The sequence below is a fragment of the Engraulis encrasicolus genome, chromosome 19 (assembly GCF_034702125.1).
Source record: "Engraulis encrasicolus isolate BLACKSEA-1 chromosome 19, IST_EnEncr_1.0, whole genome shotgun sequence".
Classification (NCBI taxonomy): domain Eukaryota; kingdom Metazoa; phylum Chordata; class Actinopteri; order Clupeiformes; family Engraulidae; genus Engraulis; species Engraulis encrasicolus.
This window is the reverse complement of record NC_085875.1, coordinates 22,708,072-22,780,160: the sequence shown is the minus strand read 5'-3', so window position 1 is coordinate 22,780,160 and position 72,089 is coordinate 22,708,072. Positions and strand designations below refer to the sequence as shown.

At 42.9% G+C, this 72,089-nt stretch overlaps 2 protein-coding genes across 2 annotated transcripts; one reads left to right on the top strand and one right to left on the bottom strand.

The window, feature by feature from the left end:
* Window positions 1-28,677: 28,677 nt before the first annotated feature.
* LOC134435318 (uncharacterized) lies at window positions 28,678-39,350 on the bottom strand. The gene is made up of 8 exons (XM_063184207.1): window positions 39,252-39,350; window positions 38,282-38,399; window positions 37,033-37,069; window positions 36,782-36,918; window positions 31,086-31,136; window positions 29,241-30,963; window positions 29,037-29,094; window positions 28,678-28,943 (listed from the first exon to the last, which is right to left on the bottom strand). The coding sequence occupies exons 1-8, from the start codon at window positions 39,259-39,261 to the stop codon at window positions 28,792-28,794; spliced, it is 2,286 nt and encodes a 761-aa protein (XP_063040277.1). The 5' UTR covers window positions 39,262-39,350; the 3' UTR covers window positions 28,678-28,791.
* Window positions 39,351-54,630: 15,280 nt separating this feature from the next.
* LOC134435312 (uncharacterized) lies at window positions 54,631-59,985 on the top strand. Its single transcript, XM_063184199.1, has 2 exons — window positions 54,631-54,699; window positions 55,042-59,985. Exons 1-2 carry the CDS (start codon window positions 54,631-54,633, stop codon window positions 59,983-59,985), a joined length of 5,013 nt encoding a protein of 1,670 aa, XP_063040269.1.
* Window positions 59,986-72,089: the final 12,104 nt, after the last annotated feature.

Genomic DNA, 72,089 nt, shown 5'->3' with positions numbered 1-72,089 from the left:
TCCTGGTTCCAGATCGGGAGCGAGGGCAGGCACTACGCTTGTCGCTGTCGGCGTGAATGTCAGACATGTAAGAGTGAACATCTGGCAACAGGCTGAAATCCTCTACGTGAACGGATGGAATTCCACGACGTGGCTCTGTCCTGGTTCCAGATCGGGAGCGAGGGCAGGCACTACGCTTGTCGCTGTCGGCGTGAATGTCAGACATGTAAGAGTGAACATCTGGCGAGTGACGGGGAAGAAGCCATGCCACCCTCTTCCTGAAGGCTGCCAGGGCACATTTCATCCAGAGCATCGGACCATCAGCAGTAGCAGATGAGGACGCGCAGGCACTTCCACTGGCATAACTATAACTACAAACAAGGAAACAGGCAAGAAGGTTCAAGACATTTCACCATGCTGATTTAGCAGGTCAAAATCATTAAGATCTACCAACAGGTTCATGGCATTCTCTGATCTATTATTTTTAGTTTACCTTGAGGATCCACTTAAAACACCCTCCGATGAGTTTCCACTTTCACCAGATCTATTACCAGACATAAAAAACAAACAGGCAAAAGTTTAAAAGATTGTACTAGATTTGTCTTCAGTGGCTGACTTCAGAGAGTTAACTTTTTCAGGCAAGATTCAGATGAAGATGCCAGAAAGCTGCTTCGTAAACAGCAAAAAGAACATACAGTGGTAATATAACACTTAGAGATTTGATTTAACATCATCTATTTGGTCTCGGAGTACTCTCTAAGTGTTGAATTAACACAGCATTTTTTTCACTGCATTTTTTTTACTGTGTATTTTATCTGTGTTAAAAAAAACAAGATTGTACATGAAGTTGCTGTAGCTGTAGCCCCAGTTTTCTCTAAGTCGGGAATCGGGATGCCGTCACAATCACGTGACATGGCCTGGCCGGGAGCACCGCCATTTTAACATGGGTAAAATTTTCATCTAGCACAGGTGCGTCTCCATACATAGCAGGCATGTGAGAAGTACATTAAGCAGGAATGATGCCAAAATATGGGAATATTTCACCACACCACGTTCTGTACCAAGAAGCAAGTAGAATGTTACATATATGCAGTTTTTGTTTCAGAATGTTGACATTTACACAAAATTGCCAGATGTCCAGCTTAGAGAATATTCCTGGACGTTTCATAGCATTCTATTGAAGCTGAATTGAAGTTAGTACATGCCTTACAAGTGACTTACACAGGCATTAATATTGTATGTATTAGTGCTAATAGATGTATCCCTAAAATAAAGTGTTATCAAGTTAGGTAACACTTAATTTTAGGGATACATCTATTAGCACTAATGCATACAATATTAATGCCTGTGTAAGTAACTTGTAAGGCATGTACTAAGCAAAATCAGACAGTTGTTAGACATTTATTCGTAAATGTCTTGTTCATGCACAATAAGGGATTTATTACCAATATAACCTTAGTAAGGACCTAGTAGACCTAGATTTCTATTTATGAGTAAGCTGTAAGGGCCAGAATACAATGTGTATAAGCTCCTGGTACACTGTGTGAACAAATCCTGAACAGTGTGAAAACAGATGTGGAATAAGGGTCCCTATTCTAAAGTGAAGCATTGCTCATCCCACATGGCTTAGGGCCCCCACACTACCTAGGGCCCCCACTCTACTCAGCCCCCTTGGGGCGCAAAGTGTAAGAACTTATTCAAATATGCATCAGTCTAATTAGAAACATAGTTCTCACTTCTTAAACTCAGTATGGAAAAGGATAATATGAAGCATTATATAGCAAGGATTGGATGTAAACTTCTCAATGACGGTGGGGTGGTGAGATGTAATTTTTTCATACACCAATTCGTTTTAATTGTAAAAACCCTACAATAAATGCAGAATATAACGATGAGTAATAGTTTGGAAGCGAAACGAAGGTATTCCCTTGTGATAATAAATAAGTTAATGTTTGAGAAACTTAGCTCCAAGAAGTGCAGTGCATGATGGGTACACCCTTTGTCAGAAATGCAATGCATGGCCAATGCAGCAATGATAATATTTCTGTTGTAACATACATGGCAAATTGTTTGGATAAAAACTAAATTGCACGAGTGAGGGAAGGAGCTAAGGATGTAGGTAGACGCAGAGCCGGGTAGGTTGTCTGTAGGCCTAGATTGCGTACCCATCATGCATTGCACTTCTTGGAGCTAATGTTCTCGAACATTAACTTAATTATCACAAAATAATAGTTTAGTTTCGCTTCAAAACTATTATTCTAATGTTCTGCATTTATTTTGGGATTCTTACAAATAAACTCAATGGTACATGAAAAAAATACATCTCACCAACCCACCGTCATTGACTAGTGTACGTTCAGTCCTTGCTATATAAAAGCTCCTGTTCCCTTTAACTCTTGATATGAACAAGAGAATGCTAGATGTCTCCACTGCTCAAAACATAATTATTTAATATATCCTTACGCTTTGCTGATCAGGGGGGCTAGGTAGTGCGGGCCTGTGTGGTGTGGGGGCCCTATGTACTGAGCGGTCCTTGGTAGTGCAGGGGCCCTAAACCATCTGGGCTGAGCAATGCACCACTTTAGAATAGGGACCCTTATTCCACCTCTGTTTTCACACTGTTCAGGGTTTGTTCACACAGTGTGTCGGGAGCTTATACACATTGTATTCTGCAACTTACTACTTACTAATAAATAGAAATGAAGAGTTCAGATGCAAAACCCCCTAACTCCATTTCTGAAGACCTGCACTTCTATATTTTTAGAGAAACCCCGTTGTTGGTTTGGATTACATTTATGTACTTGATAATACATATAAATAGTTATATTATTTAAATAAAATAAAAAATATGCAATTCTGATAGCTGTGTATTAAATAGAAATGAGTTAAGATTATTTTCTGAAATGGCACTTAGGGGGTTTTGCATCTGAACTCTTCAAATATAGGCTTACTGGCCCTTACTAAGGTCATATTAGTAATAAACCCCTAATTGGGCATGAACAAGACATTTGTGAATACATGCTTAACAACTGTCTGATTTTGCTTAGTACATGCCTTACAAGTGACTTACACAGGCATTAATATTGTATGTATTAGTGCTAATAGATGTATCCCTAAAATAAAGTGTTATCAAGTTATTCTTTTTAAAATTATTTTACCTTGAGGATGTATCTGAGTCGCTCTTCAGCTCATCAAATCCGCGGTGGATCAAAGTTGGCAGAACCAGACGAAATGAGCCCAGGCTAAACACCTTCAGGACAGTCTTCGAGAGCTCCACAAACTGGCTCCTTGTCATCTGGGGGTCAACAAAAAATGTGATTTAAACAAAAACAAAAAACAGGCAAAAACAGATAACTTCATACCTGTTTGAAGAAAATATTGAACATATTTGTTTATGCAGCTGTACTTACAGGAGTTTCTAACATGTTGCTGAAAGCCTTCCATTCCCTAGAATTGAAAAAAACATACGATTGAGAGATTTAAACAGATGCAACCTATGTAAAAAGACTCAAACTATTACCATTTCCCAATGTCAAGTGTTCTAGCCTTGGTAGTGCGTGAAAAGCTTAATGATTGGATACTCTGCAGAGTTCACCAAAGAGCATCCAATTACTAGGTGTTTCACGCAATACCAAGGCTAGAACACTTGACATTGGGAAATGGTGAGTGTCTGTACTAAGGATATCGGCAGAAATTTGCGTATTTTAAGTGTATCAGTATCGTCCGATACACATGTGGTTTTGGCCGATACGGACTATTTATTATTATTTTATGTTATTCGGGTTTTTTAAAAGCACCAAGACACTTTTTTTTTTTATTACTTGATTTTTAGACATTACTTCATTGTTAGAGTGGGTGTCTAAATGTTACACGTTCTACCTCAATTTGATAATGTTAAATAATGTTAAATAAATGTTTATTTTTCACTTGAGACCTGGAATATTTGTCATTTTTTTAAAAAAATTACCCATATCGGCCTCAAATATCGGGTATCGGCCAAGGGTGATGAAAAAAAATCGGTATCACATCGACCATTGAAAAACCTGTATCGGTCGACAAGGGCGTAGGTTTCGCTTGAGCTTTGGTAGGGACCCCCCAGGCCAGGCCTACATGTTAAACACAGATAGCCTAATTCTATCAAACATTTATTTAAACAAAATTGCTTCAACGACTAAGCTTTTCTAATGGGCCTGAACAACATAACAATAGAGAGAGAGAGAGAGAGAGAGAGAGAGAGAGAGAGAGAGAGAGAGAGAGAGAGAATCTGTCAGTGACTTTAAAAGGGCAGCGGCTCCTTTAAAGACGTGGGCTACTTCTGTGCTCTTTTCTGCAAAAGCAGTCAAGCTTCATCAAGACCGATCCCCTTTGTCCTGGGAGAAAAACGACAATTTTTAGCCAGAAAATATCTAAAACTTGACTTTTATTCTCAGAATGTCAGAGGAATCACAACTCGAAATGAATCCCTTTTGCCAAACTTTGTACAACATGCGGCACACGCGGCACGCGACAACCGACATGAGCAAGCAATCGCATTTAGCTATCGAGTTTGACAGTCGGAAATTGAATGTTTTGCAATTATGGCATGCATTGTGTGAGGTGTGTGGATAGCCACCAGGCAACAACAACCAATTCAAACGGGAGCATCTCCAACATCTTCCCATGACTTTCTCATTCATTCATCATTCCCATGTTTAGGCTATTTACATGTAGGCATAGCCTGGGCTTAATTGGCTAAAGCCCTTTAAAACGTACTGTTGATCAGGGCTTTTTTTGAGGGGGAGCAAGGCGGAGCTAGCTCCGGAAGCTCTGACGCGCGCTCCGGAAGCTCTGAGGCGCGCTCCGGGAGCTCTGACGTGCGCTCCCCCAGCTGGATCTAGACAAACGATAGGCCTATTTAAATGATAATAATAATAATCATAATAATCATAATGATAATAGATAAATACATAAATTAAAGTTTGTTTCGTGTTAATGTCTGGTTTAAATATAGACTACCGTATGTTGGTGATATCTCAATTCTAATTTGTCCCATGAAACGAGATAGGCTACTTATAACCACGTCAGTTTGATTTCAAAAGTGCTGGGGACAATTACCATAAACATGAGAGGTTTGAAAAATACTGGGTACAAACTAAGGCTATTACGTCCGATTTGAGGTTTCATAAAATTATAGCCTAGGCATTGCTTAGATAGCCTATCTAACGTGGCATCGTGGCCATATTAAACACTAAACGCCATCTGCGCTGTCTTGTTTATTTCTGACATCCTACGCTGAGTCATCTTTATCTTAAACATTATTAACGCAACAGGGGGCCTGATTGGTTAACCCGCTGTCTAGCCTGCATAGCCTACTGTAAAGTTAAAGTTATCAGCCAAGTTTAACCTACACCTTGCAGATAAATGTCGCGCTGCTCTTTGAGGTGGGAGACTAGATCTGCTGTTGTCAGGTGGAAATTTGAAGAGTCAAGACACAACGCATATTCTCGAGGGGGATTGAAAGCACCTTTCCTTGTTAATGACAAGTTAACCTTTACAAAATATCCAAGAAGCTTAATCATCTGCGATTGCTTTACACAGTTCAAATGATATTTATACAGCGAAGTTGTGGATATTTCCTGCCTATTTCTCCACTCCCGCGGTAACCCCGTGCTCCATGTCTGGCTGTCAAAGACGCACTCCAAAATGGAAAGAGTGCGCAAGTTTAAGACAAGCGGCACGACTTGTCGGACTCAAACCTATCAACGTCTGTCAGTGATATCGTGACATTTGTGATACGAACTCCGTGTTCAAATGCGTTCTGAATAGGCTACTGAAGACTGAATAGCCTATGAGCGCACGTGTTGGCTTTTAAAATTCTTGTTTGAATCTGAGTTCTTGTTTGCTCGTTGTGTGTAATGCATAATGGTGCTATGCTTCATAAAAAATACATTTCAGAACTTATATTTTCAGGTGCATGGTTTCATTTTAGTAACTGCTAGGGATGTTAACCGGTAACCGGTTAACCGATAATCGACCGGATCAACTTTTAAAATTTCTGCCATCGGTTAACCGGTTGTAATAATATTAATAATTATAATAATAATTTCCTCCCAAAAAACGATATTTTTTAGATTTTAGTACGATAATTCAGCATTTTCCATCTGGGAACAATGGCTGGACATCGCAGGTCCTGTCTGCGCAGCAAAAAAAAGCTTTTGTGAAAAATAAAAATGAAAAAAAAATCAGTGCTGTGCATATTGTTGGAAAATAGGCTAGATTCTGAGGTCCTGAAATATAATGCATTGTCTTACAGCAAGCTAGATTCTGAGGTCCTGAAATATAATGCATTGTCTTACAGCAAGTTGTTCAGGTATTCATTTGTGTTTGCAGGAAATTCTACAATATTTGGTTATGATTAAAAACATTAAAATAAATGTGTTCTGTTGATGGGCACTCAAACCACTGAGTAGGCCCAATGACCCCATGTGACAATCATGAGATGAAGATGTTGAGTAATTGCCCATTCCTTTTAGGAGAGCCTACAGAACTCATCAAACATTGTTGTGAGACAAGCTGAAAGCTGTCATGTGATGTTTGATTAACTGACTGCTTATTTTCTGAATGAGTCTGAAGTCCATACCAAACTCCTTGAAGTATCATTCCTTCTAGAACACAGGATACAGTGATGTCACTCAGAAGCGAAACTATTTGACTTAATCCTTTTTAGGAGGCCAGGAGTAGGTGACAATGGGCAAACGACTAACATTGGATTTCAATCTTTTCAGAGCCAAGGACTCTCAAATATGTCAAAAGAATGTGCTGTTGTATGTGTATTGCTTGATTAACGTTACAGAACTCAGGAAGTCCACAGATGAGGTCATGAAGACCTAGAGTGATGAAATCAAGGCCCACCCGGAAATGAAGACAGCAGCTTACAATCGACACAGATTAGGCATATTCTGGGTTAACTAACAAATCACGTAATTGCTTACACATAACCACACCCATACACCCACAAACCATAAATACCAACAGATAGGGATATTCAAGCAGGTCCTAATTTTTGTTATCGGTCAGGGCGAGAGAAGGTTAGGATCTCCGGAACGTTCCGTAATGCTTTCGCTGTGATTGTCATTTTTATGTAGTAGACTCTGCAGTTCTGGAAAGCTGTAGTGTTTACTGTGTATGGGCCATTGCTGGTATTCTGGATATTACCAGTGGTGGTCATTTTGTTATTTGGTAATTTTAGAAAATAAATAGATTAATTTGGCTTTTGGAGTTTTTGATTCCTTTGACTCGGATTTTGAACATGCAAGAAGTAGAGACCAAGACGGCAAACTTCAACAATATCAGGCAGGTGAACATTTTTAAATTTAAGATTACCGGTTAACCGGTTAACCACCGGTTAATGAGTCTCAGTAACCGGTTAAGAGTTTTTTCAATTTTCGCCATCCCTAGTATGTCTATTCAGTGACTGGAGATGTAACTGAATGAGTGGGGATCGAGGGCACTTTATAGGCCTAAAGTGTCGAGGGATATCGAGGGATTTTAAACAAAAAATATCAGTCTTAATTTACTTCAACATTAGTTATAATGACGACTAGAAAAGGGGACCAGCAAATGTGATCTGGGCTTTGCGTTCTATTAATTTTATATGGTTATGCAGAGAGTATGAAACTGCGCAGGGTAGCCTATGTATTCGGTGCAACTGCGTGTTTCCGAATTCGCTCTCTGCACGTAGGTCTACAGAGAAAGGATGCGTGATGCTGCGTTTACCAGAGCAAACTAACAAACTTTCCTTTTGGCATTGGCCTGCATGCTGAATAGTCCATTGTCTATTTTCCCAAATGAAATCAGAATATTCCCAGCACTAAGTAGCAGGTAGCCTATTTATACCGCTCCATATTTGTATTTGATATTGCGCATACATCCCCATTCACGGAGTTTTCGACCCCCCCCAGCGCTTTTTTTTTTCGCGCCGGAGCTACTCCTCCTCAGCGCTCCGGGACCTCCGACTTGACAAATTAAGCACTGCTGTTGATGTAGCATAACTTCTTATGCCAGTCGTCCTTTTCTTTTTTGGTGGCGACATTATCTCTGAGGCCCAAAATAAATGTCAAATTCAGAAGGAAACACGTACGCCGTGAGTTTAATTCCATGACGAGACAGAGGCGCTCACTTTTCAGCACCACCAGCATGGACCACTGCTTCCACTGGCCGCCTGTTGCAGCCAATAGCGGCATGGGTCATCATAGCTCACTAACTAATTTAAAATGTTTTTAAAATGAATGCTACCACTGCATATTATAGGCCTATCAAAATATTAAACTAATCAATGTAGATTTTCGTTCAGTTATTTCGCTTTTTCTTTTTTTCAATGAATAGGCTATGGCAAAAATTGGTCGGGACTATTTTATATCCCTTGAATATTGGTCGTGACATGTCACGACCGTCCCCACCCAAATCTACGCCCATGTCTGTCGACCCCTAGTCTGTACAATGGCAATCATGTGACTATAGAAAGATATCTTTATAGTTTTCTTTTCACACTAACTTTTGCCATCATCATAACTTTTTACCTCCTCCAAGGAGGTTACGTTTTGAGTCGCATGGGTTTGTCTCTGTCTGTCTGTTTGTTTGTTTATTTGTCTGTCTGTTTGTCAGCAGGATAACTCAAAAATCCATGAACGGATTTGGATGACACTTTGTGGAGTTCTTGGAAATGACCAAAGGAACAAGTGATTACATTTTGGTGGTGATCCAGATCACGAACCAGAATGAGAATTTTTTTAAAGATTCTTCACCATGACCGCAAATTGAACTACAGGACAGGGCAAATTTTGACGTTCCAGTTTTTAATTTCACAAAAGGAAGGCAGAACGGCTTCATAAAAATATGATGTAACATAGTCAAATGTTCTATCAAACAGCTTCCTTGACAGAGGTCTGCACTCTCTGAGTGCATTTCTAGTTTACTTTTGTTTTGCACTGTTTTGTAATGAGAACTACTGAAGACTGCAGACAAAAATGTATACTGGGTCAATAAAGCTGATTCTGATTCTAATTACAGGAATTAAACACAACTCACTCCTCTGAGAGGTTGAGGATATACTCCTCCACCGGAAATGGAAGGGATGAGCCAGGTGATCCAGCCAGGTCCAGTCCTGAGGCAGGTCCAGGCGGATTCTGGGAAGGATCTTTTGAGCCTGAGAATACAGTATAATGATGTAAAAATGATGGTGAGTGGATCAGGAAATTGACCCCAGCAACAATGCCCCAAATCCTAGCCTCCAACGGTGTCTGGTCTAAACATGTTTACTCTTTTAATCATGCTTTAGCCATAACTTAATTTTTATTCACTTCCTCATTATTCACTTGGGAGTTGCCTCGATGAGTCTTTTTTGTTGAATTATTAGACTGACCCCCTTCATCCAAGAGCACCCAATTTGAGAAGACACTGTGACTTTTTGAGCTACGAGTCATCTTTTGTCAACATTATAATTTACATTATATAATTGATGCATTATATTTCTACATTACACACAGTAACTACATCACACACACACACACACACACACACACACACACACACACACACACACACACACACACACACACACACACACACACACACACACACACACACCAACCACCCAACCATGCCACACACTCTTTGTTTGTGTTGACTTGTTGACCAAAGAAGTGTTAGTGACACATTACATTTTTACATTATATATTATAGAGGCTATTTACATTGATATAATTACATTAGGCTAATTTAAAGCCTACATTTACATTAGGCTATACTGTTAGGCTATACTACTAAAGTAAATGGACATTGAGAAGGCCTGCGGTAAGTTCTATAAAATAGGCAGACATTTTGATTTCTGATTTGATTTAATAAAGTCCTTAATGCACTTGATAGTAGCCTACTTGTCAATTAGATCGACACAGACAACTCAACAACACATGTCTATGCAAAAAATATTAAATAGAAAATTAAATACTACATAAATTAACTGACCTTTCTTCATAGTGTGGAAGAAAATTGCTGCATTAACCACACAGCCAATCTCCTCATTGTAAAAAAGGCTATGCCTCCATCATTAACAAATAAGTGAATGGCATACACTTTGACAATTTTAATCACATCCACAGAACATTCTATCATGTCATAGCTGACATCACAGAGGGTGTCATGGATCATATCGCAGCTTCTATTGTTGCCCTAAACAATGGAATTCTATTTGTATTGGCTCATGGGGTGGGCCTGCACCAAAGATTCTCTAGGTTCTGTAATAGTATGAATAATAATAATAATAATGTACTGGCCTCACTAAACGTTTGCATGTTCAGCTATCCAGTGCGTATAAACAGCCAGGAAAGGAAAACGTTAGGTTATGGCTATAACCCTCGGTTCTTTGATAACAGAGTGAGGTGTTTCACTATGGGATACGCTTGGGCGTGACCATCTATGGAAGCTCCAATGACATTACGTCTGTCAAAGACAGACAGTCGACGCAGTCGGGCTCCGCCCGCTTGGGGTGTCTACCCTCGTCGACACGCTGAGTCCAGCATTCTAACGGTTTCTTCCCCACCTAACAACTAGTGCAAGGAGGGAAAAATAGGTGAAACACCTCACTCTGTTATCAAAGAACCGAGGGTTATAGCCATAACCTAACGTTCTTTTTCTAACTTCGCTCGGTGTTTCACTATGGGAGATATAGCCCACTCCCGGAATGCACGCTATGTAAAGCCCTTATTACAGTAGCATCGGTCAGAATGTATAGATCGCTGCTGGGGAGTCAGAACCTAGTACAGCGTGAGATAAGTGTCGGCCAGATACCTCTAGCTCATGAAAGCGGGCGAACGTGTACCCTGGGGCCCTGTTCGCTACATTGCACAGGCCTACCATTGGCAACCCCGTGGACAGTGCCCTGGAATTGGCCATTCCTGTTAATGCATAAGCTCTTAGGTCCCTAAGGGGCCGGCGAGACATTATTCTGATAGGCAACCGCTGTAGCTTTCACAATCCAATGAGACAACCCCTGACGTGGCAGTGGTAGTCCTTTATGGTGTGTGGCCGCCACAAAAAGTTGAACTCTGCTAAATTCTGTATAGTCACAGAGCTTTAACAGGACACACATAGTTGAGCTCCTGACCCTCCTCTGAGTGAGGGGGCAGGGTGCGGGGCATCCAGGTCCTTTCTCCGACATCTAAAGAAAGTCCTGCTCTGGGCATAAATCTGTGATGGGGAGAAGACGCACCTTCTTCAAATCAGAGTCAGATTGTAAAACAAGAGGGCCTCACAAGGAAGGCTTTTAGTTCACTCACTCATTTCATGGTGGTTAATGCTGTATTAGAACAGTATTGACGAGCTAAACTTCAAACCAGTGATTTGGAGGGGTGAGCGTGTGGCTCAACTTAACCAGAACTAAGTCTCCAAGGAGTACTACCCTGCTGGCTTGTACTCAAAACTTAAGTGGCTGGCTGAAAATGCAGCAAGGTAAACTTTCCTATTGGGAAAGACTTTAACCCTGTGTATAAGATCCCGTAGGAAGCTAAGAAGCTGAACAACAGGGCGTTAGGGAGAAGTGTCTCCGTGTGCCCCATACCTTGAACACACGCCATTTATGACCAAGTATGAAGTGTGTATGCTGCTGTCGCCCCTAGTACAGTCTCGGTGACTGCTGGGAGAGGGCGACTGCGTCTGAATTCTACCTCTCACAGAATGAGCCTACCGGACCAGCCTGTCTAGGTGTGAATTATAAATATAGCTTCTTGTCTGAGAGGATCTCTCAGTAGAGGTGGGGCCCCTGAGGGCCCTCCGAACAACCTTACACAATCGTGACCCCATAGGGTGACATAATTGGGCCAACAAAATCAGTAGCAGGCTCTGTTGCCTGACTCTGACCAGTGTGGGGGTTATTATGCTTATTGGTGTGAATGCATAGAGCAGGGTGTTTTGCCCATAGCAGTTTAGTGCATCTTATCTGCCAAGGAGGAATAGAGGGCACTGTGTGTTTCCTTACAAGGTGTAGAGCAAAAACCTGCACCAACCCCTGCCCCACACAAGCCGATGTTTGAGAGTAGAGAGGATGTTCCCCTTGGCCCTGTTCTGCAGACTTAACAGAAACTGTGACCCAGCAATAGTTTCCTCAACCACCTACATCGTTTTGGAAATGTTTCAGGGCCCAGAACACTTAATGTATATGGTCGCCCTGGACGTGCGATGGTGAAACCACTGCATGAACAACGTGGCCAGTAAGCTTTACTGTAAGCTTTACTGTAGAAGCCCTTCATCATAGAGAGACACCTCTCGCTACCGTAATAGCGGATGCCGTTACACCAACTGTAGTCTAGACCTTGTCTGACTACTACTAACGGTGACTTGTTGAACCCAAATTCACTCGATGCTTTAGCGCCGTCCTGGAATCTAATGCTGACTCCTTCGAGAGGGAGCAATAGGGGAAATTGTCTTAATTACAGTATTCTGATCCCAAGCCTGTCCGAGGGGCTAACGCCGTCCTCAATCGCCGGTTGAGGCAGCGAGATGCTGTATGTTTTGCCGTGGCGGCGAAACTCATAATACACATTCTGATTTCAGACAGGCTACAGCCTTGTGATAAGATCATCTGCTGTAACTCTTGTGACAACCCCAAAATCGAGACGATGATATGATTGACAAAGCACCTTGTTGTCAGATGTATGCGATTGTGGCATACCTGTCTTTATAAGACGGTCTGTAAAATGCGCTTTCCAGCTGAGATCGCGCAGTATGTTGAACAGAGCCCATTGACGGCTCCTTAGAGTAGAAAAGAAAGGATCTCTTCGTTCGTAACTCGAGAACTCAGTCTACTGACCTTAAATTAGTGTTCCACTGAACCTAGGTGGTTTTGTGATCAACAGAAGTTCTTTATCCACTTACAGTGGAATAAAGTAGTGTTGCGTTTGTGTACTGTACGCATTGAGAGTACTCTCAATGACTGTACGTCATGGATGAGCATGACCCGTCGCTCTTATATGACGTTAGTCACGTTACCCACGCAGCCGTGACGTGACGCACACTAGTAGCGTCACCGGAGAGATCTCTGTTATGTCTCCGCTGCTAATAAAGGGGAAATGGTGCGCCCTGGTGGTGTTATGACAGTGGTGCACCCTTTTTTAATTTATGTACCGTATTTATTTTTGAGAGATTTCTGGTGTCAGTATATTGTACTTGTACACCTCGTGTGTGACTTCTCAATAACAACTCCGTCCTTGGCCCAAGGCCTGGATGGGGATGGCATTCTTTATTTATTTTAAAGCACACTGGTCTGTTGAGGCTACCCCTAGGCTGCAAGGGGAGCCACTTTTGTGTTACCAAATCTGCCCCTCGCCTGGGTGCGAGGGATATTTGTTCACTTAACACTGCTGAGACTACTGTGATAGTATCCCCTGTGTGCATAATGTTAACAATTTCACCCTTGGCCCCTGCCTGGATGCAAATGATAATTGTTTACTGAGCAGTTTAGTCTGGCGAGACAGAGGCTACTGCTTTGCATTACTTGTGTTAGTTATGTAGTAACAATTTCGCCCTTGGCTCTTGCCCAGATGCGAATGACCCTTGTTTACTGAACACTTTAGTCTGGTGAGATGTAAGTGTGCATGTTTATAACATGTTAACATTGTTATGTGTTAAGACAATTCGCACTAGGCCCCTACCTAGATGCGAATGACCTTTGTTTACTTAACACTTTAGTCTGGTGAGACACAATGTGTGTATATTGTGTTAATAAAATTCGCCCTTGGCCCTGCCTTGGTGCGAAAGACCTTAGTCTACTTAACACCTTAGTGCGATGAGACCGCTCTCATGCATTATGTGCATCTTATGTGTTGACCAAATCGTTCCTGGCCCTTGCTAGGAAGATAAAGATCTTTGTATACTGAACAGATTGGTGAATTTACCCTCTGTGTAGCATTGGCGTTTATTTTGTATCAACAGATTCGCCTTTGGCCCACGGCCTAGGTGCGAATAATGTATATTTACTGGACACTGAGATTGGGTGTGATTTGTGCTTGGTGACACTTTGTCTGCAGTTTCAGATTTTGAACACCTGTAAGACATAACCTTTTCTCCATCTTCCTCTCCGCTGTGGGCGAGGACGTGGGAACAAGTGAGCCTGGGCTGTCAGGTCCGCCACTGGGTCCTGTAGGCCGTTTGGACAGTTTGGGCCTCTGTTCTGGGTTGAAGCACCTTGAGCTTCTGACCGTTCTAACCCTTAAGGTGCAGGCTATGGCCTCTCTCTCCATAGGATGACTACCTTGGCAGTGTTGACCTGTCTGGGAGGTTGGGGCCTGGGGGCGGCCTGTGTGTCAGGCTCGCCCAGAGAGCATCATCCTTCTGCCTGCCGAGACCTTGTCTCCCTCATCTTTACCAGCACAGCGCCGGGCCCTTGGTGCAGCGTGTAGATGATGCCTGAGTGTCTGTTTTGCCGTGTCCGCCTGGACCTGGTGACAGCATCAGAGAGCAATCGGACCGGCTCGCCCACTTCTCAGTCTCTCTCGCAGGGGAGAGCGATGTTGGACATAGTCGACACAGCCCGTCGGTTAGGGCACATCTGGAATACTTGTGAGACTTCCAGTGACAGGGGGCCATCTCTCAGACAGGCCAGGACTGCTGGGAGGGGTGGCCAGGTTGGACTTGAGGAGGGAGGGGGGTTGGGGGCAGTGTTGCTGGTCCCTTTCCTTGTCTCCTGCATCCTGAGCAGAGGGCCGCCGAGTCAGCATGGTCACTGGGGGGCCTTGATTACTGCCGGATAGGTCGCCCACCCTGTTGGGGTCGAGGGGGCAGCGACGTGATGTCCCTGGTATTGTGCTTTATGCTTGGGTATCCTCCTGCTCCCTGTGAGAGGGGGTAGCCTAAGCTGGGGTCGTCCTCGGGTGGCATGGTATCCACAGAGTCTGACTTGTGCATGGGGGCTGTTAGTGACGATCACCACATTCAGCCTCCGCTCCCGAATTCCCTCTGGTATTGTCCACGCAGTGGTGCAGGTATGGCGGCCTGCAACCGTTGCATGTGCATGGTAGGGTTCCATGCAGACCTGGGATTCTCCGCCCGCCATGGTGGGCTGCGTGCCGCCGGCACGGGAGGCAACGGGCTCTTCACTCTTTGTTTTCACTCTTCCCTATGGCGGGGGAAATGCCTGAAGCATCTTTCAGAATAAAAGAGAGAGGAGAGTAGTGTTACTCGAAGAACTCGTCATAACAAGTGATTACTTCAGTTAACACCAGTGTTAGCAGATTAGCCGCACGTGCGGGGTAGCTACAGATCGAAGCTAGCAACTTGTTTCCCGCCGAGTGGGTTTACATGCGGTGGGTTACCAACAGAAAACAGATTAAAATAGTCAAACAGAGTAGCGAGTGAGGCGTTCTCGCTCCCTGTTATAAGGTGTAGCTTACCATTAATAAGTTATCACCGGCACCCGAGTGCTGGGTGGAGGTAGAGGTAGCTAAATCAGGCTAAGCTGAAGTTAGGTAGCTAGGTGGGTTAGGTAGCCCGCCATGCTAAACTTGTAGCTCCAGATCGAAGCTAGCAACTTGTTTCCCGCCGAGTGGGTTAACATGCGGTGGGTTACAAACAGAAAACAGATGAAAATAGTCAAACAGAGTAGCGAGTACGGCGTTCTCGCTCCCTGTTGTACGGTGTAGCTTACCATTAATAAGTTATCACCGGCACCCGAGTGCTCGGTGGAGGTAGAGGTAGCTAAATCAGGCTAAGCTGAAGTTAGGTAGCTAGGTGGGTTAGGTAGCCCGCCATGCTAAACTTGAAGTTCGCCACGACGCGGACACTTCACTAGAGTTGGAAAGTAAGCTGACTTAACTGCAAACCTTCAATGCACTTCTTGACGAAGGCAAACAATATAGCACTTACCGGCCGCGGTCGCGTTCGGCGACGGGGTCCTGGACGGTCCGTCTGTGAACGGTTAAGCGAGCACAGCCTTGGCAGGTGCGAGGAGCTTGTAGTAGATCTTCACGGGAAGAAAGCGAGAATGCTGGACTCAGCGTGTCGACGAGGGTAGACACCCCAAGCGGGCGGAGCCCGACTGCGTCGACTGTCTGTCTTTGACAGACGTAATGTCATTGGAGCTTCCATAGATGGTCACGCCCAAGCGTATCCCATAGTGAAACACCGAGCGAAGTTAGAAAAAGAACAATAAAGAAACATCCCACCGATCATCTGTATTTTCTCCTCTCCTTTATTACTCGTGTCACCGGGTAATATTTATGCTGTAAAACTAAACAGAAAAGGAACACCTATTAGCAAAATAGTCTTTCTAAATATGTTATAGATAAACATCTATACACACACATCAATCTCTGTATTAAACTCATTAAGTAAGGGTTAACGTTCGGCGAGAAGGTCGCTACCGTGGAATAGCAGCACGACAGAGAGAATCTTTAGACCCCGACGCGGAGCGGAGGGGTCTTGTTCTCTCTGAAGTGCTGCTATTCCACAAAGCGACCGACTCGCCGAAAGTTAACCCGCTTATTATATGGATATACTTAAATGATTCACACATGGCGGGGACATTTCTTTAGACCTATTTAATGTTAAGATTGTTGCTGCGCAAAACAAAACAGTGCCGTCGTGGAACACCGCTAGGCAACAGCTAGGTAGCCAGGACAACAGGTGTTGTCTATCACAGCAGCTGATTAGAGTGACAAAAGACCGACCCCTGCGGAGTGATATGAAACACTCGCTTTAGCCACTGACTTGTATAGGCCTACAAGCCAGTGGCTTTAGCAGTGAACGTCTTGTTGCCATTGACAGCGGTAGCCAGGACAACGGGTGCTGTCTATCACAGCAGCTGATTAGAGTCTTGTTGAAAAGTCGCTTTAGCAGTGAAAAGTCTTGTTGCCATTGACAGCGGTCTGTTATAGACCAACCCGTCCGTTATCGAAAAATAACAGACGTCCGAACGTTGGGGAGCCCCGTTGAAATGAATGGAGCATTCGACAGATGACGTCACAACCATATAATAATCACTTATAATTTTCTATTGAAAATAATGAACGTTGCCGTCACAGGAAGCTAACCAATCCTCTGTACAGGCTAGCAGCAGTATCGCTCCTCTTGTTTCAACACATCTCTAATAATCTTCCGGAAAAACATTGACCATAAAACACATACGTTTGTAAGACTAAATTTAACTTACCGACATTGCCCCCTTGTGGGAATCATAACTGAAGAGTTTATATTTAACATTAAAGTTATTCAATTCACTGAGCAAGGAACAGCTTGCCGTTTCAACTGAAGTTTTGTTTACTAACCGAAATCTCGTTCCAGACGAGAAGTGGGCGAGCAGTGACACGAGAGATGAGAAGTTTCATTAAACTGGCCAGTAGATGGCGTTAACATACGAAGAGTTCAGATGCAAAACCCCCTAAGTGCCATTTCAGAAAATAATCTTAATTCATTTTTAATTATATACAAAGCTATCAAAATTGCATATTTTGTATTTTATTTGTGTAATATAACTATTTATATGTATTATCAAGTACATGAATGTAAACCAAACCAACAACGGGATTCTCTAAAAATATAGAAGTGCAGATCTTCAGAAATGGAGTTAGGGGGTTTTGCATCTGAACTCTTGAGACACTGTTAAATTACCCAAGAAAAAACATACAAATCAAGAGATGAATTACTGAATGGTCCCTAAGACCAGAACACTCCCTGCCTGCCTGGTATCTTACGGATACAACATCTACTACTTCTTAAATGCAAACACTTAGATTCAAACATACAGCTCCAGGCCTTTTTATAAGAATAGCATGAAAAAGTTGCTTTATTTCCATAATTCCATCAATAATGTTAAACTGTCATGGATTGTAGATTCATGGCCCAGTTTTGAAACTATTCTAGTCATTATTTTTTTTCTTTTTATATACGTTGGCCTTCCAGCTAAAAAAAACCCCATGAATTAGGGAATTCGCATCATTAGACTATTGTAACACACACACACACACACACACACACACACACACACACACACACACACACACACACACACACACACACACACACACACACACACACACACACACAAGCACACCTCATTCACCCTGAAGAAGGCTTGCGCCGAAACGCGTGGGTCTCTGTTCCCATGTTTTTTTATTAGCCATGTTTCAATAAAGGCTTTTTAATATTTTCCCACAAGAAGAGTGCCTTGCACTCCCTTTTTTGACAAGATATTGTTTTTTTCCCCAACACCAAAGAGCACCTTCAAGATTTTTATGAACAATTCCCTGAGCACTTCGGATTTTCTCTTCACTTGATGACACCTCATTCAGTTTCAATTATTTTATTTACATTGCTATTCAGTTTCCATATTTCTGGTATGGTAGAGTTCACGTCTTTGAAGTTTCTGTAGAGGGGTGGAGGAAACAGCTGCACTGTGTATCACTGGCAGCGCAGAGGTACACAGCCGACTGCGCCTGAGTGAGCCTGGCTAGACGCAACACAGACTCCTTCTCCCCGTCACCACTTATATTAAAGTTCTCTCCGGCCATTTCCATCGTTGACAATTTAAAACGTACAAATCCGACCAGATTGAGAGCTGTGTCTGAAGGCAGCTGCTGATACCACAGTAATATTTCGTAATTGGGATTTTTATGACTGCAGGTGAGGTGAATGCTCTCGCCGGCTTTCTTGAAAGCATGCCGGGGTTCCTGATAAACCTGGAGGTTGTTGGCAAATGCTGTAGAGACCCCCCCTGAAATTGTATGTTTTAAAAAAAAAAAAAAAATCTGTAAATAAGGGCCTACTCAGTAATTACTGTATATTATGATATTATTTTATATATTATATTATATTATATTATATTATATTATATTATATTATAAATAAGATGTATGAAATAAAAACCTGTCTCCCAAAGGGTTATCACAGCCAGCAGGATAAAGAGGGCATTAGCCATGTTGTTAGGCCACAGCATGACAGTAGAGTGCCTGCTAATCACGGGAGGGGAAGAGATCTGTCAGAAAGAGGAGGAAACATTACGTATACTACAGGCTCAGAGGAACATTTCCCAGCTTGAAATCATTTGAATCGATTTGAAAGTAGGCCTACATTGAAATAGATTATGCAAACAGTTGTTCATGTGTCTTAGTGTGTTACTGCAAAATAATAATCTTAAACTCTGTGTGTGTGTGTGTGTGTGTGTGTGTGTGTGTGCGTGCGTGCGTGCGTGTGTGTGTGTGTGTGTGTGTAATGCAGCCTATGTAAATAGAATAAAACAGGCATAATTAAGTCAGCTGTGGTTTACCACCTTGAACCGCAAGGTGATCAGAGCACCATACGACCACATGCGTTTCCTTTATGAAGCTAGATGGAGTTTTTGTCACACGGCATGAGGACTTGTAGGCTTCTACTGTGCATACATATAAGCTGCACAGAAATACAGAGCACTGAACGCAGCTTGACTTGAGCTCAATATCAGATTTGATTCTTTTTCACCATCTTCCTCCACCTTGAAAGAGGCTCCCCAGTCTTCTTCCATATAGTCCTTTGTGTAGGACATACGGCCAATAAGTTTCATAGCTGTGTCTCCTTCCTTCTGTTGGTACCCAGGGCGGTTTTAAGCATAGGCCGGCTAGGCGGTCGCCTAGAGCAGTGGTTCCCAACCTTTTTCTTAAGGGACCCATGTTTTTACTATTGTAAGCTTTCGTGACCCAACCACGCGAGCGCCCGCACGAGACGGAGTCACAAGATGCCCTCCGTTTCCTGCGAAAACTTATTTTAGTTATTTTATTCCTCAATTCGTCTTTGGTCAAATATAGAATAAATGTTTAATGTAGCACTTACAATTTGTTGCGTCTATGCATTTATTAGTTAAATGCTTTGTCTTTTATTCAACATGGGCTATATATATTTAAAACGAAACCCCTTAAAATCAAGAGGGCTCCGCGACCCCCTGTGGATCTTTGGCGACCCATAAGGGGGGTCCCGACCCATAGGTTGGGAACCACTGGCCTAGAGCGCCATGTGAAGAAGGAGCGCCGAAATGGCGCTCTCCGATGCGTAATTTTGCGATATGGAGGTTTTTTTATGAAGTCGAAATTAACAAAGCGTGGCGAAAGCGCTCCTCACGGCAAAAAAAGCCCCTCAGCCAATAGTAATATCGCTTTCAACTGTCTCTGGGAAGTCTGTGAACCAATAAACAGACAGTCCTGAGAAAGGGGGCGGGATGAGTGACAGCGTGCGATCTATTTTGAATTTGGAGACTCACTGGAGAGACAGAGGGAAGCGCAGACAGAACAGTGCTGCCAATTTCTCTGGTGCTGCTCTGCTGGGTGGAGAATTGTTATGTTCTCATTAAACCAGTCATTGCATGATGCAGGAGTTGCAGAGGTTGTTTTGGACTTGTTATTTAATCAGCAACCGTTTGTGATTATGGAAAGCCTAATAGTTATGAGGCTACTGTTTGGAATTAGAGGGAAAAAGAGCTTTGTTTTTGATCTGAGAAATCGCTAGTTAGCATGCTAACATTAGCCAAGTATGCCAAGCAATGAAATCCAAGCAATATAAAGTAAGACTGGTGCAATGTTTAAAACAATTTTAGCTGCCATATGTCCTTCCATCCACTTGAATGAATTACCTGCTTGTTGTAATCTTTAAAAAAAACATTGTTTCCAGACCAGAATGACAGGCCTACATGAATCATGATACACAGAACCATGCACAGCATGTTTTCATGCTGAGTGATATTGCAGACAAGTGAGGCTTACTATATTTTGTATATTATTCTCCCTTTCTCTCACCCTGTCCCTCCGGTTCAAACACATAGATACCCCCCTTCTCATTCTCCTACTTACAAATGCACCACTATTTCCAGTCCAGAAATGAAATTGGTTCGGAATCATAGACAGCACAAATGTGTAGCTTATTAAAATTGTTATGCTGACATGCTTTGTGATGCTGTAGGTAGTGTAGATAGGCTATCAATGCAGACCTCCTTGGTAGGCCTATTGTCTACACATGCATTTTACATGCAAATGTACTGTATCACTCTCCTGGCATTTCAATTCCATATTACAATTCAAACACATTGATAACCTCCCTCTCATCTGGGGTTGGGGGCACCACCACCATCACATCCAACACACCACACAGTCAAGCTACTTTCATGCGACTCAATCTGATGTGTTGGTTGCCTGTCAAAAAGAACCAGAAATCCATTTGATGCAAAACAAGTATTGTTCTTGATGCTATTTAGTTAAGCTTACTACTGGTATTACTCTTTTTGTTCTGTAAGGTATGGGGGGGGGGGGGGGGGGAGGTTGATCTGGTTCAAGGAACGAAAAACAAAATCCAGGAACTTTTTCCATTTTACGTGGAACTGAAATGAAAGCAGAAACTTTTTTTCACGTTCCAGAAAAGAAACACTAATTAATAAAAAAAATAATGGTAACCGATTAATACATTTTTTAAATTTTCTTCCTCAACGATTTGGGATTTTGATGCGGGGCTTTGCCACGTGACTTTATAATGTTGTTGATGTATGTGTTGAAAATCCTTTGCTATAATAGTATTACATTTGGTTTAAGCTGGATGAGATATCATTTCATAGCCATTTGTTTAACAGCTGACAAGGGGGCATAATTAACCGTTCTGGGAACAAATTTGTTTTGTTCTAACTGGTTTGGGAACGTCTAATGGTGGAACACAAAACCAGAAATGTTAAATTTCGGTTTCTGTTTGGAACGAACCAATTGGAAAATTCTGGTTCAAAGCCCTGCTTGTGGGGTCATTATCAAGCTGAGAAGAGACTTGTAGAGTGCGTCTCCTCCACTTGCGCTTGTCTCCTCGCCCCGCCTCCTGGCACCTCCTCCGTGGAGAAAACGATAAAGTTTCCCAGCTGTCAGCCTAGCCACAACAACTTTTGAGGGACTGTTTTTCATTCACCATCCCAATTGCAAACGAGAAAAAGACTCTACAATTGAGCTTTTGCAAGATATTGAAATATAATGCTGTTGTCAGTGATGTCATCATGACAAGAAGCGAGTGGAGGAGGCAAGTGGAGGAGGCAAGGTCGCATATTAAGATGCACTCGTACGTAGTCTTGTGCGACTCGCCCTCCTATGATTGCAGAGCTGCAGAAATACACAGCACTGTCCTCAGGTCTAAGGGGATTGAGAAGCTGAGGTGTGCTGTCATTCCCATACCCAATGATAGTGAGATAGTTTTCATATTTTTTCTCAGTTGTTACTAAATCATGAAACACATATCCAATCAGTTCAAGGCCAGACTTTTCAAGCACTTGCTTATACCAAGCCATCAAGTTACAGCCTGCATTTTGGCCATTCATGTGTGCACGCTGGTCTTTTTATTTTTATCAGCTCGGTAGGATTCTGTTCAGCTTCTCCTGTTGAATGACAGGCACAAGATGTTGACATTACATAATTATGATATGTAATACAACAATACAACTAAAAAGCAATATTGCCATTGTAAAACATGTTCACCTTTAACTAACAGTGGTATTGGTAGCAGGTGGGTGAAGAGATGTGGCGCCATGTTCAAGAGTGGCAGCTGCTGTAAGTGTGAGTCAGAATCAGAGACCAAGTACAAGCTGAGGAGATCGGTGTGGTTCAGTTAGCAGAAAAGAAGTGAATATTTTTAGATGCGTCCCACGCATCTCTATAAGAGGCTTTGGTGTCCGTCCGTCCGTCCGTCCGTCCGTCCGTCCGTCCGCCCTCCCGTGATGCGTTTCTGAATTGTGATTCCCTCTTGTGATTCCCCCTCTTGTGATTCCCTCTTGTGTCCACAAGGTGGCAGTCGCTCAGTTTTGGCCTGGAGCTCATGCGTGCAATGCCAGTGAGAAAAACATGGCGGCACTTCCTGTTGATTTTCACATGAAAGTTTTGCTTAATTTAAAGTCCCTAAGCGACTATAAATGTTGTGGCTTCCATATATTGATGTAAAAGTGCCCCACGAAGTAATGAAGCACAACAAAGTTACTCCACATTACCATTTGACCACTCGTTTTTCTATGCTAACAGGGTAGCTAATGTAGCATTGTAAATGATCCAGGGAGAAAGGGGGAAATGTTGTGATTTCAGTCCGCCTGAGGCAACGATTTTCGTGGGGAAGATGACCTGCATCTCGGTGGCATTGAACCACGCCCCCGTGCCTTATTTGGCTCGCTCAGCACGTGCGTCCTCAGTCCAATCGCAATGCTTTATTTTCCCCAGACGTTTAATCGCATTTAAGTGAAAGTGCCATGTATACACATCGCAAAATAACTCTTAATCCGATCTATTTAAATCGCATTTATTAAATCGGACTTCAAAACATCATGTACACGTAGCCAATGTCTCATTGATTAGTTTATGGAACTTACTGTTTGTCTGTTACGGTCCACGAAGACAATATCCACGTGAAAACGCAAACGCCTGCAAACCACTGTTTTGACAGAAAGACAGTTCACCTGTCGCCTACTCTGTTTTCTTCCCAAAGCGGCATTTAAAAGTATTCCATGAAATCCAACATCAACGTCACTTCAAATAGGTGACAGCATCATGCACACACATGAAATAACACTTCAGTGAGGGGGGGACATCACTGCTCTCATATTAAAGTGAAAAGAGAATTTCACATTTTAGTTTATTTAATGTAGGCCTATGTAAAATTGCAAATAGCCTATTCATTGAAATCTGTCCAGAAAGGGTTGTAATGTTTGCCTGTTTTTTTATGTTTGTAATTATTATTTTTTTAAAAATAAAAAATCGTGATTAAAAAAAAAATAGCCTAACAAAAATAGAGATTTTATGTTAAAAAAAAATGTGATATGGGATGGACCGATGGCCCCCCTAGCTAAATTCGCCTTAGGTCCCCACATTGCTAAATGTAGTGTAAGGGATTATTTTGAAAAGACAGTAACATGTAATCAGCAATGCATTACAGTTTTTCAGTAAATTGCCCAACACTGTTGAAATCCTATGGTACTTTTTCAAATCCAGGCTTATACAGTACATGGTAGGCTTATTGATAAATTGCCTTGACAGGTTATGAGGAGGCCAAGGGGGCGTTTGGGCAAAAAAGGTTCAGAACGGGCATAGACGGACGCATCTGTTGTCCGCCTGTCGGACTTGTTTTATCATGTCATTATATCCTTTGTCTTTGGTTTGATATGTAGTTCTATCAGTCTTTTGGGAAATGCCACCCACACACACACATGCACCCACACACACACACATGCACATGAAATCAAATTTTTCTTCATCAAAATTCGGGTCACATTAAATCAGTTGAAATTTGGTACTTTCTACATAACATGCAATGTTCAATACTTGGTTAGGACTCTCTCTGTCTTAATAACGGCCATGATGCGTTTAACATTGAAGTCAATGGCAAAAACAGTGCATGGGAGTTATGGAAGCCCAGATATCCTTGATGCTTTGCTGTCAGCTGTTCTTGTTTGTTGACCTGGTGCCCCACACTTCACTCTTCAATATACCATGTAGATTTCCATGCCACGTTTTGGCGCTAACTCACCAGTTTAATTCTAAATCACCAGAAATGAAACCCCATTGAAAATGAGTGGGGTTTTATTTCTGTTGAGTTAGAATTAAACTGGTGAGTTAACACCAAAACGTGGCATGGAAATCTACAGGGTATATTGAAGAGTGAAGTGTGGGGCACTAATAATAATAATAATAATAATAATAATAATAATAATAATAATAATAATAATCATCATCATCATAATAATAATAATAATAATACATTTTATTTTAAGAGCATTTCAAGACACCAAGTTCACTTTACATTAATAACAGTTTACAGTAATAAAAGTTGAAAAAGTAATAACAAAGCATCAATGAATTTATACATCACAACTAAAATAGGAGATTGATTAAAATAAAAATAAAAATAGTTATACAAGGATAAAGTAGAATACATATGTATATAAAATAAAATGACAATTAAATAATAATTAAAGGACGTCGAAGTGCTGGTGGAGTGTTGTGATAAACATGCTGGGGGTCTTTGCTTGGATATAAAAGAAGAAAGTGTAGAACATTGACGAATTGTCAGCTGGAGTGCATTCCATTAGCTTGGGGTGGGCCAACCATACTGCATTCAATGCATCCTTAGCCTTACTGCTCACTAAAAGCAAACCATGTTGGGTTTGGCAATGTTTCTAGTTTTGCTGATTTGGTGTGAGGAATCGATTCACTAGTGAAATTAATCAAGTGGAAAAATCTGTTCATTTTTTGTTAAACTATGTATTATCTACGGGCCACACCGAGTGAGGAGGCGGGCTCCCGGGCCTCCAGTTGCCCATCCCTGAAATGCAGCCTCTGCCACAAAAGACTGGATCACAGCTATCACTCTGGAGAATACAAAGGACGTTTGGCAGACCCCGACTTTGGTGCCTACGCTGTCTCTCCGTCTATGCAAAAGAACGCTGCTACCGGTGGCCGAGGACATTCTCTACTTCCCAGTGAAGGTCAGACTGCAGGTACAGCCAACAGAATACAGCCTGACATTGTGGTGCCCCTGCACACCACCAACTAGACTGCATGATGCATCCCAATCGTGACCTGCAGCTGGAGTCAGTCCTTGGCACCCTGAATGGCCGTTCCATTTCCTAACGACTCGGCACAGCACAGCACATCAGGGCAGAGCAGTCACCAGCGCTGTTGGACCCAGGCCTGCTGACATTCTTGGCTGGACCCAGGACAAAGTCATGTAAAAGGGACCCCCCACCCAATACATGCGATGTCATGAGGACCCAGTTCTTAGCCTCCCCTTTCTCCCTGAGCACAGGACAAGTGATCTGTTTGTTGCTCCCTATCAGCTTCCCTGGTTGGACCGCTCTTCCCAAGCAATGTTGCTATGCACATTCACACAGTCCAGGACTCAAGCATGATGAAAGAGTGGTTCACAAGCTCTGAGCAGGGCCGCTGACAGCTTTGGCTTGGCCCAGGACAACGTCATCTGAAAGGGCCCCCCCAGCCCAATACAGGCCCCCTCTGTCGGCACCCCTGGCTCTGAGGATGTGTTCTGGACACTTCTGACGGTGTGCCTCGGGATTGTGGACAGAAAGCAGGTAGAAATAATCCTTGAAGTAGGGTGTATTTGCGATGCATAGGGGCATGGCCTCTCAGGACAAAATGGTCCAAACTCATAGCTATAATCAGTTTGCGTCAACTCCTGCAAACTTGTGTGGGACACAATGGGTGAGTGGGTTAAGGCCTTTTCTTAACAGTGAAGTGAAAACAAATGGTTTTGCTCTGTATGGGCTGTGATGGGCAGTGGCGGAACCAGACATGTATTATTGGGGGGGCAATGGGGTAGCCACATGAATTTCACAGGGGCATACTCTTACACAAAGAAAAAAACACTCAAACACTATAGAATAGATAGGCCTAAAGAGAATGATATTCCCGGGTTCTTATGACACCCGTCACTGGTACCAGATTGAGCGGTTTCCGATTGTCATCTATGGGTTAAAAAAGGGCTTTGGGCAGGTATTCTGTAAATTTGTGGTCATATAAATGAAGACTTCTGTGTAAATTTGGCAGGATTTTAGTTTTAAGGCATTCTTTTGAGTATTTTTGGGTTGGTAATCATTGGTCACATTTGGCAACCCTAACACCTGTTGTAAGGTACTGTCACTGAATCCCTTCTAAAGTGCACCCTATAACTGCACCCTTAAGTTTTAGGTCTCCGATTATGTCAAAGAGTAATCAGTCACAATTTATGTCTTTTGGTGATTTGTGATGTTTTTTTGACCCTCAGAAACCCATTGCATTGCAAATGGCAAGATTTACAAAGAGCTATGTGCCTTACATTGACTGAACCTAACTCAAATGACATATCCCAACACCACACATTTCCGGATAGAAAATAGTATTAATATAGAAAATATCACATTTCAAGTAAAACATGGCCATTTTTATTAACTGCTTTCTGTCTTTTCTGAATACACTTTAACCATTGTAGAGGTAATAATTTAATATGTAGGCTACTCTTTTTTCTCCAAAGATGTGCCAGAAATGTGGGAAACAAGTTTTTGAGAAAAGTATGATATGAAGGGCTGCTTTTTTTGGAAGGAAAATGCTAATACCTGGGTGCTACGCCATTGGAATACACTGACAGGTGTGTACACCTGTAGGCTATCTGTGTTTATGTATGTGAGAATCATATAGTGATGTGAGATGATAAGGATAAGTGTTTCACTGATGCCCATTATTGCAGATTGTCAACGTTTCTACAGAATTCTCAGAAATGAACATGAATGTTTCTGCATCAGACTTTGAAGTTGAAAGGAAATGAATGCTTAGGTGTCAATCAATCAATGCTTAGGGTTAATCAAATTATTTTCTACCATCTGTGTTTTTATGTAATTTCAAATTTCCCATCAATAATTTAAGTCTGAACTCAGACTTCAGATTTCAGAGTTACTTCCATAAAATCCAGTCACTGTAATGTGGCGATGCTTCTAAGAGCTTGCTACAATTCACACATATAACAATGCTATCGAAGGTGCTGTAAGGACATTCTTTTAAAATACTCATTAGCATCTAGTCTATTCCAACACAAACACAGCAATTAGTATTATGCCAGTGAATATTTGGACTTTAGACATGAGGTTTGAGTTGAATTCACATGAATTAATCATGAAGCTACTTTCATTTACCACCAAAAACGAATCTATTTATTTATCACATGGGCAATAGAGCAATATATAGGCCTAGTACTGAAAAATCTTAAATGGCAGACAGCTAACTTTCCAAAAGGAAAACGAAATGAATCTGGACTGAAATAAGCAGTTTTTTTTCTCTAAGGCTTTTCTTCTTCTGGACGTACAAGACAGAGAGTTGCCATGCATACCACTAGACAGAGGGGATTCTAAGCTTTCGAATGGTACCCCATATGCCTACTGTAAATTCACGAGGGTGGTGTGTACACAGACTTGCATCGAAATGTGTGTGGGAAAAATGGTTATCCTTTCTTCACAGAGCCATACAGAGAACAGAGTCAGGCGATCTCCGCTGTCTGCTAGGGCCGACTTCCTCATTAGCAAAATTAGCTGTTTTAGCTTCTCAGTACTGCTCAGCGTTGCGAATGTTGGTTCCTAGTAGTGGGCGTAGCACACAGCAAATGCAATGCGATGCAATGCAGGGAATATGACAAGATTTGCTGTTCGTAGTAATAACTTCAGATAAACATCACAGGTGGTAAAACTGTTGTGATTATCACCACCGAGACAGTTGATAGTTTACATATTTATGGTGATTACCCCGCAGTGTAGTTTGTTAGTCCTTATTTTTGGCTGTTAATGTGGTGGTTCTATGTTGAGTCTATGGGAAGACAGCCGCTTTAGGAACAACCTTATCTCGCTGAAAGGCGGGGCTGCAATTTAATTCCTGGTCCTCCAATCGCATAACTCTGTTCTCTGTATGGCTCTGTTTCTTCACTCGCGATAGCGATTTGCAGGCGATCTATGTGCCTCGTGTAACGCGAGTGGGCGGGGCTCCTGTCCATTTTCTGGGGGAGCACCTGGGGTAGCCAATCAGATTTCAGGGGGGTCAAATGCCCCCCTAGCCACCCCTGTAGCTCCGCCCCTGGTGATGGGCAGCCTTGTGATGTGGCTGGCATAGGTGGTGTGTGTGTGTGTGTGTGTGTGTGTGTGTGTGTGTGTGTGTGTGTGTGTGTGTGTGTGTGTGTGTGTGTGTGGTAGGATGGGTGGATATGGTAAACAAGTTGGGGAGTTGGGTAGGGGTGAAGGCTTGGGTTAGGATGGGGTGTAAGGGTATAGGTGGTGGGCTGGACAGGTCAGATCTCAGCTGGGCCTCCAAAACAGCTGAGCCTGAGGAAGATCTTCTTGTACCAGGGCCGTCTGCGCGGCTCCTTCCTGTCACCAGAAGGTGCGGCAGCAATACCCTCATCCGATAGGGCACGAGTGACGGTTGCCTCTGACTCCAGCCCTTTGGGAGACGAAGAAATGAGAATAAGAATTCAAAATCAAAAACAAAGGGGAATCAAGACAGTCGTGTAATGACAATCGTAAGGTCCCTTACCCTTGTCAGAAGCATCCTTAGTTGGTGCAATCTTTGCACTGCTGCGTATCTTAAAGATCTACGTAGGACCAGAGGGGAAAACCTTGTCATTTAAAGGCATGTAAGTCCATTACCTTTTACGCTCATAATGTTAAAACAATAAATACATAGCTATATAAACCCAATAATGTCATATGTGGTGTTGTCTTGGCTCATTTTTCATACCTTGAGTTTACTTCTGGCTTTTCTAGCTGTTTGTCCAGAGGTGACCTCAGGCACGGGGCTGAGGGACGGCAAGTCACTTTGGGTGGACGGTTCAGGCACGGGGCTGAGGGACGGCGAGTCACTTTGGGTGGACGGTTCAGCAGGATCTTCTACGTTACGCTGGGTCAACAGTTCCTTTCGTAATTCCGCCAATAAGGTTGCGTCAAATGAGTTATCCTGTGTATCGACGGCCCTCCACAGGATGGCGTCTGAGCCAAACTGCTTCAGCAGTCTGAGCCAAACTGCGTCCATGGCCCTATAGATGGACGGAATCGTTTGGTTGCTGAGGTCACCATCGAAGCTTGGGCACCATGGGTCACTGGTGAACTCAAACAGAAGGTCCTCAATGAGCTTTTGTAGCAGGTCCTGGTCCAGCCTCTTGGCGCCGCAGCAGGGGCATCCATCACTCATTCTGGCCAGGAGCCTCAGCAGCAGTACAGTGACAAAGCAGCCGAAGTCCTTAGTGTCACCGAGAAGCAAGGATGCAGCGGTGGAAGACCCTCTTACGCTCTCCTGCTCTTGTTGCGCTGCTGAATCCTCATGCATCTTGTCCATGACCTGATGGACCATCAGCTGGCTGAACAGACCAAACATGCGCTGGCGTCCGTTCTGGCTTGAAGACTCCTGGGTCTCCGTGTCTGTCTTCAAGCTGGCGGTCCTGGACTGACAGCTTTGGTCCACGCTGTGCGACGTTGAGGCTCTAACATCGTCTTCAGCTCCAAGCACAGCAGCAGAATGACAGTTTTCCAATTCTGCTAGGAGCAGTTCTGTGAATCTTGCAATGTTAGGGACAGTTGTACCTGGAGAATTGCAAACCACAAGCGGGGTGACATACGGGCGGAGCAGGTTCTTGATTGCCTGCTCGGTGTTAGCGTACACCGCCTCAGGAACTGTCACTGTTGCTGGGACACCAGATGGACCACCGTCTTGCGTCGCAACCTGCACCTGACCAACAAGTTCTTGGACAACTCGATCAATGGCCTCATTGGAAAACAGTCTGTCTAGCAACAGGCCGAAATCCTCTAGGTGAACGGATTCAATTCCACGACGTGGCTCTGTCCTGGTTCCAGATCGGGAGCGAGGGCAGGCACTACGCTTGTCGCTGTCGGCGTGAATGTCAGACATGTAAGAGCGAACATCTGGCAACAGGCCGAAATCCTCTACGTGAACGGATGGAATTCCACGACGTGGCTCTGTCCTGGTTCCAGATCGGGAGCGAGGGCAGGCACTACGCTTGTCGCTGTCGGCGTGAATGTCAGACATGTAAGAGTGAACATCTGGCAACAGGCTGAAATCCTCTACGTGAACGGATGGAATTCCACGACGTGGCTCTGTCCTGGTTCCAGATCGGGAGCGAGGGCAGGCACTACGCTTGTCGCTGTCGGCGTGAATGTCAGACATGTAAGAGTGAACATCTGGCAACAGGCCGAAATCCTCTACGTGAACGGATGGAATTCCACGACGTGGCTCTGTCCTGGTTCCAGATCGGGAGCGAGGGCAGGCACTACGCTTGTCGCTGTCGGCGTGAATGTCAGACATGTAAGAGTGAACATCTGGCGAGTGACGGGGAAGAAGCCATGCCACCCTCTTCCTGAAGGCTGCCAGGGCACATTTCATCCAGAGCATCGGACCATCAGCAGTAGCAGATGAGGACGCGCAGGCACTTCCACTGGCATAACTATAACTACAAACAAGGAAACAGGCAAGAAGGTTCAAGACATTTCACCATGCTGATTTAGCAGGTCAAAATCATTAAGATCTACCAACAGGTTCATGGCATTCTCTGATCTATTATGTTTAGTTTACCTTGAGGATCCACTTAAAACACCCTCCGATGAGTTTCCACTTTCACCAGATCTATTACCAGACATAAAAAACAAACAGGCAAAAGTTTAAAAGATTGTACTAGATTTGTCTTCAGTGGCTGACTTCAGAGAGTTAACTTTTTCAGGCAAGATTCAGATGAAGATGCCAGAGAGCTGCTTCGTAAACAGCAAAAAGAACATACAGTGGTAATATAACACTTAGAGATTTGATTTAACATCATCTATTTGGTCTCGGAGTACTCTCTAAGTGTTGAATTAAAGGGCAATTCCGGCCAGTTTGGATTCATATCCCATCTTGGGTGGACCCAGGGAAAAGGATGAAAGGCGAAACCGCGAGAAATTTTCATGCGTGCTGCGCAAAGTTGTTCAATTGCGCTGTTTTCGGTTAAACCCTGGCCCGTCGGGCAGGTATTTGACCTGTTTTAAAGCTCCTAGCGTGAATTAAAACCCTTTGAACGATTTGGCCGTGGTGTGTGGGTCCATACAAGTCGATCTAGTGGTTCACAGTTCCATTAGGTAGCACAGGTACGATACAACAGGAGTTTTCAAAAGTGGCGCACCTACCTCTCTCAGCTTCCGCCTTCCAACTACGTCCGCAAAATGGTTTGCCAAAGTGATACTTCATAGTAATCCATTTTATTTTTGTCCACCAAAGACGAGCCACAAGAAACATATTCACACGTTCCCATGCCCTGTGTTGTTATTGTCTCGCAGATTCACTTCTCTGTCACTGAACGCAGTTTAGTGACGTCACGGTGTCACATGACTCCTGGAAGGAATAATTCTTTATCTGTAACAAATATTCTGGTTCCAAAAAGATAACCATGGCCACCAAACTCTTCAATTTAACCAACCCAACGGAGGATCCATCTCAAAATATCAAACAGTATATGTTCTGCCCCCAGTGAAACTGATGAAAAGAGAAGCTAAGTTGAATGTTTGTTGGTATAATTTGCTGGTATGTCGGGGTGCAGAGTTTCATGCTCTTATTTTGACGTGGGGTCCTGGTTGCGTGTGCCCGTTTCTATGGCAGCAGTTGTAAACTCTTGGGAATGAATGGAAATGTTGTGAAGAAACAACACGTAACTTAATGAATGCCGAAGATAATACCGGTAACTTCATTACACGGTGTACCGGAGTACTAATGTCCTCTCTAAGGCAGCAATGTCTGTAAGTGTTTTTTAAGATTATAATACCTACCTGTTCGTATTGATTGTGTCAACGTTAGTGAACTGTATGGGTGCTTTTCTCTGTGTCATCGTAACCTAATTTAGCTAACCGTTATGATGCTGACGTTCGTCTCATATTTATAACAACGCATACCTTCTTATTCTGTTCTCATCATCGCTTGATATTACAATTTTATGATAGCGTGAATATGTGTTTAATCTATTGTAGCGTGTTGAAGTAGGATAAGTAACGTTTCATATATTTTCTTGTGTTGATGGCTTGCTAGCACAATTGTTGTTACAGTGTAGTGCCCTATGGTTTAGGCAGACGCCTAATAAGTGGTTTTGATTGTTTGTTTACAGTTTCACACGTTGTTTTCGACCAAATAAATACCACGTTGGAAGAAAAACGAGTTTAGCTGCCTGTCAAGTCTGTGTACGCTCCACTGCTGTGCTAACACTCAGATAAGGACAGAACAGTATATTACGACAGCGCCTCTCTCTCTCGCGTCTGTATAATAACTGGATGAGCGAATTGCGTTCCTTCCAGGAGTCATGTGACACCGTGACGTCACTAAACTGCGTTCAGTGAAAGAGAAGTGAATCTGCGAGACAATAACAACACAGGGCATGGGAACGTGTGAATATGTTTCTTGTGGCTCGTCTTTGGTGGACAAAAATAAAATGGATTACTATGAAGTATCACTTTGGCAAACCATTTTGCGGACGTAGTTGGAAGGCGGAAGCTGAGAGAGGTAGGTGCGCCACTTTTGAAAACTCCTGTTGTATCGTACCTGTGCTACCTAATGGAACTGTGAACCACTAGATCGACTTGTATGGACCCACACACCACAGCCAAATCGTTCAAAGGGTTTTAATTCACGCTAGGAGCTTTAAAACAGGTCAAATACCTGCCCGACGGGCCAGGGTTTAACCGAAAACAGCGCAATTGAACAACTTTGCGCAGCACGCATGAAAATTTCTCGCGGTTTCGCCTTTCATCCTTTTCCCTGGGTCCACCCAAGATGGGATATGAATCCAAACTGGCCGGAATTGCCCTTTAACACTGCATTTTTTTTACTGTGTATTTTATCTGTGTTAAAAAAAAACAAGATTGTACATGAAGTTGCTGTAGCTGTAGCCCCAGTTTTCTCTAAGTCTGGAATCGGGATGCCGTCACAATCACGTGACATGGCCTGGCCGGGAGCACCGCCATTTTAACATGGGTAAAATTTTCATCTAGCACAGGTGCGTCTCCATACATAGCAGGAATGTGAGAAGTACATTAACCCTTGTGTTGTGTTCGTAAGCTGCATACACCTGTGGTGTTCGGGTCATTTTTGACCCGTGATAACAAAACTCAGCCATAAAATACCCCAAAACACGAGTTATCATTAAATATTGTTTTTCATCTCATGGCTAACTTGGTATGTATTCATATCGATGGAAATATTACTTTATGTATTCATCTTTTTGACTTTACTGGTCTTTTGTCCTACATTATGCAAATCGTTTTTGATGACCAAAACTATCAAAATCTGCATAAATTCACTATTAATACCTCCTAAAGTGATATAATTAGTGATTGTGTTGCCCATGTATTACAGATGATATGAGAGTACAACAACCCCCAAATTTATTTTATTGGTTTTTCTCTAATATTGAAAAATATCATCAATAGTGGCATTTGTGGTGTTGAGGTCCAAACCAACCCAAAGAGATTTATAGCAAGATAAAGACCAAATGTCAACTAAATTAGTTTTTCAGTGCATAAAATCAATGTTTAAATATGTTGACTTGGTGTTTTTCAATATTTATATGATTTTAGTGTGGTAAATATACAAAATAACAATTCTGTCCGAGTCACAGCTATTCCACCAATCTAATGCAAATATATTGGAAATTAACACATCAATTAACATGAAAAAGTCACACTATTCATCTGAATCCCCTATGCCATGAACATGGACCATTATGTCATTGCCACATCAACTTTATGGAAAGTATAAGACCAGTTCTACATGTTTGGGTGCCATTATGAATTTTGATATGTTTTTTGGGAAAAAATAATGTGCAAAAATGCATTTTGCAAACAAATGTGCAAAAAATCTCATTATATAACGCAGAAATTAATTTCCTGACCATGAAAACATATGAGTAGACACCAGAAATACATCTGTACTCCTTTCACAACAGGAGATATGACGTATTGTAGTGTATGGGACTGTCCGGCGGCCATATTGGATTTGGAATATGAAAAAGCTGGCAAAAAAAATTTCAGGCAAGAAATATATTTTCATCACCATAAATCACCAAACTAAAGACAAGGGGCAGCCAACAGCTTTTCAGAAATGCATACAACAGCCAAAAATCTATGCAGGGTCAATTTTGACCCTGAACACCACAGATGTAACTTTTTTTTTTTTGGACCTTTAGAATTGACTAAAATGATAAAACATATTTTTTGTGTGTTGCAATGATTGTGACTGAGGATTAGATGAAGCCTTATTCCAAGAAAATAAAGGAAAGTGTGTTTTTTTCAAACTAAAATTTGAAAACGGGTCAAAAATGACCCGAACACAACATAAGGGTTAAGCAGGAATGATGCCAAAATATGGGAATATTTCACCACACCACGTTCTGTACCAAGAAGCAAGTAGAATGTTACATATATGCAGTTTTTGTTTCAGAATGTTGACATTTACACAAAATTGCCAGATGTCCAGCTTAGAGAATATTCCTGGACGTTTCATAGCATTCTATTGAAGCTGAATTGAAGTTAGTACATGCCTTACAAGTGACTTACACAGGCATTAATATTGTATACATTAGTGCTAATAGATGTATCCCTAAAATAAAGTGTTATCAAGTTAGGTAACACTTATTTTTAGGGATACATCTATTAGCACTAATACATACAATATTAATGCCTGTGTAAGTAACTTGTAAGGCATGTACTAAGCAAAATCAGACAGTTGTTAGACATTTATTCGTAAATGTCTTGTTCATGCACAATAAGGGATTTATTACCAATATAACCTTAGTAAGGACCTAGTAGACCTAGATTTATATTTATGAGTAAGCTGTAAGGGCCAGAATACAATGTGTATAAGCTCCTGGTACACTGTGTGAACAAAGCCTGAACAGTGTGAAAACAGATGTGGAATAAGGGTCCCTATTCTAAAGTGAAGCATTGCTCATCCCACATGGCTTAGGGCCCCCACACTACCTAGGGCCCCCACTCTACTCAGCCCCCTTGGGGCGCAAAGTGTAAGAACTTATTCAAATATGCATCAGTCTAATTAGAAACATAGTTCTTCTCACTTCTTAAACTCAGTATGGAAAAGGATAATATGAAGCATTATATAGCAAGGATTGGATGTAAACTTCTCAATGACGGTGGGGTGGTGAGATGTAATTTTTTCATACACCAATTCGTTTTAATTGTAAAAACCCTACAATAAATGCAGAATATAACGATGAGTAATAGTTTGGAAGCAAAACGAAGGTATTCCCTTGTGATAATAAATAAGTTAATGTTTGAGAAACTTAGCTCCAAGAAGTGCAGTGCATGATGGGTACACCCTTTGTCAGAAATGCAATGCATGGCCAATGCAGCAATGATAATATTTCTGTTGTAACATACATGGCAAATTGTTTGGATAAAAACTAAATTGCACGAGTGAGGGGAGGAGCTAAGGACGTAGGTAGACGCAGAGCCGGGTAGGTTGTCTGTAGGCCTAGATTGCGTACCCATCATGCATTGCACTTCTTGGAGCTAATGTTCTCGAACATTAACTTAATTATCACAAAATAATAGTTTAGTTTCGCTTCAAAACTATTATTCTAATGTTCTGCATTTATTTTGGGATTCTTACAAATAAACTCAATGGTACATGAAAAAAATACATCTCACCAACCCACCGTCATTGACTAGTGTACGTTCAGTCCTTGCTATATAAAAGCTCCTGTTCCCTTTAACTCTTGATATGAACAAGAGAATGCTAGATGTCTCCACTGCTCAAAACATAATTATTTAATATATCCTTACGCTTTGCTGATCAGGGGGGCTAGGTAGTGCGGGCCTGTGTGGTGTGGGGGCCCTAGGTACTGAGGGGGTCCTTGGTAGTGCAGGGGCCCTAAGCCATCTGGGCTGAGCAATGCACCACTTTAGAATAGGGACCCTTATTCCACCTCTGTTTTCACACTGTTCAGGGTTTGTTCACACAGTGTGTCGGGAGCTTATACACATTGTATTCTGCAACTTACTACTTACTAATAAATAGAAATATAGGCTTACTGGCCCTTACTAAGGTCATATTAGTAATAAACCCCTAATTGGGCATGAACAAGACATTTGTGAATACATGCTTAACAACTGTCTGATTTTGCTTAGTACATGCCTTACAAGTGACTTACACAGGCATTAATATTGTATGTATTAGTGCTAATAGATGTATCCCTAAAATAAAGTGTTATCAAGTTATTATTTTTTAAATTATTTTACCTTGAGGATGTATCTGAGTCGCTCTTCAGCTCATCAAATCCGCGGTGGATCAAAGTTGGCAGAACCAGACGAAATGAGCCCAGGCTAAACACCTTCAGGACAGTCTTCGAGAGCTCCACAAACTGGCTCCTTGTCATCTGGGGGTCAACAAAAAAATGTGATTTAAACTAAAATAAAACAGGCAAAAACAGATAACTTCATACCTGTTTGAAGAAAACATTGAACATATTTGTTTATGCAGCTGTACTTACAGGAGTTTCTAACATGTTGCTGAAAGCCTTCCATTCCCTAGAATTGAAAAAAACATACGATTGAGAGATTTAAACAGATGCAACCTATGTAAAAAGACTCAAACTATTACCATTTCCCAATGTCAAGTGTTCTAGCCTTGGTAGTGCGTGAAAAGCTTAATGATTGGATACTCTGCAGAGTTCACCAAAGAGCATCCAATTACTAGGTGTTTCACGCAATACCAAGGCTAGAACACTTGACATTGGGAAATGGTGAGTGTCTGTACTAAGGATATCGGCAGAAATTTGCGTATTTTAAGTGTATCAGTATCGTCCGATACACATGTGGTTTTGGCCGATACGGACTATTTATTATTATTTTATGTTATTCGGGTTTTTTAAAAGCACCAAGACACTTTTTTTTTGTATTACTTGATTTTTAGACATTACTTCATTGTTAGAGTGGGTGTCTAAATGTTACACGTTCTACCTCAATTTGATAATGTTAAATAATGTTAAATAAATGTTTATTTTTCACTTGAGACCTGGAATATTTGTCATTTAAATTTTTTTTTTACCCATATCGGCCTCAAATATCGGGTATCGGCCAAGGGTGATGAAAAAAAATCGGTATCACATCGGCCATTGAAAAACCTGTATCTGTCGACCCCTAGTCTGTACAATGGCAATCATGTGACTATAGAAAGATATCTTTATAGTTTTCTTTTCACACTAACTTTTGCCATCATCATAACTTTTTACCTCCTCCAAGGAGGTTACGTTTTGAGTCGCATGGGTTTGTCTCTGTCTGTCTGTTTGTTTGTTTATTTGTCTGTCTGTTTGTCAGCAGGATAACTCAAAAATCCATGAACGGATTTGGATGACACTTTGTGGAGTTCTTGGAAATGACCAAAGGAACAAGTGATTACATTTTGGTGGTGATCCGGATCACGAACCAGAATGAGAATTTTTTTAAAGATTCTTCACCATGACCGCAAATTGAACTACAGGACAGGGCAAATTTTGACATTCCAGTTTTTAATTTCACAAAAGGAAGGCAGAACGGCTTCATAAAAATATGATGTAACATAGTCAAATGTTCTATCAAACAGCTTCCTTGACAGAGGTCTGCACTCTCTGAGTGCATTTCTAGTTTACTTTTGTTTTGCACTGTTTTGTAATGAGAACTACTGAAGACTGCAGACAAAAATGTATACTGGGTCAATAAAGCTGATTCTGATTCTAATTACAGGAATTAAACACAACTCACTCCTCTGAGAGGTTGAGGATATACTCCTCCACCGGAAATGGAAGGGATGAGCCAGGTGATCCAGCCAGGTCCAGTCCTGAGGCAGGTCCAGGCGGATTCTGGGAAGGATCTTTTGAGCCTGAGAATATAGTATAATGATGTAAATGATGGTGAGTGGATCAGGAAAGTGACCCCAGCAACAATGCCCCAAATCCTAGCCTCCAACGGTGTCTGGTCTAAACATGTTTACTCTTTTAATCATGCTTTAGCCATAACTTAATTTTTATTCACTTCCTCATTATTCACTTGGGAGTTGCCTCGATGAGTCTTTTTTGTTGAATTATTAGACTGACCCCCTTCATCCAAGAGCACCCAATTTGAGAAGACACTGTGACTTTTTGAGCTATGAGTCATCTTTTGTCAACATTATAATTTACATTATGTAATTGATGCATTATATTTCTACATTACACACAGTAACTACATCACACACACACACACACACACACACACACACACACACACACACACACACACACACACACACACACACACACACACACACACACACACACACACACACACACACACACACACACACACACACACACACCAACCACCCAACCATGCCACACACTCTTTGTTTGTGTTGACTTGTTGACCAAAGAAGTGTTAGTGACACATTACATTTTTACATTATATATTATAGAGGCTATTTACATTGATATAATTACATTAGGCTAATTTAAAGCCTACATTTACATTAGGCTATACTGTTAGGCTATACTACTAAAGTAAATGGACATTGAGAAGGCCTGTGGTAAGTTCTATAAAATAGGCAGACATTTTGATTTCTGATTTGATTTAATAAAGTCCTTAATGCACTTGATAGTAGCCTACTTGTCAATTAGATCGACACAGACAACTCAACAACACATGTCTATGCAAAAAATATTAAATAGAAAATTAAATACTACATAAATTAACTGACCTTTCTTCATAGTGTGGAAGAAAATTGCTGCATTAACCACACAGCCAATCTCCTCATTGTAAAAAAGGCTATGCCTCCATCATTAACAAATAAGTGAATGGCATACACTTTGACAATTTTAATCACATCCACAGAACATTCTATCATGTCATAGCTGACATCACAGAGGGTGTCATGGATCATATCGCAGCTTCTATTGTTGCCCTAAACAATGGAATTCTATTTGTATTGGCTCATGGGGTGGGCCTGCACCAAAGATTCTCTAGGTTCTGTAATAGTATGAATAATAGTAATAACTAGAATGGGCACTCGGTAGAGCGCAAACCTTCGCCTACGCCACTTTTTTTTTTTCTGGCCATCTTCAGAGTGTGGGGCGTAACATTCTCCAAATTTTGGTGTTAGGTTCATTTAAATTGGACCAGAATATCGTAATATTACATATTTGGCCCAGTCTTGACCTCTTATTCAATTCCGCATGCACACGTTGTTCTGGCATATAGTGCTTGGCAAAGAAAAACGTTTTTGACCTTTTCGTGACCTTGACCTTGACCTTTGACCCAATCACTCCCAAAAAGTCATCGATTGTTCCTTGGGTCATGACCAATCATCCCAGTAAATTTCAGAAAAATCGGCTGAATTTACGTTTTTGACCTTTTCGTGACCTTTGTCCTTTGACCCAATCACTCCCAAAAAGTAATCGATTGTTCCTTGGGTGATGACCAATCATCCCAGTAAATGTCATATAAATCGGCTCAATGTACGTTTTTGACCTTTTCGTGACCTTGACCTTGACCTTTGACCTTTGACCCAATCACTCCCAAAAAGTAATCGATTGTTCCTTGGGTCATGACCAATCATCCCACTAAATGTCATAAAAATCGTCTCAGTTCTGTCTGAGTTATACGAAGTACAAATAAACATTTTGACCTTGACCTTTGACCTTTGACCCAATCACTCCCAAAAACTAATCGATTGTTCCTTGGGTCATGACCAATCATCCCACCAAATTTCATAAAAATCGGCTCAATGTACGTTTTTGACCTTTTCGTGACCTTGACCTTTGACCTTTGACCCAATCACTCCCAAAAAGTAATCGATTGTTCCTTGGGTCATGACCAATCATCCCACTAAATTTCATAAAAATCGGCTCAGTTCTGTCTGAGTTATGCGAAGTACAAACAAACATTTTGACCTTGACCTTTGACCTTTGACCCAATCGCTCCCAAAAACTAATCAATTGTTCCTTGGGTCATGACCAATCATCCCACCAATTTTCATAAAAATCGGCTCAGTTCTGTTTGAGTTATGCGAAGTACATACAAACAAACAAACAAACAAACATATTAACAAATAAATAAATAAATAAATAAATACACAGCGGTCAAAACATAACCTTCGCCGACTTTGTCTTGGCGAAGGTAATAATGTACTGGCCTCACTTAACGTTTGCATGTTCAGCTATCCAGTGCGTATAAACAGCCAGGAAAGGAAAACAATAAAGGAAAAAACATCCCACCGATCATCTGTATTTTCTCCTCTCCTTTATTACTCGTGTCACCGGGTAATATTTATGCTGTAAAACTAAACAGAAAAGGAACACCTATTAGCAAAATAGTCTTTCTAAATATGTTATAGATAAACATCTATACACACACATCAATCTCTGTATTAAACTCATTAATCACATATAATTTTCTATTGAAAATAATGAACGTTGCCGTCACGGGAAGCTAACCAATCCTCTGTACAGGCTAGCAGCAGTATCGCTCCTCTTGTTTCAACACATCTCTAATAATCTTCCGGAAAAACATTGACCATAAAACACATACGTTTGTAAGACTAAATTTAACTTACCGACATTGCCCCCTTGTGGGAATCATAACTGAAGAGTTTATATTTAACATTAAAGTTATTCAATTCACTGAGCAAGGAACAGCTTGCCGTTTCAACTGAAGTTTTGTTTACTAACCGAAATCTCGTTCCAGACGAGAAGTGGGCGAGCAGTGACACGAGAGATGAGAAGTTTCATTAAACTGGCCAGTAGATGGCGTTAACATACGAAGAGTTCAGATGCAAAACCCCCTAAGTGCCATTTCAGAAAATAATCTTAATTCATTTTTATTTAATACAAAGCTATAAAAATTGCATATTTTTTATTTTATTTATGTAATATAACTATTTATATGTATTATCAAGTACATGAATGTAAACCAAACCAACAACTGGATTCTCTAAAAATATAGAAGTGCAGGTCTTCAGAAATGGAGTTAGGGGGTTTTGCATCTGAACTCTTGAGACACTGTTAAATTACCCAAGAAAAAACATACAAATCAAGAGATGAATTACTGAATGGTCCCTAAGACCAGAACACTCCCTGCCTGCCTGGTATCTTACGGATACAACATCTACTACTTCTTAAATGCAAACACTTAGATTCAAACATACAGCTCCAGGCCTTTTTATAAGAATAGCATGAAAAAGTTGCTTTATTTCCATAATTCCATCAATAATGTTAAACTGTCATGGATTGTAGATTCATGGCCCAGTTTTGAAACTATTCCAGTCATTATTTTTTTTCTTTTTATATACGTTGGCCTTCCAGCTAAAAAAAACCCCATGAATTAGGGAATTCGCATCATTAGACTATTGTAACACACATACAAACACACACACACACACACACACACACACACACACACACACACACACACACACACACACACACACACACACACACACACACACACACACACACGAGCACACCTCATTCACCCTGAAGAAGGCTTGCGCCGAAACGCGTGGGTCTCTGTTCCCATGTTTTTTTATTAGCCATGTTTCAATAAAGGCTTTTTAATATTTTTCCACAAGAAGAGTGCCTTGCACTCCCTTTTTTGACAAGATATTGTTTTTTCCCCAACACCAAAGAGCACCTTCAAGATTTTTATGAACAATTCCCTGAGCACTTCGGATTTTCTCTTCACTTGATGACACCTCATTCAGTTTCAATTATTTTATTTACATTGCTATTCAGTTTCCATATTTCTGGTATGGTAGAGTTCACGTCTTTGAAGTTTCTGTAGAGGGGTGGAGGAAACAGCTGCACTGTGTATCACTGGCAGCGCAGAGGTACACAGCCGACTGCGCCTGAGTGAGCCTGGCTAGACGCAACACAGACTCCTTCTCCCCGTCACCACTTATATTAAAGTTCTCTCCAGCCATTTCCATCGTTGGCAATTTAAAACGTACAAATCCGACCAGAATGAGAGCTGTGTCTGAAGGCAGCTGCTGATACCACCGTAATATTTCGTAATTGGGATTTTTATGACTGCAGGTGAGGTGAATGCTCTCGCCGGCTTTCTTGAAAGCATGGCGGGGTTCCTGATAAACCTGGAGGTTGTTGGCAAATGCTGTAGAGACCCCCCCTGAATGATTCAAGATTCAAGATTCAAGATTCAAGATTAGTTTATTACGTCTTATTATAGGTTTGAAGCCTATAAAGAGTAAAAATTGTTGTGTTTTTCTTGTGTCCTCAAAAAGATTTAAAAAAATAAAAATAAAAAAGAGTTGCCTTGTTGTCTTCAGCATGAATTCAGTAATCTTATTGCTTGGTGGAAGAAACTACTTTGGAGTCTGGTAGTATGAGATTTCAGGCTTCTGTACCGTTTCCCAGATGGTAACATAGTAAACAGTCCATGGTTGGGGTGACTAGGATCAGCCAAGATTTTCTTTGCCTTCCTGATGCTCCTTCCCTCAAATAGTTCCAGTATGGAGGGTAAGTCACAGCCGCATATATTCTGAGCTGTACGCACAACCCTCTGTAGAGCTCTCCTGTTGGCTTGAGAGCAGTTCCCATACCATGCAGTAATGGTCCCTGTCAGAATGCTCTCGATGGTGCCTCTGTAAAACGACCTCAGGATCTTGGGTCTCATCCCAAACTTCCTCAATCGTCTGAGGTGGTACAGACGTTGCTGGCTTTTTTTAACAGTGCGCTGTGTGTGACTGTCCCAGGTGAGGTCCTCTGAGATGGTAACGCCAAGGAATTTAAAGTCTCTCACCCTCTCCACTGTCTCACCGTTGATGTTAATGGTTTCAAACTGGTGTTCTTTCCTCCTGAAGTCAACTATTAATTCTTTTGTCTTGGACACATTCAGAGACAAGTTGTTTCCTCTACACCACTCCATGAGGTTGTTTATTTCTTCCCTGTAGGCTGTTTCATCATTGTTTGAGATTAAACCGATAACAGTGGTATCATCTGCAAACTTGATGATGGTGTTGTTGTTGTGTATAGCCACACAGTCATGCGTATATAGAGAGTAGAGGAGAGGGCTCAGAACGCAACCTTGCGGAGCTCCCGTGCTGATGGTCAAGGAGGATGATGTGATGGAGCCCATTCTCACCACCTGTATCCGTGCTGAGAGGAAGTCTAGTATCCAGCTGCAAAGGCCACTGTGAATTCTTAGACTCCGGAGTTTGTCGTCGAGTATGCTGTAAATGTTATGTTTAAAAAGAAAAAAATATCTGTAAATAAGGGTCTACTCAGTAATTACTGTATATTATGATATTATTTTATTTTATATATTATATTATATTATATTATATCATATCATATTATATTATATTATAAAGAAGATATATGAAATAAAAACCTGTCTCCCAAAGGGATAGCACAGCCAGCAGGATAAAGAGGGCATTAGCCATGTTGTTAGGCCACAGCATGACAGTAGAGTGCCTGCTAATCACGGGAGGGGAAGAGATCTGTCAGAAAGAGGAGGAAACATTACGTATACTACAGGCTCAGAGGAACATTTCCCAGCTTGAAATCATTTGAATCGATTTGAAAGTAGGCCTACATTGAAATAGATTATGCAAACAGTTGTTCATGTGTCTTAGTGTGTTACTGCAAAAGAATAATCTTAAACTCTGTGTGTGAGTGTGTGTGTGTGTGTGTGTGTGTGTGTGTGTGTGTGTGTGTGTGTGTGTGTGTGTGTAATGCAGCCTATGTAAAAAGAACAAAACAGGCATAATTAAGTCAGCTGTGGTTTAACACCTTGAACCGCAACGTGATCAGAGCAACATAGAGTTTTTGTCACACGGAATGAGGACTTGTACTACTGTGCATAATATAAGCTGCACAGAAATACTGGGCACTGAACGCAGCTTGACTTGAGCTCAATATCAGATTTGATTCTTTTTCACCATCTCCCTCCACCTTGAAAGAGGCTCCCCAGTCTTCTTCCATATACTCCTTTGTGTAGGACATTCGGCCAATAAGTTTCATAGCTGTGTCTCCTTCCTTCTGTTGGTACCAGATGATTGTATCATAAGATGGAATTCTATGGCTACACGTTATGTTCACTTTTACACCCGTCCGGCACAAGAGCTGATCAGGATGTTGATGGACATCTTTACCGAGTAGAAGTCCTGTAAAACAATAAAGTAATTGTTAGTTGCCGATGGCCTCTAGCAGGTTTCTCTTCAGGATAGTATAAGATAATATTGTTCAAACCTGTAAAAGAGAATAGTAAGGCTGTGGATGTGATGAGAGATGGGAGCATGGCTGAGCTGTGGGAGAGATCAGAAAATTAAGGCACAGAGAGAGACAAGATGCAATGCACCTCGTCCCCCCTTCAATACGTCACTTCATTGAAAATAAGGCGAGAGAAAATGGATGCTCTTTCTGTCACCTATAGCAGTTGTCAACATGACATGAATGACAAGGTGTGGCTGGTGATAGTGATTACTCCCATTTCCACCAACTCAAACATTATGTTGATTGAAACCTAACATTGTAGAGAACAGTTACACGCCATTGCTTTCTAACCTCAGTCATGCGTGTAGGTAGATTGTAATGTGGGTGATGGCATGTAAACAGCCTAATGAGGGATCTCATGAGTAGGCAATAGATTAAAGCATTGAATATCGTGAGTGAACAGACGCAGTGTTTATATGAAATCTTGAGCACGTCTTACTGGTAGGAGTGTTTATAACGGTTTGTGTGTAGGCTAATGTATTATGTAAGGGTTAACGTTCGGCGAGAAGGTCGCTACCGTGGAATAGCAGCACGACAGAGAGAATCTTTAGACCCCGACGCGGAGCGGAGTCTCTGAAGTGCTGCTATTCCACAAAGCAACCGACTTGTGAATTCCCATACCCAATGATAGTGAGATAGTTTTCATATTTTTTCTCAGTTGTTACTAAATCATGAAACACATATCCAATCAGTTCAAGGCCAGACTTTTCAAGCACTTGCTTATACCAAGCCATCAAGTTACAGCCTGCATTTTGGCCATTCATGTGTGCACGCTGGTCTTTTTATTTTTATCAGCTCGGTAGGATTCTGTTCAGCTTCTCCTGTTGAATGACAGGCACAAGATGTTGACATTACATAATTATGATATGTAATACAACAATACAACTAAAAAGCAATATTGCCATTGTAAAACATGTTCACCTTTAACTAACAGTGGTATTGGTAGCAGGTGGATGAAGAGATGTGGCGCCATGTTCAAGACTGGCAGCTGCTGTAAGTGTGAGTCAGAATCAGAGACCAAGTACAAGCTGAGGAGATCGGTGTGGTTCAGTTAGCAGAAAAGAAGTGAATCATTTTTTATCATGTCATTATATCCTTTGTCTTTGGTTTGATATGTAGTTCTATCAGTCTTTTGGGAAATGCCACCCACACACACATGCACCCACACACACACATGAAAGAAGTGAAAAGTGAAAGGCCATTGGGAAACTCCAACTCCCATTGTCATTGTGACACAGCACTCCACAGCACACAAGTGAACACTGCACACAACGAAATTGCATTTATGCCTCACCCGTGCAAGGGGGCAGCCCTCAGTGGCGCCCCATGGGGAGCAGTGCGGTGGGACGGTACCATGCTCAGGGTACCTCAGTCATGGAGGAGGATGGGGGAGAGCACTGGTTGATTACTCCCCCCACCAACCTGGCAACCACATGCACCCACACACACACACATGCACATAAAATCAAAATTTTCTTCATCAAAATTCGGGTCACATTAAATACTCTGTCTTAATAACGGCCATGATGCGTTTAACATAGAAGTCAATGGCAAAAACAGTGCATGGGAGTTATGGAAGCCCAGATATCCTTGATGCTTTGCTGTCAGCTGTTCTTGTTTGTTGACCTGGTGCCCCACACTTCACTCTTCAATATACCATGTAGATTTCCATGCCACGTTTTGGCGCTAACTCACCAGTTTAATTCTAAATCACCAGAAATGAAACCCCATTGAAAATGAGTGGGGTTTTATTTCTGTTGAGTTAGAATTAAACTGGTGAGTTAACACCAAAACGTGGCATGGAAATCTACAGGGTATATTGAAGAGTGAAGTGTGGGGCACTAATAATAATAATAATAATAATAATAATAATAATAATCATAATCATAATCATAATCATAATGATAATAATAATAATACATTTTATTTTAAGAGCATTTCAAGACACCAAGTTCACTTTACATTAATAACAGTTTACAGTAATAAAAGTTGAAAAAGTAATAACAAAGCATCAATGAATTTATACATCACAACTAAAATAGGAGATTGATTAAAATAAAAATAAAAATAAAAATATTTATACAAGGATAAAGTAGAATACATGTGTATTAGGGTGCATCAAAAAAACGCTTTTTCAGCCTATTGATCTGTCTGGGTGATAAAAGTGTTCCACTGCATGTACATTTCCCAGTTTCTCGGAAGTACTTATATCTATTATTTTGGGGGGTACTGATGATTATAGTTAATTAGGAATCTGTTATTTTACATATGTCAAAGTGGTTCTATTTCATTTAAATATTTAGGTTAAAATATTTCAACAAAATCACAAAAAACAGTCCAAGTTATTAGGTGGGAGGCTTTCGCTGAATTGGCAAAGACTGACACAGTTAATCCACAGTTCCTTCATATCAGCTCATATTCCGTTGGACCTGTAAACCACCATGGATTGCAAAAATATTTTGCACGTGTTATTTGTACATGCAGTGGAACACTTTTATCACCCAGACAGATCAATAGGCTGAAAAAGCGTTTTTTTTGATGCACCCTAATATGTATATAAAATAAAATGACAATTAAATAATAATTAAAGGACGTCGAAGTGCTGGTGGAGTGTTGTGATAAACATGCTGGGGGTCTTTGATTGGATATAAAAGAAGAAAGTGTAGAACATTGACGAATTGTCAGCTGGAGTGCATTCCATAGCTTGGGGTGGGCCAACCACACTGCATTCAATGCATCCTTAGCCTAACTGCTCACTGAAAGCAAACCATGTTGGGTTTGGCAATGTTTCTAGTTTTGCTGATTTGGTGTGAGGAATCGATTCACTAGTGAAATTAATCAAGTGGAAAAATCTGTTCATTTTTTGTTAAACTATGTATTATCTACGGGCCACACCGAGTGAGGAGGCGGGCTCCCGGGCCTCCAGTTGCCCATCCCTGAAATGCAGCACATTCAAATTGTCATCTGATATATAAAACATGACACATTTCATAATATACAATGTGCGTTTGTTTTTTGGATTGCTGCATACCCACCATATTTACATTACTTCTTGGCACACCGTGGGAAAGAAATTGGGCACCCCAATTTAAAACTTTCCCTCACACTGGCCCTGTGTTGATTTACCTCACGAGACCAATGTGCATCTTTATGGATGATCAATGCTTGTCATACCAGTTATCTACAATGAACAACACTGAACAAAAAGGGTGGTGAGAATATATCTCATTTTATTGTGAATAACAGTAAATAGGGAGAGAGAGAGAGAGAGAGAGAGAGAGAGAGAGAGAGAGAGAGAGAGAGAGATGGTGTGTGTGTGTGTGTGTGTGTAAGCCTCTGCCACAATGGACTGGATCACAGCTATCACTCTGGAGAATGCAAAGGACGTTTGGCAGCCCCCGACTTTGGTGCCTACGCTGTCTCTCCGTCTATGCAAAAGAACGCTGCTGCCGGTGGCCGAGGACATTCTCTACTTCCCAGTGAAGGTCAGACTGCAGGTACAGCCAACAGAATACAGCCTGACATTGTGGTGCCCCTGCACACCACCAACTAGACTGCATGATGCATCCCAATCGTGACCTGCAGCTGGAGTCAGTCCTTGGCACCCTAAATGGCCGTTCCATTTCCTAACGACTCGGCACAGCACAGCACATCAGGGCAGAGCAGTCACCAGCGCTGTTGGACCCAGGCCTGCTGACATTCTTGGCTGGACCCAGGACAAAGTCATGTAAAAGGGACCCCCCACCCAATACATGCAATGTCATGAGGACCCAGTTCTTAGCCTCCCCTTTCTCCCTGAGCACAGGACAAGTGATCTGTTTGTTGCTCCCTATCAGCTTCCCTGGTTGGACCGCTCTTCCCAAGCAATGTTGCTATGCACATTCACACAGTCCAGGACTCAAGCATGATGAAAGAGTGGTTCAGAAGCTCTGAGCAGGGCCGCTGACAGCTTTGGCTTGGCCCAGGACAACGTCATCTGAAAGGGCCCCCCCAGCCCAATACAGGCCCCCTCAGGCACACCTGGCTCTGAGGATGTGTTCTGGACACTTCTGATGGTGTGCCTCGGGATTGTGGACAGAAAGCAGGTAGAAATAATCCTTGAAGTAGGGTGTATTTGCGATGCATAGGGGCATGGCCTCTCAGGACAAAATGGTCCAAACTCATAGCTATAATCAGTTTGCGTCAACTCCTGCAAACTTGTGTGGGACACAATGGGTGAGTGGGTTAAGGCCTTTTCTTAACAGGCCTTTCCAAAGTGAAGTCAAAACAAATGGTTTTGCTCTGTATGGGCTGTGATGGGCAGCCTTGTGATGTGGCTGGCATAGGTGATGTGTGTGTGTGTGTGTGTGTGTGTGTGTGTGTGTGTGTGTGTGTGTGTGTGTGTGTGTGTGTGTGTGTGTGTGTGTGTGTGGTAGGATGGGTGGATATGGTAAACAAGTTGGGGAGTTGGGTAGGGGTGAAGGCTTGGGTTAGGATGGGGTGTAAGGGTATAGGTGGTGGGCTGGACAGGTCAGATCTCAGCTGGGCCTCCAAAACAGCTGAGCCTGAGGAAGATCTTCTTGTACCAGGGCCGTCTGCGCGGCTCCTTCCTGTCACCAGAAGGTGCGGCAGCAATACCCTCATCCGATAGGGCACGAGTGACGGTTGCCTCTGACTCCAGCCCTTTGGGAGACGAAGAAATGAGAAGAAGAATTCAAAATCAAAAACAAAGGGGAATCAAGACAGTCGTGTAATGACAATCGTAAGGTCCCTTACCCTTGTCAGAAGCATCCTTAGTTGGTGCAATCTTTGCACTGCTGCGTATCTTAAAGATCTACGTAGGACCAGAGGGGACAACCTTGTCATTTAAAGGCATGTAAGTCCATTACCTTTTACGCTCATAATGTTAAAACAATAAATACATAGCTATATAAACCCAATAATGTCATATGTGGTGTTGTCTTGGCTCATTTTTCATACCTTGAGTTTACTTCTGGCTTTTCTAGCTGTTTGTCCAGAGGTGACCTCAGGCACGGGGCTGAGGGACGGCAAGTCACTTTGGGTGGACGGTTCAGGCACGGGGCTGAGGGACGGAGAGTCACTTTGGGTGGACGGTTCAGCAGGATCTTCGACGTTACGCTGGGTCAACAGTTCCTTTCGTAATTCCGCCAATAAGGTTGCGTCAAATGAGCTATCCTGTGTATCGACGGCCCTCCACAGGATGGCGTCTGAGCCAAACTGCTTCAGCAGTCTGAGCCAAACTGCGTCCATGGCCCTATAGATGGACGGAATCGTTTGGTTGCTGAGGTCACCATCGAAGCTTGGGCACCATGGGTCACTGGTGAACTCAAACAGAAGGTCCTCAATGAGCTTTTGTAGCAGGTCCTGGTCCAGCCTCTTGGCGCCGCAGCAGGGGCATCCATCACTCATTCTGGCCAGGAGCCTCAGCAGCAGTACAGTAACAAAGCAGCCGAAGTCCTTAGTGTCACCGAGAAGCGAGGATGCAGCGGTGGAAGACCCTCTTACGCTCTCCTGCTCTTGTTGCGCTGCTGAATCCTCATGCATCTTGTCCATGACCTGATGGACCATCAGCTGGCTGAACAGACCAAACATGCGCTGGCGTCCGTTCTGGCTTGAAGACTCCTGGGTCTCCGTGTCTGTCTTCAAGCTGGCGGTCCTGGACTGACAGCTTTGGTCCACGCTGTGCGACGTTGAGGCTCTAACATCGTCTTCAGCTCCAAGCACAGCAGCAGAATGACAGTTTTCCAATTCTGCTAGGAGCAGTTCTGTGAATCTTGCAATGTTAGGGACAGTTGTACCTGGAGAATTGCAAACCACAAGCGGGGTGACATACGGGCGGAGCAGGTTCTTGATTGCCTGCTCGGTGTTAGCGTACACCGCCTCAGGAACTGTCACTGTTGCTGGGACACCAGATGGACCACCGTCTTGCGTCGCAGCCTGCACCTGACCAACAAGTTCTTGGACAACTCGATCAATGGCCTCATTGGAAAACAGTCTGTCTAGCAACAGGCCGAAATCCTCTAGGTGAACGGATTCAATTCCACGACGTGGCTCTGTCCTGGTTCCAGATCGGGAGCGAGGGCAGGCACTACGTTTGTCGCTGTCGGCGTGAATGTCAGACATGTTAGAGTGAACATCTGGCAACAGGCCGAAATCCTCTACGTGAAAGGATTCAATTCCACGACGTGGCTCTGTCCTGGTTCCAGATCGGGAGCGAGGGCAGGCACTACGCTTGTCGCTGTCGGCGTGAATGTCAGACATGTAAGAGTGAACATCTGGCAACAGGCTGAAATCCTCTACGTGAACGGATGGAATTCCACGACGTGGCTCTGTCCTGGTTCCAGATCGGGAGCGAGGGCAGGCACTACGCTTGTCGCTGTCGGCGTGAATGTCAGACATGTAAGAGTGAACATCTGGCAACAGGCTGAAATCCTCTACGTGAACGGATGGAATTCCACGACGTGGCTCTGTCCTGGTTCCAGATCGGGAGCGAGGGCAGGCACTACGCTTGTCGCTGTCGGCGTGAATGTCAGACATGTAAGAGTGAACATCTGGCGAGTGACGGGGAAGAAGCCATGCCACCCTCTTCCTGAAGGCTGCCAGGGCACATTTCATCCAGAGCATCGGACCATCAGCAGTAGCAGATGAGGACGCGCAGGCACTTCCACTGGCATAACTATAACTACAAACAAGGAAACAGTCAAGAAGGTTCAAGACATTTCACCATGCTGATTTAGCAGGTCAAAATCATTAAGATCTACCAACAGGTTCATGGCATTCTCTGATCTATTATGTTTAGTTTACCTTGAGGATCCACTTAAAACACCCTCCGATGAGTTTCCACTTTCACCAGATCTATTACCAGACATAACAAACAAACAGGCAAAAGTTTAAAAGATTGTACTAGATTTGTCTTCAGTGGCTGACTTCAGAGAGTTAACTTTTTCAGGCAAGATTCAGATGAAGATGCCAGAAAGCTGCTTCGTAAACAGCAAAAAGAACATACAGTGGTAATATAACACTTAAAGATTTGATTTAACATCATCTATTTGGTCTCGGAGTACTCTCTAAGTGTTGAATTAACACAGCATTTTTTTCACTGCATTTTTTTACTGTGTATTTTATCTGTGTTAAAAAAAACAAGATTGTACATGAAGTTGCTGTAGCTGTAGCCCCAGTTTTCTCTAAGTCGGGAATCGGGATGCCGTCACAATCACGTGACATGGCCTGGCCGGGAGCACCGCCATTTTAACATGGGTAAAATTTTCATCTAGCACAGGTGCGTCTCCATACATAGCAGGCATGTGAGAAGTACATTAAGCAGGAATGATGCCAAAATATGGGAATATTTCACCACACCACGTTCTGTACCAAGAAGCAAGTAGAATGTTACATATATGCAGTTTTTGTTTCAGAATGTTGACATTTACACAAAATTGCCAGATGTCCAGCTTAGAGAATATTCCTGGACGTTTCATAGCATTCTATTGAAGCTGAATTGAAGTTAGTACATGCCTTACAAGTGACTTACACAGGCATTAATATTGTATGTATTAGTGCTAATAGATGTATCCCTAAAATAAAGTGTTATCAAGTTAGGTAACACTTAATTTTAGGGATACATCTATTAGCACTAATGCATACAATATTAATGCCTGTGTAAGTAACTTGTAAGGCATGTACTAAGCAAAATCAGACAGTTGTTAGACATTTATTCGTAAATGTCTTGTTCATGCACAATAAGGGATTTATTACCAATATAACCTTAGTAAGGACCTAGTAGACCTAGATTTCTATTTATGAGTAAGCTGTAAGGGCCAGAATACAATGTGTATAAGCTCCTGGTACACTGTGTGAACAAATCCTGAACAGTGTGAAAACAGATGTGGAATAAGGGTCCCTATTCTAAAGTGAAGCATTGCTCATCCCACATGGCTTAGGGCCCCCACACTACCTAGGGCCCCCACTCTACTCAGCCCCCTTGGGGCGCAATGTGTAAGAACTTATTCAAATCTGCATCAGTCTAATTAGAAACATTGTTCTCACTTCTTAAACTCAGTATGGAAAAGGATAATATTGTAGAATCGCTCTGTTTGTCCCCCCTCTCTTCCCCTACGAGACAATTCCAGCGTTCCGATTGGCTGCCTCCCGCAGCCCTGCTTTATAACTAATGTTGACGTTCGATATCAGTTAGTCTTTGGTTTTATTATTGTTGTGGCTCGTCGCTCATTTAGCTTGGACAGAGGACCAATTCCTGTCTGAGCTAGAGCTTGAGCCGCCAATACCTTAGACAAGTGTTTAATATTACTGTATTTGTATGCTGCATCGATCTTCTATAAAGTTTGCCGAAGGACACTTCATTTACTTTTGTCGTGTGAAGTCTTTACCCACGCCAAGGAGCCCACAGCACGACAACTGGTGTCAGAAAGTGGGATCATCAAAGTCCGGAGTTGAAACCAACGAAATCAACTGTCCGTGAGTTAAAAGGAAAGACTGTATGAGTGAGGAAAGTTTAATGCTGACGAGTTTTATGTGAAACCGGCAAACCGTAGCTGTCAAAATTGCCGCCTGTTGCTAGGCTAACAAGAAACACCATCCATAGCAACCACTCGCAAGCCGCTAAAGCCATCCAACGAACTACCGTAACCTCAATAATAATAATTAATGGCAATCTAAAGTCTGTACCACCCAAACGGCTTCACAATTGAATTGACGACTGCTTTTGCGACATTTGTGGAAACCCAATGCCCAGGAGAAGTAAAAGAAAGCCTTAATAATTCTGTATCGGAAATCTCTGTCAACAAATCCCCAGCAAGCTAAACGACATATTCCCGGCTGCGCCCAAACCCTACAACTGACAAATTAAACTGTTGGCTCCAATGCGCCTGCATTAAATAAATAAATAAATAGAAGAGGACACGTAAACATTGAAATATGACAGATGAACCGCGAGGTGCCACAGGAGAGCCTGCACAGGCAGATAATGCCCCACAGTGGCTTCAAACGTTCCTTCACAGTCAACAGGAACAAACTAAACAACTGCAAATGATGCTGGCTCCCGTCCTAACACACATAAATCAACAAACATTACCCTCAGTCAGTAATCCCACTGTAAGTGATGAAGATGTTGCACAGCGCCCCACATTACATGTTCCTGGGTCAGGTGGTGTCCCCTCTATTCCTTGGGAAATGCCAACAAGAACAAATAGAAATGTCAGTAGCCCTTTTACAGCTGAGCTGGACGTCATCAACCAGCGGGCGCACAGTCACAGCTCAATGCCAACTAGGCGTAACCCCAACCCTGACCCTGTTGTTAGGCGCAGAGATGCCAGAAGCTCTGAGCGTGAAGGCCAACACGCAATTCCCTACCAAGAGGGGCAAAGACCTAATAGCTTAGCTCAGAGTGGCCAACAATCAGTGCAAGATGTACGCAGACCTAAACTGTCTATATATGATGGTAAAGAGGACTGGGATGCTTTTTTGTTACCTTTTGAGCGCATGGCCAGGAAATTCGGATGGACTGCCCCTGAACGAGTAGATAGGCTGCTAGAATGTCTAAGAGGCTCTGCAATTAGGTATGTCTGCTCACTGCCAGAACGCATAAGGGAGGATTATGTCCTCTTGACAGAGCAACTTACTCAGCGCTTCGGACAAAAAGACCCCCCTACTACAGTAAGGAGAAAGTTGAGCGAACTTCGCCAAGGGAAAGAGACGACCGCTGAGTTTGCAGAGGAAGTGCAGCGACTTGTCACAATCGCATACCCCGGAGTAGACCTCCTTCTACAAGATCAGCTAGCAACAGATGCCTTCCTGAAAGGGTTGAGAAATCAAAAGGTGGCCTACGAAGTTATGAACCGAGACCCAAGCTCTCTAGCGGAGGCACAGAAGAGCGTGGAAGCCCATGAACATAACTTCAAGGTGACTGTGGGCCGTGATACCGAAATTAAAAACAGAGCAAGGCGCATTTCTTGGGCTGATGAAGATTTTGTTACTGGTGAAGATTTCACTGCTTCTTCACGCAGAGTACAGACACCTCAGTACGTGACCACTGATCAGTTTAATGCATTTAAAGAAGAAATGAAGACCCTCACAAAGGCAGTGGCAAATATACAGCTGCAACTGGGAAGCCTGCAGTCCACACTCGCTGAGCAGCAGAGAGCCAGATCCCCAGTGCAATATCACAGACATCATTTGCAGTCAGGCCAATCGCGTTCCCGGTCACCAAGCCCAAGTCGTGGTGTCCCTGGTCCGTGTTTCCAGTGTGGCGAACAGGGACATTTACAGAGGGACTGCACAAAGTCACGAAGCTCATCGCCTGCTCGCGGCCGTAGTGACAAACATTCTGACCATCATACTCAGTCCAACAGCGCACCATTGCCAAGTCACCAGGAACGAGGGTTGAAACTGAGCTGTGCTAAAAGCAAGGGTGAGAGCCTTCAGATTCCAATCACTGTGAATGGCATTGCAACAGAGGCCGTGGTGGATACTGGAGCCCAGACAACAGTAATTTCAGAAGAGCTGTACCAAAACTTTTCAGAAGAGCAGCCCACGAACCTCTGTAAAACCTACCTTCTAAATGCAGGTGTTGGAGATGGCATGAAGGCGAAGCGGGGCCTGTCTGTGACCTTAAAAATTGCATCCAAAACAATAACCTGGCCTGTACATGTAGCTCCCATACGTGACTCTGTCCTCCTCGGCCTGGATCTGATGAAAGCTCACGATGTCGTCATCCACACCCGCGGGAAAGTCTTCATTGGAAATGAGCTCGTGCCTTCAAAAATAGTGGGAGGAGATGCAGCAGACTACAGCGTGGCCAGAGTGATCTTGAGAGAAGCCACCACTATACCAGCAACTTCAGAATGCGTCGTGTGGGGAGAAGTCGAGAACCCCAGGCCTGGTGTCCCAGCAGTGCTAGAGCCCTTGAACATCACAGAAGCAGTAGCATCTGGAAGTGTGGCTACCACGATGGAGAAGCAAGTGCCGGTCAGATTATGCAACTTCTCGACCAGCAAAGCAGCCTTGTTAAAAGGAGTGTGCCTCGGACTCTTAGTGGAGGCCTACCCGGATGAACCGAAAAGCCTGTGGGAGAAGAAAGCTGCGACTGATGGTGAGAGTGAAGTAGTCGATGCGCCACCCCTGGCGATCGGAAGAGTGGCAACGGTCGCCGACCTGCCCGAGCATCTCCATTGCCTGGTGGAGGCCACAAGCGAAAGTCTGAACGAAGAACAACAACAACAGTTCCTCCAGCTGCTACTGACTTACCAGTCCCTGTTCGCTAAAGGTGACTCTGATCTGGGTTACCTCTCCACTGTCACACACAAGATCGACACCGGTCTAGCCAAGCCTGTGCGCCAGCGAGTGAGACGGACCCCCCTTGGATTTCAAGGTGAGGAAGAAGCCCATCTCCAGGACATGCTCAGAGCGGGTGTCATCACGCCATCATCATCAGAGTGGGCTTCCCCGGTTGTTTTGGTACGCAAGAAAGATGGAGGAGTGCGGTGGTGTGTGGATTACCGCAGCCTGAATAGCCTGACAATCAAAGACGCGTACCCTCTCCCCAAGATAGAAGAGTGCCTTGATGTTCTTGGCGGAGCCTCTCTGTTCTCTACGCTGGACCTGCAGTCAGGCTACTGGCAGATAGCAGTGGATGGCCGTGACCGTGACAAGACCGCATTCATCACCAAATGGGGCCTCTACGAGTACACACGCATGCCCTTTGGGCTTTGCAACGCCCCAAGTACTTTCCAGAGGGCAATGGAGCTCGTCCTTAGGGGGCTGCAATGGGACAAGTTGCTTATCTACCTAGATGACGTCATCATCCTGGGTAGGAGCGTGGAAGAGAGCCTCGACCGTCTTGAACAAGTCTTTGAGCGCCTACACAAATATGGCCTGAAGTTGAAGCCTTCGAAATGCCACCTGCTTCAAGAAAAAGTTCTCTTCTTGGGCCATATCGTGAGTGGTGATGGAATCCGTCCAAATCCAGCGCTGGTCAGAGACGTACAGCTCTGGGAGCCACCCAGCAACGTTCAAGAACTCCAAGCGTTTCTTGGCCTATGCAACTACTACCGCAAATTTGTCTCATCTTTCGCTGAAATTGCAAGTCCCCTCCACAACCTGTTAAAGAAAGGAGCTGTGTTTCAGTGGACTGAACACCATCAAGAGGCTTTCACAGAGCTCAAAGAAAGATTGACAACTGCCCCAGTATTAGGATACCCCATAGCAGAAGGCCAGTACATCCTCGATACCGATGCATCCAACCATAGTGTGGGAGCTGTTCTGTCACAACTCCAGTGGGGAGAGGAGCGGGTACTGACATATGGCAGCAGTCACCTTACACCAGCTCAGCAGAGATATTGCGTCACCAGACGTGAACTTCTTGCCGTGGTGCGCTTTACCCGTCAGTTCCGTCACTACCTACTAGGAAAGAAGTTCCTGTTACGAACAGATCACGGCAGCCTCACCTGGCTCTTCCGATTCAAGTATCTTGAAGGTCAACTGGCCAGGTGGCTGGAGGAGTTGAGCCAATACGACTTCCGCATAGAGCACAGAGCAGGCGTCAAGCACTCAAACGCTGATGGCATGTCAAGGCAAGGCACTGGAGATATGGACAGATGTGACTGCTACCAAGCTGGGAAGTACCTGTCAGAGTTACCATGCCAAGGTTGCAAGTACTGCCAGAGACTTCACGAGCAGTGGGCCAGGTTCGAAGAAGATGTTGATGATGTCATACCACTGGCGGTGAGATATCTGGAGCCCAGCATGGAGACTGACAGTAATGATCATCAATTGCAAGCACCAGAACAGACACCAGTACCCCAACCGACCACCCCAGTAGTCAACTGGATGCAGTCTGTGAGCAACGACCAGCTTGCCCAACTCCAGAAAGCTGATCCTATCATCTCCATTCTCCATCAGTGGAAGGACACCAGCACACTTCCCACTAAAGACCAAGTGATGCTCGAGAGCCCAGCAGTGAGGAAATTCTGGCTATGTTGGCCTCAGATTGTGAGACGCCAAGGAGTTCTCTTCTATCGCTGGGAGAGAGAAGACCAAGACCCAACACTGTTGCTGCTAGTACCATCGTCCATGCAGAGAGAGGTTCTACAGGCTTGCCACAACCCCCCTCACTCTGGACACCTGGGAGAATTGAAGACTCTGGAACGGCTGCGCCAAGGCTACCATTGGCATGGGATGCGAGAAGACGTTCATCTCTTCCTGAAAAAGTGCCAATGCAAGGGAAGCAAAGCGACAGGAACACTAAAGCGAGCCCAACTACAAAGTTACCAAGCTGGTGCACCGTTAGACCGTCTCCACTTAGACATCCTCGGACCCTTTCCCTTATCCAGCTCAGGAAACAAATACATCCTCGTCATAATTGACCAATTCACCAGGTGGGTTGAAGCCTTTGCTGTTCCTGACCAGGGGGCCGAAACAACAGCCAAGAAACTGGTCTACGAATTCATTGCTCGTTTTGGCTCTCCGCTCGAGTTACACACAGACCAGGGCCGTAACTTCGAGAGTTGCCTGTTCTCTAGTGTATGCAAGCTTCTGCAGATCACAAAGACCAGAACAACCCCCTATCATCCCGCCTCTAATGGTCAGGTAGAACGGTTCAACCGAACTCTGCTTCAGATGATAAGGTGCTATGTGGACAAAGATCAGAAAAATTGGGACGAACACCTGCCACTACTTACCTCCGCCTACCGCAGTTCCCGCCATGCAGTCACAGGCTTCACACCCAACCAACTCATGCTCGGCCGAGACGTCCACCAACCCCACGACATTCAGTCAGGCACTGCAGAGTTCAAGTCAGATCGGATGGGAGTAGCCGACTTCCTCTTCCACCTCAAAGAAGACCTTGAAGAGGCCCATCAGACAGCGAGAAAACATCTCCGCACGGCACAGGAACGTCAGAAGAGGACATACGATGTAAGAGCACAAGAACAGTCTTACAGTGTCGGCGATCTGGTGTACGTGAAGGATGACACAAGGAAGAAAGGACTAAGCCCTAAGCTCCAGGCACCATGGACAGGCCCCTTCATCATTTCAGCTCGACGTGGCCCCGTCATCTACGAGATCCAAGGTGCTAAGCGCAGCAAGATAATGCATCACAACCGACTCAAGCCGTACACCAGTGAAGTCGTTCCTGCCTGGGTGGGACGTCAGAGGAGCCGTGTGCTACAGCAGCGCCAAGACTCGCCAGACCCATCACTAGAAGTAGATGCCCCACCAGTGCCGGGTGTTCAGCACCAAGACCTGCCCGACGCTTCACCTGATGTAGATACTCCACAGGTGCCAGGCCAGCTAGACCTGAGAGAACATCTCGTCACTGCACAGGAGCGTCAGAAGACATACGAAGTACAAGCACAAGAGCAATCTTACAGTGTCGGCGACCTGGTGTACGTGAAGGATGACACAAAAAGGGAAGGACTACGCCCCAAGCTCCAGGCACCATGGACAGGCCCCTTCATCATCTCAGCTCGCCGTGGCCCAGTCACCTACGAGATCCAAGGTGCTAAACGCAGTCAGATCATGCATCACGACCGACTCAAGCCGTACACCAGTGAAGTTGTCCCTGCCTGGGTGGGACGTCAGAGGAGCCGTGTACTACAGCAGAGGCAAGACTTACCAGACTCGTCACCTGAGGCGGATGCTCCGAGGGGACCAGACCTGCCAGACTCGTCACCTGTGACGGAGGCTCCGAGGGGACCAGACCTGCCAGATTCGTCACCTGTGACGGAGGCTCCGAGGGGACCAGACCTGCCAGACTCGTCACCTGTGGCGGAGGCTCCGAGGGTGCCAGGCCTACCAGACTCGTCTCCTGAGGCGGGTGCTCCGAGGGGACCAGACCTGCCAGACTCGTCACCTGTGGCGGAGGCTCCGAGGGGACCAGACCTGCCAGACTCGTCTCCTGGGGCGCGTGCTCCGAGGGGACCAGACCTGCCAGACTCGTCACCTGTGGCGGAGGCTCCGAGGGTGCCAGGCCTACCAGACTCGTCTCCTGAGGTGGGTGCTCCGAGGGGACCAGACCTGCCAGACTCGTCACCTGTGGCGGGTTCCCCGAGGGGACCAGACCTGCCAGACTCGTCACCTGTGGCGGAGGCTCCGAGGGGACCAGACCTGCCAGACTCGTCTCCTGGGGCGGGTGCTCCGAGGGGACCAGACCTGCCAGACTCGTCACCTGTGGCGACCTTGCTTAACTGAGATGCTTACCGTAATTACTTACCTTAAAAAAAAAAAAAAAAACTGTTCATACAGATACTTACCTGTAATTCATTGAATTTAAGAGATTCCTGTTTTGCTACGTGATAATTAACAGGAAATTATCCACTGCTTAATTGTATTTTCTGAATATTTTTAGAAGATTACTTAACCTCATTATTACCTTGTGTTAAATGTTATGAATGTGTTTCCTAGACATGCCAGTCGAGTAACCTGTACTGAAGGGACTCAGTACTCTTGAAGGAGGGGGATAGTGTAGAATCGCTCTGTTTGTCCCCCCTCTCTTCCCCTACGAGACAATTCCAGCGTTCCGATTGGCTGCCTCCCGCAGCCCTGCTTTATAACTAATGTTGACGTTCGATATCAGTTAGTCTTTGGTTTTATTATTGTTGTGGCTCGTCGCTCATTTAGCTTGGACAGAGGACCAATTCCTGTCTGAGCTAGAGCTTGAGCCGCCAATACCTTAGACAAAGTGTTTAATACTTCTGCATTTGTATGCTGCACCGATCTTCTATAAAGTTTGCTGAAGGACACTTTATTTACTTTTGTTGTGTTAAGTCTTTACCCACGTCAAGGAGCCCACAGCATGACAATATGAAGCATTATATAGCAAGGATTGGATGTAAACTTCTCAATGACGGTGGGGTGGTGAGATGTAATTTTTTCATACACCAATTCGTTTTAATTGTAAAAACCCTACAATAAATGCAGAATATAACGATGAGTAATAGTTTGGAAGCGAAACGAAGGTATTCCCTTGTGATAATAAATAAGTTAATGTTTGAGAAACTTAGCTCCAAGAAGTGCAGTGCATGATGGGTACACCCTTTGTCAGAAATGCAATGCATGGCCAATGCAGCAATGATAATATTTCTGTTGTAACATACATGGCAAATTGTTTGGATAAAAACTAAATTGCACGAGTGAGGGGAGGAGCTAAGGATGTAGGTAGACGCAGAGCCGGGTAGGTTGTCTGTAGGCCTAGATTGCGTACCCATCATGCATTGCACTTCTTGGAGCTAATGTTCTCGAACATTAACTTAATTATCACAAAATAATAGTTTAGTTTCGCTTCAAAACTATTATTCTAATGTTCTGCATTTATTTTGGGATTCTTACAAATAAACTCAATGGTACATGAAAAAAATACATCTCACCAACCCACCGTCATTGACTAGTGTACGTTCAGTCCTTGCTATATAAAAGCTCCTGTTCCCTTTAACTCTTGATATGAACAAGAGAATGCTAGATGTCTCCACTGCTCAAAAAATAGTTATTTAATATATCCTTACGCTTTGCTGATCAGGGGGGCTAGGTAGTGCGGGCCTGTGTGGTGTGGGGGCCCTAGGTACTGAGGGGTCCTTGGTAGTGCAGGGGCCCTAAGCCATCTGGGCTGAGCAATGCACCACTTTAGAATAGGGACCCTTATTCCACCTCTGTTTTCACACTGTTCAGGGTTTGTTCACACAGTGTGTCGGGAGCTTATACACATTGTATTCTGCAACTTACTACTTACTAATAAATAGAAATATAGGCTTACTGGCCCTTACTAAGGTCATATTAGTAATAAACCCCTAATTGGGCATGAACAAGACATTTGTGAATACATGCTTAACAACTGTCTGATTTTGCTTAGTACATGCCTTACAAGTGACTTACACAGGCATTAATATTGTATGTATTAGTGCTAATAGATGTATCCCTAAAATAAAGTGTTATCAAGTTATTATTTTTTAAATTATTTTACCTTGAGGATGTATCTGAGTCGCTCTTCAGCTCATCAAATCCGCGGTGGATCAAAGTTGGCAGAACCAGACGAAATGAGCCCAGGCTAAACACCTTCAGGACAGTCTTCGAGAGCTCCACAAACTGGCTCCTTGTCATCTGGGGGTCAACAAAAAATGTGATTTAAACTAAAAAAAAAACAGGCAAAAACAGATAACTTCATACCTGTTTGAAGAAAACATTGAACATATTTGTTTATGCAGCTGTACTTACAGGAGTTTCTAACATGTTGCTGAAAGCCTTCCATTCCCTAGAATTGAAAAAAACATACGATTGAGAGATGCAACCTATGTAAAAAGATTCAAACTATTACCATTTCCCAATGTCAAGTGTTCTAGCCTTGGTAGTGCGTGAAAAGCTTAATGATTGGATACTCTGCAGAGTTCACCAAAGAGCATCCAATTACTAGGTGTTTCACGCACTACCAAGGCTAGAACACTTGACATTGGGAAATGGTGAGTGTCTGTACTAAGGATATCGGCAGAAATGTGCGTATTTTAAGAGTATCAGTATCGTCCGATACACATGTGGTTTTGGCCGATACGGACTATTTATTATTATTTTATGTTATTCTGGTTTTTTAAAAGCACCAAACACTTTTTTTTTTATTACTTGATTTTTAGACATCACTTCATTGTTAGAGTGGGTGTCTAAATGTTACACGTTCTACCTCAATTTGATAATATTAAATAATGTTAAATAAATGTTTATTTTTCACTTGAGACCTGGAATATTTGTCATTTTTTTTTTTTTTTTTACTCATATCGGCCTCAAATATCGGGTATCGGCCAAGGGTGATGAAAAAAAATCGGTATCACATCGGCCATTGAAAAACCTGTATCGGTCGACCCCTAGTCTGTACAATGGCAATCATGTGACTATAGAAAGATATCTTTATAGTTTTCTTTTCACACTAACTTTTGCCATCATCATAACTTTTTACCTCCTCCAAGGAGGTTACGTTTTGAGTCGCATGGGTTTGTCTCTGTCTGTCTGTTTGTTTGTTTATTTGTCTGTCTGTTTGTCAGCAGGATAACTTTGGATGACACTTTGGATGAAACTTTGTGGAGTTGTTGGAAATGACCAAAGGAACAAGTGATTACATTTTGGTGGTGATCCGGATCACGAACCGGAACCATTTTTTTTTTAAAGATTCTTCACCATTGCCGCAAATTGAACTACAGGACAGGGCAAATTTTGACGTTCCAGTTTTTAATTACACTAAAGGAAGGCAGAACGGCTTCATAAAAATATGATGTAACATAGTCAAATGTTCTATCAAACAGCTTCCTTGACAGAGGTCTGCACTCTCTGAGTGCATTTCGAGTTTACTTTTGTTTTGCACTGTTTTGTAATGAGAACTACTGAAGACTGCAGACAAAAATGTATACTGGGTCAATAAAGCTGATTCTGATTCTAATTATAGGAATTAAACACAACTCACTCCTCTGAGAGGTTGAGGATATACTCCTCCACCGGAAATGGAAGGGATGAGCCAGGTGATCCAGCCAGGTCCAGTCCTGAGGCAGGTCCAGGCGGATTCTGGGAAGGATCTTTTGAGCCTGAGAATACAGTATAATGATGTAAATGATGGTGAGTGGATCAGGAAATTGACCCCAGCAACAATGCCCCAAATCCTAGCCTCCAACGGTGTCTGGTCTAAACATGTTTACTCTTTTAATCATGCTTTAGCCATAACTTAATTTTTATTCACTTCCTCATTATTCACTTGGGAGTTGCCTGGATGAGTCTTTTTTGTTGAATTATTAGACTGACCCCCTTCATCCAAGAGCACCCAATTTGAGAAGACACTGCGACTTTTTGAGCTACGAGTCATCTTTTGTCAACATTATAATTTACATTATATAATTGATGCATTATATTTCTACATTACACACAGTAACTACATCACACACACACACACACACACACACACACACACACACACACACACACACACACACACACACACACACACACACACACACACACACACACCACGCCACACACTCTTTGTTTGTGTTGACTTGTTGACCAAAGAAGTGTTAGTGACACATTACATTTTTACATTATATATTATATATTATAGAGGCTATTTACATTGATATAATTACATTAGGCTAATTTATAGCCTACATTTACATTAGGCTATACTGTTTAAAGTAAATGGACATTGAGTAGGCCTGTGGTAAGTTCTATAAAATAGGCAGACATTTTGATTTCTGATTTGATTTAATAAAGTCCTTAATGCACTTGATAGTAGCCTACTTGTCAATTAGATCGACACAGTTTATCTCAACAGCTAACACATGTCTATGCAAAAAATATTAAATAGAAAATTAAATACTACATAAATTAACTGACCTTTCTTCATAGTGTGGAAGAAAATTGCTGCATTAACCACACATCCAATCTCCTCATTGTAAAAAAGGCTATGCCTCCATCATTAACAAATAAGTGAATGGCATACACTTTGACAATTTTAATCACATCCACAGAACATTCTATCATGTCATAGCTGACATCACAGAGGGTGTCATGGATCATATCGCAGCTTCTATTGTTGCCCTAAACAATGGAATTCTATTTTTATTGGCTCATGGAGTGGGCTTCCCAAGCAATGTTGCTATGCACATTCACACAGTCCAGGACTCAAGCATGATGAAAGAGTGGTTCAGAAGCTCTGAGCAGGGCCGCTGACAGCTTTGGCTTGGCCCAGGACAACGTCATCTGAAAGGGCCCCCCCAGCCCAATACTGCAGATACAGGCCCCCTCTGTCGGCACCCCTGGCTCTGAGGATGTGTTCTGGACACTTCTGACGGTGTGCCTCGGGATTGTGGACAGAAAGCAGGTAGAAATAATCCTTGAAGTAGGGTGTATTTGCGATGCATAGGGGCATGGCCTCTCAGGACAAAATGGTCCAAACTCATAGCTATAATCAGTTTGCGTCAACTCCTGCAAACTTGTGTGGGACACAATGGGTGAGTGGGTTAACCCTCTATTTCTTGGCGTTGCCATATGGCAACAAATTCTTTTTTGTTTTTAAAATAGAGTATAACAAATATCCTCCACTTTTCCCATTGAGAGTGAACATGGGACTTTAATTTTGAAATATTTATCAGTTTGAAGACATTACCTTATTAGGAAATCCTGTTTTCCCACCACTTTCATGTGGATGCGCCACACTATGAAGGTCACGTCATAGTGGGAATCTTTACATAGTTAGTTTTCAAACTTCAAGACATATTTTCATCATAATAAAATTCAACATTAATCTAGGATGTGTAAACTTTCATTTTTCATCATTTAATCCAAATATAAAGTTATACTTTCTCTGTAAAAGGCGAAAATTAATTTGTTGCCATATGGCAACAACATGCATACAGTGACACTCCTTCTATACATGCATCCCAATGGGCTCCCATTGAGTTACATAGTGCTCTATTTGCACTTATTATATAATTTTAACTTGAAAACATGAACCTTCTTAATATTATGCTATTTGTATACCTCAATTCACAAGTTATATGATATAATATTAACAAATAAATTAATTTTCACATGCATACAGTGACACTCCTTCTATACATGCATTCCAATGGGCTCCCAATGGGCTCCCATTGAGTTACATAGGGCAGGGCTCTCATTGAGTTATTCCTGGTAAAATATGAATAAAACTAAATGTATTTTACTTCAAATAAACTATATTGCACATTGTAACATTATAATATTACAATTGTTTACAATTTCCTTCAATAAGATCATGTTTTTAAAAGAAAATTGATTTCAGCATGTTCATCGAACCCGCATTGTTGCCATATGGCAACAAATTACCAACTACCCCCCCAAAAATTTTTTTTTTTACATTTGTATTATTTAACCACTTTCAAGTCTAAAAATATATGATGTTTAAAAGGTTGTTCATGCAATAGAGGGTTAAGGCCTTTTCCTAACAGGCCTTTCCAAAGTGAAGTCAAAACAAATGGTTTTGCTCTGTATGGGCTGTGATGGGCAGTTGCGGAACCAGACATGTATTATTGGGGGGGCAATGGGGTCAGGCCTGTTGCGTTAAGGTAAGCAATGTAGGCAGTTGCCTAGGGCCCCCGAGTAGGTGGGGCCCCCAAGGACGACAGGTTATGTACCCAACAGCAATGACGATTTTAAATAGCTTTACAATAAGGCACTGTCATCTGTATGAAGGGCTCTGCTGCGAGGGAAGCAACAGCGCCTCTCTAATACCCCCTGCTCGAGGGGGCCCCCTCCCAATAGGTTTGCATCAGCGACAGCGTGAAAATGTCAATTGCCTAAACAGCGCAACGACAATTTAGTCAGTCAAAGTACCCCCAGCTGGAGGGGGCCCCCCTTCCAATTGGTTCAAGCGTCAAAATCCAGCGCAAATACAAACTGGAAATCAAGCGACATAATCTCTCACTGGATGTTGCGCAGACGCCAGTTTAGCCTACAGTACGCTCTATATTTTTGGCTCAAGACAGTTGCTTTTATAATACAAGTTAATTTTGAAGACGACACATTACTCTCTGTACTGCCAAACCACCAAACTGTCCCAGGCCAGTTGACATCGCACAGACAGCAAGGTGCTTCATTTACACTTTACAGTGTGTTTTCAAAAACGTCTGTGAAGCATTAATCCACGTGCTGTAACAAGCACTGGGCAAACGTCGATTGTTCAGCGCCTTTTCCCGACACGGAACTGTTTTGGATGTGGACAAACGCAAGAAGAAACGAATGAACAATGTGATGCCTATCGGATAACACGAGTCACACAAGTGCGTTGAGTGGGATAGCTAAATTGTAGCACAATAGCCTTTCTTGCTATTACTATATGTGGATTACACCTTGGAATTTGGAACCATGATTGTGGAAACGCGTGGATTAGGCTACAGTCAGAGGTTGGGATACATTCTGGGATAGGCTACATTCTGCGGTCAAGACAACTCAAGGTAAGGGACTGTACGTTATTTACCGGGGGGGGGAGGGCTGGTGCGCTGGAAGTCCGGTCAAAAAAAAAAATCATGGCCCCCCCCTCCACCTCAATTTTTTTCCCCATGGCCCTCCCCCCACTTCAATTTTGTTTTCCCATGGCCCTCCCCCTACAGGTAAAAAAAAAAAAGTAAAATTGGTAGATGAACAACCATCATGAGAACAGTCAGAGTAGCCTACTGCAAGGGCGGTTGTCTGCACTATTATGTGCTATCGATATCAGTGGATACCTATGAGAAGCCGCTAGAATCTACCTCTGCGGCTGCATGGGATGCCTTTAAACTCCACTGTCACCAAGACAAATTGCCTTCACTATTTTTTTACGTGTTAAGTAATAATAATAATACTTATAATAATAATAATAATAATAATAATAATAATAATAATAATAATGATAATAAAAACTTCCATTTCAATACCAATGTCTGAGTTGTTACTACTGTAAACTACAAAGTGGAGAGAGTTTCCCCACCGCAGCTTCAATATTTCCCTGCTCGACAAGCAGCGCCTTTCACAAGGTTTTACATGTTCAGCACAGTAGCGAAGCCAGGGACGCAGGAACTGGTTTTGACCAGGGGGTGCTGTGAAAAAAAAAATCCTGCGTTCTAATCAATTTTAGGGTGAGGAATGGCGAATCACATCTGAATAACTTCCTCATGTTTTATGTAGCCTAAACAAGGATGGCTAGATTTAACTTTTTTTTTCTTTAACATCTCACTTTGACATTATTAAGTTCTTCTTGCGGAAGTGAAACGCGCACCTGATGTGAAGGTGAGGGCGTGTTCAAGAGCAAATCGCGCTGCCTTGACAGTTTGTCTCTTCAGCATGGGCAGTGTGCAATGTGTGAAATTAGAAGAAATGCTTTGACTAGGCTATGCGATGCACTCGTGAGAGGTGACCGGGCTTTCAAATAATTTAGATTTTCTTGCAATTGCGACTGTGGATCAGGTGCATCTCGATCAGGACCCCTGTCCTGTCTCCCAGACCGCGCATAAAAGCACGCACGCACACACACAGGCATAGCTCTACCTTCCCGAATGTAATTACACTCTGACGGCCAAAGAGTTCGGGATGTGATCGGAGCAAGAAGTAGGCTAAGCGCCAAAGCAGCTCGAGCCATTGCTGGCTATTGATACAGGGAGAGTGAGAAAGCCACCTTTAGTTTGCATTTAACGTAGGCCATATTTAAGACGCATTAAAGGTGGTGCGGTGGTCAAATCAGCAGCAAGAGGCAAAAGGAACAAATTGCCAAAACAGAACCAGTACAACATTCCAAAACCAACAATAGCACACTACACACCGCGGCAATTCAACTTTGACAACTGTGATGATAGACAAGCCAGGGACACCATCGGCTGTGCTCTCCTTCAGATTCACCCCATAGCCAACTCCGAGGCTAAGCTACACTACTTCACCAGCAACAGGCAAGACCTAGCATACCAATACACTCTTCTACGAATCCAATCTCCACAGCAAGAAACAAAAGTCACTTCTTACCTGACACGATGCACAACTTTGGTGACATTCCCTTCACGCTTTAAATGTACATAATTCCTTGCTTAGTTGGTCCGTTTTTGTTCACCAAAGTGAGACTTCTCTTCACAACAAGTTAGCTCCTCCAATGGTTTCAAGACCTTATGATGCATGGCCAACACATCGCCGTTAATACCACTTTTATTACTACCTTGACACCACAAGCTAAACAAAACAAGCTCGCGTCACTGCACCGTTCTACCAAAGTACGTCTAGGCCTAGGTACTGTTCTTTCCCGTCTGGTCTTTAAGTTCTTTGAACACAAATGTAAAGCACACGGCGGTGCCAATAAATAAAATCATGACTTACCAGAGGCTGTGACCACCAGTTGACTACAACACCTCTCCAAAATTCCTCTGGAAATGCCCATCCAATTCGTTGTCAAAACTTCCCAAACTGTTATAGTTCACCTCAGCTAGTTTGATATTTGCTCACGGGCATTTCCTATGATGCTCAATGTTCCTCCGTAGCACTAGCAATCCTACAGTGAAAGAGAGTCAGCGCGGGCAATCTACAGTAGCTGCACCTGATAGTTTTTTGACTACAGATACACGCTTCAGTGCTATAGTATGCACCGGGACCTTGCATCGCAAAGCGATGCGTTTCAGAACATGTTTTATTATTGTTTAAAATAAATAAATAAAAATAAAATAAAATAAATTCGGTTTTTTTTCCATGGCCCTCCCCCTAACTCCGATTTTTTTTTGCCATGGCCCTCCCCTCCACCTCGTTTTTTTTCATCATGGCCCTCCCCCCCCTACGCACCAGCCCTCCCCCCCCCGGTAAATTACGAACAGTCCCTAAGGGCACCGGGATATTGGTCCCCTATAATTGACACCGTTGTCAACCACGGAGTAACGCAGGTGGTTGTTAACTTGTTCAGTGATCCTTGGTCGCTACAGTAGCCTAGTCGTGTTTGCTGCGATATTAGGCAACATTTGGATTGTATTGTCAAGTGCGTGATGGATGCAATACGAAAAAAAATCTCGTCGGGGAGACCCCCATTGGCTTGGTTACATAGGCTAATTCTTGCTTACCAATATCACATCCCCCCAAACCCCCACTGTGCCTGCTCATTCGTTTCTCAGCCTTGAGTTTCTGGACTGTAGGCCTATTGTTTTATGAGTCAATATTTTTCACAAATGGAGCACCCTCGGTTAGATTTTAAAAGTGATTGGAAAGATTAGACCATTCTTTATTTGTGCAATGATCATGATTTTCGTGGTAGGGTAAAAAAAAAACCCTGATTGGGCCATATAGGCCTACTTTCATGTGAGAGGTTAAACAACTGAACATTCAATTAGCCTAGGGCCTACTTCATGAGAAATGATGAGCCTACTGAATGGAATGGGCTTTATTTGCCCAGGTCTTTCTTCATAAAGTTTCATAAAATGAACTAGGGACTAGTTATCATAAAAACTAGATTGCATTTCCTCACAGAAAATGCTGGTGTACACATATATGCTTGCTTTTTATGCATTCATTGCCCTTCATGCATGTGTTGCCCTAGCCACAACACTGTCTGTAAGGTGACTTGTTTGTTCCTAGGTTTCCATGGATTCTGTGACATTATGTTGTAATGGTAGGCTGTATGACAAGTGTCATCCAAAAATGGTCTGGCCCATCCGAAACAGAATTTTTTGTGCCGTGGCTGCCCCATCAGGTGACCCCGAACAAAAAATAGCCTAGGGCCCCGACAACCCCTTTGCCTAGGGCCCCCAAAATCTTAGAAACGGGCCTGAATGGGGTAGCCACATGAATTTCACAGGGGCATACTCTTACACAAAGAAAAAAACACTCAAACACTATAGAATAGATAGGCCTAAAGAGAATGATATTCCCGGGTTCTTATGACACCTGTGAGTGTTACCAGATTGAGCGGTTTCCGATTGTCATCTATGGGTTAAAGAAGGGCTTTGGGCAGGTATTCTGTAAATTTGTGGTCATATAAATCAAGACTTCTGTGTAAATCTGGCAGGATTTTAGTTTTAAGGCATTCTTATGAGTATTTTTGGGTTGGTAATCATTGGTCACATTTGGCAACCCTAACACCTGCTGTAAGGTACTGTCACTTCTAAAGTGCACCCTATAACTGCACCCTTAAGTTTTAGGTCTCCGATTATGTCAAAGAGTAATCAGTCACAATTTATGTCTTTTGGTGATTTGTGATGTTTTTTTGTGATTTGACCCTCAGAAACCCATTGCATTGCAAATGGCAAGATTTACAAAGAGCTATGTGCCTTACATTGACTGAACCTAACTCAAATGACATATCCCAACACCACACATTTCCGGATAGAAAATAGTATTAATATAGAAAATATCACATTTCAAGTAAAACATGGCCATTTTTATTAACTGCTTTCTGTCTTTTCTGAATACATTTTAACCATTGTAGAGGTAATAATTTAATATGTAGGCTACTCTTTTTTCTCCAAAGATGTGCCAGAAATGTGGGAAACAAGTTTTTGAGAAAAGTATGATATGAAGGGCTGCTTTTTTTGGAAGGAAAATGCTAATACCTGGGTGCTACGCCATTGGAATACACTGACAGGTGTGTACACCTGTAGGCTATCTGTGTTTATGTATGTGAGAATCATATAGTGATGTGAGATGATAAGGATAAGTGTTTCACTGATGCCCATTATTGCAGATTGTCAACGTTTCTACAGAATTCTCAGAAATGAACATGAATGTTTCTGCATCAGACTTTGAAGTTGAAAGGAAATGAATGCTTAGGTGTCTGAGGGTTAATCAAATTATTTTCTACCATCTGTGTTTTTATGTTATTTCAAATTTCCCATCAATAATTTAAGTCTGAACTCAGACTTCAGATTTCAGAGTTACTTCCATAAAATCCAGTCACTGTAATGTGGCGATGCTTCTAAGAGCTTGCTACAATTCACACATATAACAATGCTATCGAAGGTGCTGTAAGGACATTCTTTTAAAATACTCATTAGCATCTAGTCTATTCCAACACAAACACAGCAATTAGTATTATGCCAGTGAATATTTGGACTTTAGACATGAGGTTTGAGTTGAATTCACATGAATTAATCATGAAGCTACTTTCATTTACCACCAAAAACGAATCTATTTATTTATCACATGGGCAATAGAGCAATATATAGGCCTAGTACTGAAAAATCTTAAATGGCAGACAGCTAACTTTCCAAAAGGAAAACGAAATGAATCTGGACTGAAATAAGCAGTTTTTTTTTCTCTAAGGCTTTTCTTCTTCTGGACGTACAAGACAGAGAGTTGCCATGCATACCACTAGACAGAGGGGATTCTAAGCTTTCGAATGGTACCCCATATGCCTACTGTAAATTCACGAGGGTGGTGTGTACACAGACTTGCATCGAAATGTGTGTGGGAAAAATGGTTATCCTTTCTTCACAGAGCCATACAGAGAACAAAGTCAGGCGATCTCCGCTGTCTGCTAGGGCCGACTTCCTCATTAGCAAAATTTGCTGTTTTAGCTGCTCAGTACTGCTCAGCGTTACGAATGTTGGTTCCTAGTAGTGGGCGTAGCACACAGCAAATGCAATGCGATGCAATGCAGGGAATATGACAAGACTTGCTGTTCGTAGTAATAACTTCAGTTAAACATCACAGGTGGTAAAACTGTTGTGATTATCACCACCGAGACAGTTGATAGTTTACATATTTATGGTGATTACCCCGCAGTGTAGTTTGTTAGTCCTTATTTTTGGCTGTTAATGTGGTGGTTCTATGTTGAGTCTATGGGAAGACAGCCGCTT

Coding starts and splice junctions, on each gene's coding strand:
- LOC134435312 (XM_063184199.1), top strand. CDS start 54,631: ATGAACCGAGACCCAAGCTCTCTAGCGGAGGCACAGAAGAGCGTGGAA. Junction 54,700..55,041: donor CCCATGAACATAACTTCAAG/GTGACTGTGGGC, acceptor CCGTGTTTCCAG/TGTGGCGAACAGGGACATTT.
- LOC134435318 (XM_063184207.1), bottom strand. Junction 30,964..31,085: donor GTTTTAAGTGGATCCTCAAG/GTAAACTAAACA, acceptor CCTTGTTTGTAG/TTATAGTTATGCCAGTGGAA. Junction 28,944..29,036: donor TAAGGATGCTTCTGACAAGG/GTAAGGGACCTT, acceptor CGTCTCCCAAAG/GGCTGGAGTCAGAGGCAACC.